Consider the following 72,089-nt stretch of genomic DNA (forward strand, 5'->3'; position numbering starts at 1 on the left):
TATTAGGTTAATTTATGTATTTCGAATCATTAGCCGTTTATTCTTTTTTATTCACTTTAACCAGTCATTTATAAAATAAGTTTTTTAGGCACAATTTGAACAAGGAGGTCAGATACGTCATATCCTGTGACGGAATTGATGCTTTAACGCAAACGTATTTGAGAGAAATAACCAAAAACCATGGATTTGATCATCGTGTTTGCAACTCGGTGGTCCAACGTCTTAAAACAATTCACATGCTTATATGCAATTAGGTTGATTGAAGACAATTTGAGAAAAATGCCATGATAACATTTATCGCTAACCAATTTATATGATATGTTTTGTCTAAACCAAATTTACAGTTGGATCATTGTCATTAGACTACCCATCACATGTTATCTCAAATTGGTTCTATGGATCCCATTTTAGGAAAATCGGGCCTGAACTTTCACAATTTGCTTATACTGTCGACTTGATTTTGTTGTCTGTCAAATAAATCCATCTTTAGTTCACGGCGATTAATTCCTTTGGTATTTAAAAGGAATACAACATCGCTAAGCCTTCTATTCTCCATTGCGGTTGCATATCGATAAACTTCTACACACATACTGAATGAAGTTTGGAGACATATTAACTATATTTTGACTAACTCTTGTAATACGGTGAAATGTGACTGTACACTGACACTACAATCTATTCCGAATTGGTCCGGATATACTGATCGGGGAAGTTTCTTGTTATTTCATTTCAACGATACTATATGAGTAGGGTCATTTTAAGTTTACTTATAAGAGACTAGGAAACATTTGGGTAATTAAGGAAATATGACTTTTCACTTTTTCTCCAAGTAAAAGCTGAAAAATGAAAGATGTACGAGTGAATTCAACCATTTTACGTTGAAATGTGGTCTGTTAACCAAGGCCTGGCTTTTGCATTGTATAAGTACATGAAAAATATGACATTTGAAATATGTTGCGTATTTTCTCATTTATTTGCATGTAACATTTCTTATTTGTAAAATTCTGTAAATATACATTTATTCAAAAATGCAGGATAAATAGCCATTTAAATGGAATAATTTTACACAACAGTGTTACCTTGTTAATTCATAGTAAAACGAGCAGACATAAACATTTTATCTCTATTCTGGTGGATTAGATGTCTTAAAAGAGTTTGCTGTTACAGATACTAACAAATTAAGCAATTTAGCCATAACATTCACTGAATTTTGAATAAACCATCACTTACTAACAAAAGCAAAGATTTTTATCAATCAAGTTGACAAAATATAGCAAAAATTTAATATATGATTACTTTTGGTATGATTTTCCCAAAGCGAACATAAAATGCAAGTATTTTTTGATAAATAGTCATTTTGGGGCAAAATGGATATATTGTACAATGTTTTTTGTATCTTTGGGGCGTTCCAATACACCCCAACCAGTTAAGTGTAGCAATACACCACTATGATAAATTGTATATATCTTTGGGGCGTACCAGTACGCCCCAACCAGTTAAGTGTAGAAATGCGCTTCTATGATAAATTGTATTTATCTTTGGGGCGTACCAGTACGCCCCAACCAGTTAAGTGTAGCAATACACCACTATGATTAATTACATATATCTTTGGGGCGTACCAGTACGCCCCAACCAGTTAAGTGTAGAAATATACCTCTATGATAAATTGTATATATCTTTGGGGCGTACCAGTACGCCCCAACCAGTTAAGTGTAGCAATAGACCACTATGATAAATTGTATATATCTTTGGGGCGTACCAGTACGCCCTAACCAGTTAAGTGTGGAAATGCACCACTATGATAAATTGTATTTATCTTTGGGGCGTACCAGTACGCCCCAACCAGTTAAGTGTAGAAATATACCTCTATGATAAATTGTATATATCTTTGGGGCGTACCAGTACGCCCCGCCCCAACCAGTTAAGTGTAGCAATAGACCACTATGATACATTGTATATATCTTTGGGGCGTACCAGTACGCCCCAACCAGTTAAGTGTAGCAATACACCACTATGATTAATTATATATATCTTTGGGGCGTACCAGTACGCCCCAACCAGTTAAGTGTAGAAATATACCTCAATGATAAATTGTATATATCTTTGGGGCGTACCAGTACGCCCCGCCCCAACCAGTTAAATGTAGCAATAGACCACTATGATACATTGTATATATCTTTGGGGCGTACCAGTACGCCCCAACCAGTTAAGTGTAGCAATACACCACTATGATTAATTATATATATCTTTGGGGCGTACCAGTACGCCCCAACCAGTTAAATGTTGAAATATACCACTATGATAAATTGTATATATCTTTGGGGCGTACCAGTACGCCCCAACTAGTTTAGAGTAGAAATACACCCCTATGATAAATTGTATATATCTTTGGGGCGTACCAGTATGCCCCAACCAGTTAAGTGTAGCAATACACCAAGAAAATTGTGTGTGTTTCTCAAAACTACATATCTTCTTTTACACAAGTTGTTGCAAGAAAATAAGAGTACACACTGCCCAATCAATAGTATGTGTAAAACATAAGGTTTCCTAGTTATTCAGCTCAAATTCTTTATCTATAGCTGCATATCTTTCTTTCAAGTCACAGACTTCCCTCTTTGGAAGGCGATTTTTATGGGTTAAATTAAAGTCCCAGAACATTAAGGAATGGAAAGAAACTGATGGTGTGTATGGCTGCTTATTTCTTCCTTGGCCACAGTCTAGCAGTTTCCAGTCTCCAGTCCAGGATCCCTTCATCCAATGTAAAATAACCTCATCCTTTTAAATTTTAGTGACTTCTCCAAAGTATGGTCGTGTGCTTGAATCAATGAGGTTTACGGCTGCTATATACCCAACTTTAATATAGTCAGATACTTCAATAACTTCTTTGGCAAAGTTATAACATTTATATATATCACCACTCTGAAGATCTTCAACTCTAAAAGCAAGGAGCAGAAGGGCAGAAGGGCAGAAGGACAGAAGATAGCGGTTCTTATTCTCCCTGTAACAATTATCCATTTGCAAAAACAGATCCTTCCCAAGAGTATCCTTGTGCTTCACTAGTGTCCACAAATTGCATGTAATGGTCATGTTTGAATCATGTTGGATATGCTTCAGATCAGTCATAACATATACCTGTATGCAAACTTGTCACATGGACCTTTAGTGTGAATTAGGACACCTGAAAAGAAAGAGAAGAATGAATATATACTACTTCATTGACATGTATGATAAAGAGGTTGTTATTACTTGTTTTCTGCTATTAAATAAAGTTTGATAATTAACCTACTATGTGCTTTAACAAAAAAAACACAGTCACATAATATTTGATGGATACTAAGGCCATTATCTTTATCAGAACAACAAATAAAGAACAGAATTGATTTGACCTCAACCAAAACAATAGGAACACTAGACTTCTTGTAACCTTAGGTGTCCATCCTTATACTACTTATGAAGATAATCAAACTTCCCCTCTTGAGACACTGTGTTGTAAAACAAGGCATCGTACAAACAAACACCCTGTATAAACACCCACACACACATGCTGCTCACGCACATACATACTGTACTATACACCAACATGACATCACAATTTCATACTGTAGGATTACAATTTCTCGGAAACCAGAAAACGTGATGTTTACACTTATAATGACATAAACACTTTCCGGTCACTTCATAATACCATGGAGGTAAAACAGACCTCCATGATAATACTGACCTGTTATGTGGATGTGGATGTTTTACATCCTTATCACTCTGGACAAAATGTGGCAGATCAGTCTTTGATTGGTCCATTCCATCGACTATAAGGGTATTCAGTTCCAAAGAAACCTGGCACGCCTTAGTGCGGGCAAGATGTTACTGCTCTCCTTTTGACCTAGTAAAAATAGAACATATTATGATACAAAATAAACTCTTAACTGATACAGGGTTTACGATATCAGATAAGAAATATTGATTTGAGTTTTGATCCAATATCATTTGAGAAATAATGTAAATGATATATGGGTCAATCCATGCCAAATCAACAGATTTTTGGGTCGATTCCACGTCGACCCTCTTAGAATCGCCTGGAAATGATATGGTGTCTTGCCATATGTCTCAAAGGATGAAATTGGGCAAAAAAAAAATTTGAAAACTTTTTCGTTGCTAGGTTACGACCCCGCCTACTGTAGCAACCAACTTAAAGTGGCGAAAATGAGAGTTACATCAGCCCTACAGAAACATGCTTGCGAGGGCAAACAGTGGTAACATTGTATCTTCATTCAAGGAGACCACGTAAAACAACATTAGAAACTATTGAAATGTTATTTATTAAAAGGGTTCTGTCTAGTACTCTTTGACTCCCTCTCACCCCCCCCCCCCAACACCCTCCCCATAGTGCACTATGCAGATTTGTATGCATATATGTTACTGAATTTTAATACGGCAAAGAGACTGCATAAACATGCATTCAAGGTATACTGAATTATTTGGTAAGGTAATCTTCTGCTTCAAATTGTCTGTATGCATGTAACTCACCCCCTTCCAACCAAAACCTCTACCCAACCCTATATCAGATTAGAATATGAATGTGAACCAGTGCATACATACAGTGTGCACTATATATGTGTGTATCATATGTGTATATATGTGTGGTCATTCCATTCAATACTGTGCATATTTCAGTATCATTTTAAATATTTGCAATTTAGTGTATGCTTTTGCTAATTCAATAATTAAGAGACTTTCAATAATTTCAAAGGAATGTTTAACCAGTACATAAATGTGCAGTGTGTACTGTACATGTTTTTGGACAGTGTTTGTTTAATAGTAATTGGTGTAGAATAACACTGTACTGAACATGTACACACATATATAGTGCAAAGTGCATATTTCAATGTCTTTTTAAATATTTGCAATGTAGTGTATAATTCTTTTGCTAATTCAATAAATTAAAAGACTTTCAATAATTTAAAAGGAATGTTTAACCAGTAAATACATGTACAGTGTGTATACTGTTCATTATCTTGGACAGTGTGTATTTAATAGTACTTGGTGTAAAATAACACTGTACTGAACATGTACACACATATATAGTGCACACTGTGGACCATACCAATAATTCAGTATACCTTGAATGCATGTTTATGCAGTCTCTTTGCAGTAAAAGTCAGTCACATACTGTATGCATGTATTCAAATATGCATAGTGCACTATGGGGAGGGTGTGGGGGGGGTGGAGTCAAAGAGTATTAGACAGAACCCTTTTAATACATTTCAATAGTTCTTAATGTTGTTAGCATGATCTCCTTGAATGAAGATATAATGTTACCACTGTTTGCCCTCGCAAGCATGTTTCTGTAGGGCTGATATAACTCTCATATATGCCACTTTAAGCTGCTCTCCAGAGCATTAATAACTTATATAAAATATGATTTAGCACATTCTTTGCATCATAACTATACATATCTTACTAGTTTGTATTGAAAACCAAAAATAAAACTTCTAATTGTGACCAAATTTGACCTTGAAATGCCCAAAATAGCTGTTCACAGACATCGTTCGACATCTATGACCCTGGAAATGCAGTTTATTTGTAGTCCTTATGCTAGTGGACCACCCTCTTAATTGTTAAGCACCTGTATGCTAATGCTAAGAAGTTGTTGTCATTTGAATTACTCAAATCAGCTTGTGCAAGCATTTTCATACATATGAACGAGGTGATTTTCGCAATTTTCGAGTCAGAAATTTGAGTAGATAACACAAAATACACAACTTTTTTACTTGAGTTTCTAAAAATAGTGTCAATACGCTCCTGAAAAATGGTATTTAAAAAAAAAATTGAAATATACCCACAGGCCCAAAATGGACCCCCCAATTAGGGCCAGAAGTGAGATTTCTTAAGTTTGAGGGCGCTGTTCATAAAACGTACCACCCACTTGACTTTTTTTTGCACTTTTCCCGTACAACTACTACTGGGCAAGGATCCTATGGAAATTAAAATTCAAACATGCCTTTGCTTGTGAATATAGAGCACACTCAGAGTAGGGCCAGAAAAGGCCCGGGCTATCTCATTTTCTGCCATTTTAATTACTTGTTACGAAAACTTGAGACCGATCCAATGACCTTTCTCTGAACTTTAGGGTTTATCATCTTAGTTAGGGCTACTATATCCAATTTGTAGTTCAAGCAAGTTTTTGAAAGAGATAAGTGTTAACTAGGAGCATCACTGACACACCCACACATATAGAGGACTTGAAGGAATAGTCTTTCTATTGCTTTTGACTTCTGCAAGGATTCAAAAAGGAAAGCAGACATCAACTTTTAATTCTAAATTAGTAAAATATTTTGACTCACTTAAGATGATTAAGATGAACTTCTTGCAATTGTCGGCATTCTTCATTTTCCTTTCCACTCCTTGTTCTTTCCGCTACCTCTTTCAAGTACCACTCACAGTAAACTCAGTCGTCTAGAAAAATATAATGTTGAAATACTTTAATTAAGCATTTAAAGTATAAGTTTTACTTCACACAATGGTGTAAAATTGAACTGCTTAACCTAATCAAGAAAAAGTTATGTAGTGATTAGTGATAGAGTTTTATTGTGTCAATTTGAACCATGTTGTTTTCATGAATACCCATAGAATAATGCAATGAGCATGTTGAAATTTTTTACTAATTATAACTGAAGTTAAGCATTCTTTTAGGTACTTTAGAGAATTCCTTTAAAGGAGTATAGGGTGTTGAGAGTAGCTAATTGAGAAAAGAACAAGTAAAGCTGTACAACATCTTCTCATGTTATTTATTAGACCAATTGATAGGGATGTTTGGAAATAAGACCCTAATCATTTTCCCAGACAGTTGAGGTAAATGTCCTCAAAGGTGGAAATTAAAACAATTAAAGAAGTTTGACCAAAGGTAAGCATTTTTCAATTTCTGGCATATTTGGGGGAACTTTCTGAAAATGTCACTATCTAAGGGAGTTGTTCATTGACATTTCAGCAGAAAGCACTTTTACTCCTGATTTGAGTGGAGGTTGCAATCAAACTTACTGTATGTCACATGTTCTTTAGAACTACTTTAAATCAAAATTTTTGACAATAATTCTAATGTTTTTAAGGAATGATAATGCAGCTTTAGTGGTACACTAGCTGTGAGGTGTATTCTCTCCAGTATGTACAGTACAGTCTTTGTGCTTGCTGAAGCTGAAGCTAACAATAGAGACACATGAATTTTTCTGAAGAGATGTTTAATGGACTGCACATGTAGTTAACTAAACAGATTAAATGTCACTGGATTGTATGAAGTTAAAGCCTCCATAGTCAGCAAAGAAAAAAGGATGCAATGCCTGTGGTTTTGACACCCCGGGCTATAACCCACCAATTGTGATTGATCAGCAGACCATGTACAGTACTTGAAAGTTATCATTTGTAATGTACACAGCTATTGTTTGTGTGATAATTCTGGCAAAACAGTCTTACAACAGCACTTTCGACCTCACAAGTTTCAGTATACTTTATCAATGTCTTTATGCTAGTTAATCAATTTAAAGCTACTAGCTATGAGGAATTTGAAATTTTATTCCCCTTTTCCCATGCAATGTATGCAACAATAACTGTCATAAATCCATGCACATTCACAAGATAAAATAATTAGGAATCTTGAACTCTTCTAAAGATTTCCATAAAGTATTCCTTGGAAATGATGCTTTGTTCACCAATGCCAATTTCTATCATTTCCTTCTTCATGCGTGCATGGAGAGAAGTCTTTGTGTATGACACTGGAAGGTGCACTTCTGTTTTGTGGGGCATGTAATCTCCAATATGTTCAAATAAACACCTCACCCAAGCTAGTGCAAATGGAGTTTTTGTTCTCATCCTTTTCTTGCCTTTATTGCCATGAATTGCATTTTTCTTGCCAACTTGAAATTATTTCAGACAATCTTTGAATAACTTGCTACTAATACCAAAGAACATACAAAATGCTTTCTCACATACAATCTTCCCACAAATTACATAAATAGAACAAGATTTGTCTCAGGTGTGACATGATCTTTCCTGATGAATCCAAATCTTGTCCTGAGTGAATTGCTTTAGCTCAGTTTCCCTCACTTCACTAACCTCTAGAAAAGACTGTTCTAGGTCATCGTAAGAAAGCGATTTGATACAGCTACCATCACAGCAATCAGATTGGAACATAGGCAGAGGATCAAATGCTTGATTGCGTCTCCTTCGTTTTATCTCACTCCTGGTGAAAAAAAAAGGTTTTGATCACATGAAGAAATTGATGCAGAAAATTCTCTGGCAATACCAAAGCTACTGCTACTACTTCCATTTGAACTTATGTCAAGGTACAACCACAGCGAATCATTTGTTGTATCTGGAGAAATAGTACTGATGTTGTGACTCACAGTGACTGCCCCATTCAAACGACAGTGAAAGTTTTGTTTTAGTATGATTATTTAAAGTTGGTTCCTCTTCCAAATTTTCCATTTCATTATCCATGCTCACGTTCCTTTTAAGTGTATAAGGTAGGGATGTATTTCCCTTGCTTTTGTGTGGAGATGAGAAAAGAGTTGGCTCAATGTCCAATTTGTCAGGATCATCCTCTTTACATTCTGACAGAAAACTGGTAATTTGTTAAAATTTGTAAGGTTTCCTTCACACATTTTGTTTCCCATGTAAGTGGAGCACAATGACAAATGAGCACAACTAAATCTTCATTTACTCAGCTGCACACCACAATAATATGAGCCATGAATGTGAAACAGTATCCAAAGGCATGCATTGAAAGAGTAAGTCCTCAGAGCATGACCACTGCTTAACAGTTTTACTCCCTTTCTGTGGTTAACCCTGCTTTTGAAGACTGTATATATTCACTGTTGGTTGCTGCAGTATAGACTGCCTTACACTGTGATATGAACTGGCTAGGTGTCATATGATCCTTTATTGACACACTGTTTGACCACAACCAAAGGGACAAAGTTTTCAGGTTTTATTTCCACAATGGAGTTGCAATCAGGCAAGACAATATTGTTGTGATTGATTGCTTCTGAGGTTAGTATATACTTTATGCAGACTGTGTAGCCCTGTTATGAAATCTTGCACATCTGTGAGGTACTGTATGTGGATGTATGGAGGGAGAGGACTTCTCAAATGTCAGTATCAATGCTGCAATGTTGAAAAGTGAATTTTTAGTTGACAATATTTTGTCGAAATGGTAGTGTTCTACCAAACTTCAGTACAACTTGTAAAAAAGGACAAAACTCATTAACTTCAATAAAATAGCCTGACCTTCAATAATTTTCCTAGCCATTGGGACACAGTCCCTAGTTCCCACAATCACACATAGTGAGAGCAACAAATGTGAGTAAAAATCTGCACACTGGACCATGCAGGGACATATATATACCAAAACTGTTATTTATGTTTTTTTATTTTTTTCTTGGGGGGAGGGGCATGTTTGTAACTGGAAAAGCCTGAAATAAATTATAGCAATATGCACCATGTACAGTATGCAATAATGAAGTATATGAGCCTATTTGCTGCTATAAAGATTAAATTTGAAAATTAGCACTTACCTAAGTTCTTAAATCTGTTCTTGGACTTGTGCTTTTATACAAGATCCAGATCAGATCCTCTGATTTTATCGGACGATCATCTCTCCACGGGGTAAACTGATGCATTGATCCAGTCGCATTTGCACTCGAGCCGTACTATGGATCTGATCCTTGCCCGGGCCGGTAAAAAATTCGGATTGGAAATGTGTCATTCGCAGCCGGAAATCGCGTACTAGTAGTACATTTGGTCCAAAACTTTCGTTTTCAATGTTCATAGCCTAGGCTAGAGTGACAATGCTACGTAAGATGCATAGGTCAGTTATGATTATTATGTTGTATTGTATCGACGATGGTCAGGAATTCAGGATGCAAGCTTTTTACGAAAAACACCCGATTTCGAAGAAGAGTTGACGATAAAAATCGTGTCAGTATGGACGCTAGCAACAAGTGTAGAATTTAAAACGATAGGCTCAATATTCGGAGTTGCCCTGGGACAGGGAGTACAACGTATGTGTCATAACACACGCTGTTTTTGTGCGATTACACTTACAGTATCTACTGTACTACCAGGGAGTTGTAATGGGTTGCGGCACAGCTGATCTGTCAATCACTTAAAACTAGTACGGGGTGGCCAAAGGTCATTTACGGTTAGCATAATAATAATCAGGGTTACCAGCGACAAGTAACAAAAAAACGTTAGATTTGCCAAAATAAAACCCCAGAAAACGCTAGATAATCAGTTTCACTCACTTGTTATGTGTTGTTTTCAATAATTCGTTGACTGTTCGTTGCACTGATTCATATCATAGGCAGTCTAGTGATTATTTTAACAAGTTAAAACGGTTAATAGCAATCAGGAAATAATACAAGAAAATTAACTGTGGATTTTACAAAAATACTGATTCAGTCCTAATGAAAAACCCAAGTATGAAAAACCCATTAATATTAAAGCAGTTCACGCGGTATTATAGTGTAAAAGCCACGGAAGCCAATAAATATATTTTATTGGGTTGCCAAGTGGTAATTTGGTCTCAAAGTTTCAGAAAACAAAGTAATTATTTTGTGAATTACCGATTTGGTGCGATTTTTGATAAAACGTATGCTGGAATCCTAGAAAGGTGAAAAAATACGCTAGATCTATTGTGTGAAAAGGCTAACGCTGGTAACCTTTATAATAGTACTGTAGTAGACTTGTTTAGTTGTACTGTGTAAAAATATGCACTATGCGGAGTTCTCATCAGTATTACTTGTCAAACACACATGCATGCCTATAGTCTTATTTGTGTTAGGTTAGCCTTTCTGTAGAAGTATTCATTTGTGGTTTACATGGATACATTTGGAAAATGTCGCTTTCACTTGTTTGTAAACAGTAGCACGGTGGGGTATGGGGGCAGGGGCATGGAGATCTGCCCCACATCGATGCTAACCCCAGCTCCCAACGACTTTGCTGATCCTATATAAACAACGGTCGACCTGACCACCTCCCCCCCCCCCCTCCCCACCCAAAAAAATAGCTGCATGCTTGTAAGATAAATTATGGTATATTTTTTTTCAGCCAGCTTGTGATCATAACATTAAAATCACTTGCTATAAAGAATATCATTATATCCCCACCCCCACCCCCGCCTCACCCATACACAAACACATACACATTTCTGTTGCGACAAGTCCATTACAATATAGTCCTAGCCTACGGCGCTCAACCCTCCGATTTTCTACAGCCATAGCTATTTTCACTTAATTAATCGCACTAACATTGACAATACATTTAAAGCCTCCTAATGTGGCAAAATACATCAAACTTTCATGATAATTTTGGAAAACAGTAAAATGCTTGTGTCTAATTGATAGGGTTATTTTAATTTTGTTTGGAGCATAATTATACAAATTTACCAATTTACTCTGTGCATTGTGATCAACTCCTAGCTGAATCATGTTACTATATAAAGGAAAATACCTAGTCTCCAACAAAAGAGGGAAAAAACATATTTTAGCAACAAGATGGAATAGAGGGCGTACTTTTTTGCGACGTGGAAAACACACATATCTCTGGATCTAAAGGTGTTACAAAATCCTCCTTTACATATGTCATTGTCATTAACACAATTAAAAAGATGGGTAAAATTCAAGGTCATATGTATCAATTTGAGAAAAATATCATGTATACATTTTACAACCAAAATTGTTTATTCGCCGACTCTAGGCATATACTCTCATTTAGGATTTGTTCACATTCAGCACTTCTTATTGATTAATATTTTCGGAAATAAGATTGGAAACTGATATGCAGAAGTTATACACAAAATCTATCACATTTAGGGTTGAGGATCTCGCCACCACCTATAGTTAGTGATGTATTGAATTCGTATAGATTATGCCCGCACGTCATTGAGATTTAAATTTTGTAATTTTTGTGAAATAATATGTGATACGGAAAAACAGATGTACTTCGGGTTCTTCATCCATCATTACTGTCCTCTTTCATGTAGTACAGGGGGGGGGGGGCACATCACTTACTTATGGAGGCACAATGTGTATTGTTTAATGCCGTCCTGGGGGAGGGGTGATAGGGGAGAGTTCTCCCTTCCACTTTGTGAATTTTGGATCAATTTTAAGGGTCCTCAGATGCAATCTGGTGCTATATTTAGCAACTTGAAGTAATTTTCGGGCTTGCATCTGTCCAATATTGATGTTTTTAATTTAGGCAAATAAAGATTTTTGTCTGAGTATTTTTGTTAACACTACAACCGCATCTGAAGGGGAAGGGCACCTGGGGCACGATTTTTTTCAGGCCCCAGCCCCCCCCCCCCCCTTCGGCGACGCCACTGATGGGTACGTCAATGGTACTTAATGGTAACGGGTTTCTTACTATCATAGGAGGCACCCCATACTATAGCCCATCTATCAAAACGGGAAAAAGACATTACGATTAACATATATACATAGACAACATATGTACTGCACGCAGCCGCGTACACTACACATATACATATTGGTTAGCATGCATGTGTGCCCACGCTTTATTGTGCCCACGCTTAGGCATTGTGCCCACGCTTGAGAAAGTATGACTGAAATATAGTAGTCTTCACAGAAACTGTTTGAAAATTAAGCGATTTAGAAGGCATTTAAACCCAATACAAACGAGTAGACCCTTTAGGAACTGCACTATTTAAGAAGCCTATATATTACAAACTTTCTTGAATCCTCTTTCCGACCCCCCCCCCCGCCTCTTTATTTTTCAAAGGTGTTGCATACGGGGAAGTTTTGGTCTCCAGTTAGGTTCAAACCTTGTTATATGCAACTACAATAGGTTACTTCGAAGGCTTAAAGTTATGATGTATTGGCCCCATATATGCTACATATTAAAATATGGTCACCTTTGGGTAAAATTCTTAAACCGTTTGATTACCATCTAGGAGGAATTTTACCTCACTGGGAAATTCAGTCATCTATAGGTGCCTATGACATACCGATCTTGAGAGACATTTACATATTGGTATACGTTGTCGTATGTATCCGTGTCGGTTTCTTGAAAAATATACGAACTCAGAAGTTCAATGGTAATGCAGGACACTGCGAGTTTCGCCCGTGTATTATTCGACGTGCCGTGTGTATACGTACACTCAGGGACGTCGCTAGAGGGGTGGGGGTGTCTCACACCCCACCCCCAATGTTTGTAAAACTGATGATAGTTGGAAAATTTGAGTGCGACAGTCCGAATTTCTGACTGTCTCACTCTAATTTTTCCGACTGTCGCACTCTAATTTCATATATTCTTGTAATTTGTGAGTGACCTACAATTTTCGGTCAAAATTGACCTTTAATCAGTCATATTTACCACGTTTTCCGTGTCACATTTAGAAATTGTATCTCGCGATCTTTATACTCCACCATACAAAACTTCGTGTGATTTTGAATACTGTAAAAAAAAATGCCTAATAAAACTACTGTACAAATACGATAAAAACGCTCAATGCTTATCTACGGAAGCTTTAAAGTGCCATCAACATGAGAAAAACTTTGCCCCATAGGGTGAAATTTTTCAGTAAATTGTTTAGATAACAAGATAAAATCTTTAAAAAATAAGAAAAAAAATGTTGGATTGCTTAGTTGCTTTAACTGAGCAATTGAACAATTTTCTACAAAATGATTAATTGACAACTTATCATATCTCGTGAATTGGACATTTTGCTGCAAAATGTTCAGTTGTTCACTTCATTCCATCTGAGCAATGAAAAATTTTCTGCAAAATGTTTAATTGACAACATATCTTATCTCGTCAATTGAACATTTTTTGGCAAAATGTTCAATTGTTCACTTTATTCCAATGGAGCAATTGAAAAATTTCTGCAAAATGTTTAATTGATAACTTATTGTATCAGTCGTCAACTCAACATTTTTCTGCAAAATGTTTAAGTGTTCATTTCATTCCAAATGCTCAGTTGGAATGATGTGAACAATTGAAATTGTTTTCATGCAAGTGATAAATAGCCCCCCCCCCCCCAAGAAAATAATATTAAGCGCGCTAGGAAAAAGCACTGTATTTTGTCGAATATAATTTGTTGAAAAAAGGTTTTCCCCTTTGTAACATTAACATAGCTTTTGTAGTTAGTAGTCTATGTAGCCTATCAAGCAGATAACTCAACTCATTTGCTTACCCGCTTAACCAGAGTGATTAATAAGTTTGTGAAGTGAGGGCCAGTGCTACAAATGTACCGCAAAAAAATTCGGAACAAAATTGCAGTCGCGAAAGATGGGATGTCTGACTAACACTGACCGTATCGTTCACGAGTAGTGCGGGTTGGGGGGGGGGGGGGGTTCAAGTCAGCAGTCGGAATTTTCTGGCTCCAAAACCCATCCAGTTGGAATTTCAGCCACTGCATTCCCTCCCCCCCCCCCCCCCAACTTCAGGCCTTAGCTACGTCCCTGCGTACACTCACTTTAAAATTGCAAGGGACAACCTAAATACTATACAACCCTGTTGAATACTAAAAATATCCTAGTGGGAATGTGTGATAGTGAGTAATGATGTAAAATTTGTTGTACACATAGGTTAACGTTTCATTTATCTGTTCTTCAGGAATCACACAATAACAGAAATTCAATGATATTTAACGGTAACGGGTCTAAGACTATAGTCAACTATCCCCATTCCCTCTTTTGTGGTATGTTATTTACATTTTCTATTGTGTACTTTGCAAAGAGGGCAATTATGTAGGTGAACAGGCTCCCGGTTCCGCTTACGTTTTAGTAATCACAAATAGTATATTTCGTGATAATTTGATCAGATTCCCCGTTTCCGAACATTTCAATCTTCATAGACATTCTCTCAAAAACTAAAAATGTATTTTAATTACCTCGAACTTCAAATTCGCTACTGAACGTAAACGTAAAGAAATCGATTGGATCTTTCGTATTAAGTCACCGGCCTCGACAAAGACTTGGGACCCCTTAAGTGCCTTAACAACTATCAGTTCTACAAACATGTTATCCGTTCTTTGCTCATTCATCCGCTTCCTGTATAGTCATGGTTTATTTGGTTTTTAATTCCATCAATGCAACTTACACTTATCTAGCGTCAAACTTTCATTGTGCTAGTATATTTTGTACTTTTCATTCGACTGCCAAGTATTGCCAACGAAGGCCCCAAGGGGACCGAAATTCTAATATATTTTCTAAAACTTTACTCCTTATTTGTCAATTATGAGTCATCTTATTTCTCTGGTTTTCTATAATAATAATAATAATAATAATATATATATTATTTTAATCCGACGGACAATTACGACGGAATCGGATTAAAATAATCCGACGCGGATTAAAATAATCCGAATTTCTAAAACTTCTGCTCAATTCAGCAGAAATCAGTAAGTCGCTTTGCCTTTACAACTTTGCCGACATCTTCTCTATAAAATAGTTTCAATTCCTGCTACTCCTTGTCACTTTCGGTGATCATGCACTGAAGAAGAGCTAGTTTTGCTCGAAAGCTCTGCAAAAACCAAACATTGGCTGTTTTACTTCCAATCACTTACCTATATATATATATATATATATATATATATATATATATATATATATATATATATATATATATATATATATATATATATATATATATATATATATATATATATATATATATATATATATATGTATATAGAAATATATATTTATGTATATATATATATATATATATCTGCAGCCTTATTTTTAATGAAATGCATCATATATTTTTTTAATGCAGCTTCTTTGTTATTCCCATCCATCCATACCTATACACGTACATGCATTGCATACATACATACACTCACGCATGCACACATGCATACACCATGGAGGGAAAACTGTTTTTACCTCCAATTTACCTGTTTTTTTTTTACCTGTTTTTGACCTCCATGCATACACATACTGGTAGGTATATAAATGATCCTATTCCCCAAACACACTGTTTTCATTATTTACAAACTATAGTTCTAATTAAAGGCTAAGGCCATGGCATGTCGTCAACTTAAAAAACGTTAACCTTCATTTCCTGTGTGAGAGAACGCAACGTGATAGGAATGATTACGTAATATAATCTTTCATCGGCCCTCTCGATGTTGACCGCAAACGTGGAGATGTTCAACCAGACTTTGTTGTCTTTTTTCTACCACAAACATCCGCACTATTATTTGATATCGTAAATTTTCACTGTGGTAGTTGCATACACATACGTATACGTTTGTTAGACCAGGGAGTTGTTCAGACCACCAACGTATTTATACCCTGACAAGGTTAGACTGCTCATGCACGGATGCACCAAACGCAAAATCGTAGAGCCGAAGTTGCGAAAAAGTTCGAAACGCCTAAATAATAATTTTATAAAATGACGAGACCAAGAAATTGGTGTGTGGCAGAGGAAGACTTATGATTTTTCTTTTTTTCGGACTTGTCCGGACTCTACTTTTGGAACCAAAGAGCCCTTGTCACCAATTACATGAAGATTCGAAATATACCGCTGATCCCAAACAGCATTAAGGTGAGGAAAATTTTTGGACTTATTTCCGTATAATGAAATATATTTTGTGTTAAGAATAACCAAGTGGAGTTTTTGTTTCTTGCATGTATATGGGTATGCTTTTAAAATAAATTGAAAGTGCATAGCCAATCGCCCCAAATCATAGCACGCTAAAATTGCTAGGCGTTTTCAAAAAGTACTTTCCTGGAAGCATTCACTCTCCATTTGTTCTCAAATATTCTAAATGAACACCCAAAGCCATTCTTACCAAGGAAGTGATACTTCCCATGTTCGTACACTACTTGCAAGTACAACTTTCTCAGACAAATTATTCCATAACCCTCTGAGAATAAAAAGGAGTTTTGACAAATATATGGTACTTATAACTTCTGGTGTTTAAGACATTGATCTCTGGTAATTCTACTTGGCAAACCTGAAAAGGTCAGTGAAGGATAAAATGTCTAAACCATACCATTCTTGAAAACCCGAATCAAGTCACCGCGTAATTAACCGACCTATAACCTCCATTGTGGTGGGTTAACTGTCAGAATGCACATTATCAGTGTTTTTTATCTTCATACAGAACTGACATCAACAGTGAATACTATTGTTCTCTGACTCGAGTCAAAGGACGCTTGAACCGCAGTGTGCTAATGTAACTGCCAAGCGTAACTTATTTGTGATTGCAGGTGTCCAACCGCAGTGTAGACAAGCAATTAACGATATACCTTGAATTCGAACTTCTTCATGATCTGTCGTCATATTTTGTGTATTACTATTTTTAAGTTGTTCATGCAAACACATAATGGACACCCTATACATTGCTCTAGACTGACTTTGACGAAAAACCGTCCGTGTCATGTAGTGTGGCTTGTCTACAACCCAAACTGATTAGAAAAGATATTTCAATCAATTCTGACTTGATTGTGAGTGAAAAAATGCTACTTGAAGCAAGTGCAATAACAAGCAAAGCTGACAGCCATTTAACAAGTCAACGAGTGACACTCCTGACGGTTTCTACTACTACAATCTGTTTCTGTGATATTTTCCGACGAACAAGAAAACGGCGACCACAGTCGCGTAGTAACATACAAGTGCTACCTCCTTAAGCTTATATTATGTACGTACGTGAATTTGACATAAAACTTGAGGGTCAAAGGTGAACAAGTGAAGTACACTACATGATGTGAGTTAGTATTAAACGTTAGGCCTACTTCAAGTTGATTCAATGACTAGGATATACCGGCATTTTAAATTTATTATTCCTCTCGACAATTTACGGTACAATTAAAGGCAGGAGCCCAGGAAGTTATTGACCAAGCGATTTTGCCAATTTTTTGACAAGTTCGGTTCGTTGTAATACGCCTCAAATAGAACTTAGAAGAAAAGGGGCCTCTACGGGCTCTAACTTAGGCCCTAGGTAGCGTGCACACTATTTCTATACTGAAGTCTGTGTAGGCTAGGTCACAACATCAAAGGTGAGTCCTAATTCGATTGATGCTTCACGTTCCTTAACCTTCAGCTTTCATTTAAAAAAAAACGTGTCTTTGTTGTTTGCACCTACAAATCTGTTAAAATTTCGTAGAAAATAACATTGTCACGTCCAACTCCAACTCCAACCTAGCAAGAGCTAGGCCCTAAGCCTATTTAATCAGTGAAGCCAGGATAGTGTTAACATATCAAAATTGTTAAAACGTGAAGTGCTCCTAAATCCTAATTTCGTTCCTGTTGTCGGCTACTCCAAAATCCTAAAAGTTTATTGCAACTATATAATTAGTTTTGAATCAATATAATATAGTAACAAGGAATATTATTGCTTCAGAGACTGACATGCACCAGTGCAGTAAAATGTTTACAGTCTTCAATTTCATGGGGGTGAAAGCCTCATGTGTACCCCTTCTCCCCTCTGGGTCAGACATTGGGCCAAGATTGGGGTTGAGATATTGGAGTCCAAGGACACTAGCATATTATCATATTCAGGTTTACTAACTGCTCTTTTCCACTTTAAAACAGACCTTCAACATCAGGAAGTAAAGAGAAAAGAAAGGCTCAGCACAAGTTACATGTGCTTCACAAATAGAGGAAGAGTAATAAGGATCAGCCAGTTGTCAGCCCTTTAGAATTCATCAAGAAGGAAGTTAATGCAGCATTCTTAGGTGAGAACCCTTAGAAGCTGTCAGGTACGGTAGCAGTACAATATACTGCCTCAGGAATTGGAACTGTTGTGGTTTTAGAACAGGGGGCCCCTACTAGCCAGATTGAGCATGCCAGACAATCTAATCTGGCCCACCAAAAAACAAAGGGAAAAAAAAACCCAACCCTTTTGGTTCACCAATTTACTGGACAAAAAAAAAAATTGAAGAGAATTTGAGTAAGCGTTAATTTTCAACACGAAAAAACATTGATAAAAGTTTGTCCTAGATGCTAAAACAATCATCTTCCATTTTCAGCAATCTATTTTTGGCCTTTTGTTAGTCAAAATTTCCTCCTGTGGCTACCATGGTGGGCCCGCATACTGTATGAGTAATATTCAGCAACCCACAACTAAAAGGACAGTAGGCAGCTGTTAAATTCATTTTACATCAGTTTCTGTGCAGTGTCCTTCATACTGAGCCATCTGTATGCCTCCTACTGCATGCCCATTAAGAACTGCCTCAACTGCTGACTTTTCACCAGAAATTTACAACATCAATAGAAGTATCAGTTTTTATTTGAGTGTTATCGGGGAGGGGTCAGAACCCCATTAATAATGTGTTCATTAATTGAACATTGCTTTTCAACATACTTTAACACTCATTATAGTCACTGTGTACATTTGGTTTGAATAGTATTTTTAGCTTTACAAAGTTTACGGAAAACATTTTGCATACCAACATGTATGGCATTTCCCTGTCAGTTGATGTTAGCTTTGCAGAAATTTACTTACCATCGTTTTTACTTCTCCACAGGTGTTGCAAATATTGACATAGAAAATCTGGAAGTTGGTCGGAAGTTGAGAGAAGTGAATGTGTAATTTCTCACCAAACTAAAAGAGGCTATGTTAGAATTTAACAACCACAATATCAACCACTGACTGTTATAGCAACAACTTTGGAAAACTTGGAGAATTTTTCAGAACCCACGGTGAGTAATCAGCACTTGATTATAAAGTGATTTTTATAATGGAGTGCTTCATAATTGTTTATCAAAAACCATGCAGCAGTGACTGCTTGTGTGTGCATATGTGAGAGAGAGATGCCTTAGCTCAAATTTTGAAAACTTTGATAATTCAACAAGTGCAATATGCATGAAGTTCATACTTGGTAGAAAGCTACCCCTTAGCAAATTCTCAGCTGCAATTGTTATTTAATTGCCAGTGGTCAACAGTTATAAACCCCATAAATGACCTTACTGAAGTAAAGGTTAAGTGAAATTAGTATGCTTATCCCTCAATCGAGTGCTTACCACTTGCTGTTACTTAGTTTGCAAAAATTGTTTGAGGTCCACACCACCTAAAAATCTGAAACTTTGTTAACAGGTTATCTCACCATGTACAGCTTACATATAGTTCACACTTTGAACAATTAGAAGAATGTATTCGGTATCTACCACCTTAGTAAATTCTTCACTGTTATTGCTTTGGGAGGGGCCAAAGGTCATATGAGATAACCAATGGTCTAAACCTGAAAACTCTGTGAATGAGCTAAGTCAAAGAATAAAGCTACATAGAATGTCAAATTTGTTCCTCTGATTGAATACTTGCCATCTATAATGTTAACTTTTTTGAGGTCAAATGTCATTTGAGGTACATTTTAGTTAAATTCTGAAAACATATCTCACTAAGTACAGCTTGCATGAAGTTAATGCTCAGTATGAAGACACTCTTAGTAAATACTCAGCTGATAGTGTGTTGGGAGAAGTCAAGGTCATTTGAGGTCACTAGTGGTCAACAACTGACAACTTTTCTAGCTGAAGAAGTGAAGTTTTGGTAAATTTCAAATTTGATAGGAATTAAGCATTTGTCTTCTTTTTTTTTGGCTGTTTCGGTCAACGTCACTCAAGGTCAGTTAATTTCAGTCTGAAAAACTTCTTGAACATGGTACCTCACCATGCACATGGCAATATTAGCCCTAGACAAGAAGAACAACATGAACAGATCTTTTACTTGACATGTGGATTCCTACATACATCATAATATTAAAAACCTTTGAAAACATGATAACTCAGGGTTGTCCACACCATATCTTTGAGTACACATTTAGTTCTCCTTTGCTAATAGTTGCAAGAGATTTTTTTTCCATTTCACTGTGGATCCCATGTACTCAGTAGAACTCTCCCCTCCAATGCCCTACAATAACAATAGGCAAAGGAATCACTAAGCCCTGTGGCTTTCTGTTTGCATGTCAATTACACCTGATCTTTGAGGACAAAAGTCTGACATTACGCTACTTTGACTTAAGTTACTGATATATTCATTTTCACATTTTGTAACAAATTTTTCTTTCAGGCAAATGGATACCATTATGAAGTTATTGGTGGCATCCACAATCTGACAGCCTGTAAGGAGCTGAGAGAGAGAAATCCAGACAAGAATGTAAAGATACAAACCTTTGGTTAGCAAACAAGCACATCAAAATAGGGGAAACCAGGCATCAGATGAGCATTGAGGTAAAGGTGACTACTATGAATTTTGTTTTTATAGAAGAATTTTTGCCGAGCAGTTATTCATCTCATTCCTCCATATTGTATATTCAGGTTGCAATGACCTATGCATTAAGACATTGAAAGTGTGTATGGAAAGTCCTTGTCTACACATAACACATAACTTTGTGTTGTGCACACAGAATCGCTCTCTTACAGTATGTGAATTTTCAAATAATTGTTATCTAATCACTCTCATAGGAAGGATTAGGTACAATATTGTAGTTCCTTTGCAAGTTGGACCATTAACAGTATTACGCAACAGTTGCCATGGTAGTGGTTAGTTTTCCCAATAGGGGTCATTCATTGTGGGGTATTGCATGGTCACCGGAAGTGTTTGACTGAGGGAGGGGTAAAAGTTGTCTGTGTGGGGTGTCCAATTTTATGTCAAACAGTCCTCTTCAATGACTGGGTTGATTTTCTTAAAACTTGGTATGAAGGTGTTTTAGGGTTAAAGTCTATGTCTAGCAGACCCCCCCCCCCCCCCCAGAAACATAGGTCAAATGTCACATCAAATTAAATTCAATGTTTTAATTCAATATTACTCCAAGGGGACACATTACATTCAAATGGAATCTTCACTTGTATAATGGGAACAACATGTAGGCTACTAATACAGGCAGAAATGTGACCTCTGTCATAGTATTACTCAGATTGTAGAGGACAGCAGAGTGATAGCACTGCAATCATATGACAGTATAGTTCTGCAAACTTATCATATCAAAAAACATTTGCAGTCTTTGTTCATTTGTTTTTTTACTATCAATGCAACAGATAAAAAATAAATAAAATGGTTAGACTGTCAGTGTAGAATAAAGTTTTATTTCTCTCTTTTTTTCTGAAGATGACACAGAAATGCTCACACTGAGTCTGTTTGGTCTGGCCATTGCGTTCAAGAGGAAAACCATTGCAAGGAAACTTTGATGGGATGATGGCACAGAACTTAATGTGACTATTGTTGCTAGGGATGATCCTAGATCACAGAGGATGAAAAAAAAGTTTATAGCACTGATTAAAAGAAGCGTATTGATTTTGGTGAAGGTCAAAGGTCATTTGGGGACAACAGGGAGGTTAATTGTCTTGTAGGGTATATGTGTTCAGGAAGTGGCAACACTGAAACAGCCACATGGTCTTCTACTCTGCAAATCCTAAAATGCTTGTTTTAAGTGTGTGTGAAATAAAAAAGGGGGGGGAGGGGGGGTAAGGTTACAGTGACTTTCTCTTATTATTGTATTTTTTTGGTGAAAAATTATTAGTAGGGGTATCAGTATGCCCATTAGAGCAATCTGAGAGTCTGAATAGTACATCCTTCAGAACTGCATTGTAAGCCACTTATTGTTGTTATTAATGATGTAATTTCTTATTGCTAACTGACACTCCGAGCAGTAGGGGGTGTATCGGTACGGACTTCAGAACTGCATTCTTAGCCACCTAATGGTGTTATTATGTTATTTCAGAACTAATGGTGTAACTTCTTGGTGCTAAATGACACTCCAACCATTAGCGGGGCGTTTTGGTACACCTCTCAGAACTGTTTTGCAAGCCACTAAATTTTGTTACTTCTTGGTGCTAAATGACACTCCAACCAGTAGCGGGGCGTATTGGTACGCCCCTAATGGTGTTAGTTCTTGGTGCTAAATGACACTCCAACCAGTAGCGGGGCGTATTGGTACGCCCCTTAGAACTGTATTGCAAGCCACTAAATTTTGTAACTTCTTGTTGCTAAATGACACTCCAACCAGTAGTGGGGCGTATTGGTACGCCCCTCAGAACTGTATTGCAAGCCACTAAATGTTGTTACTTCTTGGTGCTAAATGACACTCCAACCAGTAGCGGGGCGTATTGGTACGCCCCTTAGAACTGTATTGCAAGCCACTAAATTTTGTTACTTCTTGGTGCTAAATGACACTCCAACCAGTAGCGGGGCGTATTGGTACGCCCCTTAGAACTGTATTGCAAGCCACTAAATTTTGTTACTTCTTGGTGCTAAATGACACTCCAACCAGTAGCGGGGCGTATTGGTACGCCCCTTAATGGTGTTAGTTCTTGGTGCTAAATGACACTCCAACCAGTAGCGGGGCGTATTGGTACGCCCCTCAGAACTGTATTGCAAGCCACTAAATGTTGTTACTTCTTGGTGCTAAATGACACTCCAACCAGTAGCAGGGCGTATTGGTACGCCCCTTAATGGTGTTAGTTCTTGGTGCTAAATGACACTCCAACCTGTAGCGGGGCGTATTGGTACGCCCCTTAGAACTGTATTGCAAGCCACTAAATTTTGTAACTTCTTGTTGCTAAATGACACTCCAACCAGTAGTGGGGCGTTTTGGTACGCCCCTCAGAACTGTATTGCAAGCCACTAAATGTTGTTACTTCTTGGTGCTAAATGACACTCCAACCAGTAGCGGGGCGTATTGGTACGCCCCTCAGAACTGTATTGTAAGCCATTAATGGTGTTTCTTCTTGGTGCTAAATGACACTCCCTTGCAGTTGTGGGGTGTATTTGTTTCACTGATTCACTTTTGTACAGGGACAAGAGGTATTTTTCTTCCTTTATTCATGTAAGAAATTAACCTACTAAATTTCAGTTTATGGTCATGTAGATAAAATATAACATGAAATACATAAGTTGGTACAAACAAAGAATAATTTTCTGATTGTGTTATTTTTTGTCTCAAATTTATGTATCTGCAGTATGATTACAATGCATTTGCCTTTTTAACTCACATTTTGAAGGTTTAAAGACAATGACAGTCATAGCGTAGATTTTTCCCTTATATATACCATATTTTTATACCCGAGTGCAAACGTCATTAAAAGCAATATAATTTCTGGTAAATTTATCAATGTTGAACAAAAAGTTTTTTTTTTCTTGGATAAAAGTCAGGTTTAAATAGTTCCTAGAAACCCTAAATGTTTCCTAGCCTCTTTTAGGAAAAAATGAAATACCGATGATAGATAACTGAGCCAATCGTACAAATACCAATACAAGAATAACTCAAAGAAAAGCTTTCTGATTGCGTAGGTCATTATAAATAGCAAATTAACACAGGATCGTATGCAGCGGTTTAAAAATAAAGGAGCAGAAAGAGATTTGTTTCGCAGGTCTTACGAAAATAAATTTCAGTTATTTTTTCGGTACTACGGTAGCTTACGTAGGACACTAGAAATTTCGCTATTTCATACCGAAAATTCATAATTTGATGTAAAAAATCCTCTAATTGTCAACTGTTTTTTCTTAAAGTAGCACTATGTCCTTCCGAACTAAGAAGTTATCTATCGAAATGAGAACATAATTTTGTTTCAATATTCTAAAAGTTCCATCCGCTGTTTTGTTTCAAGCCATTTTCATTTTCTTTTCTTTCGTAAAAAGTCGATTACTTCATTGAAATGTTAACGTTGCTTGTCGGAAATTCTTTAAATTCGAAATTTCAACTATGTTTCTATTATGACCATAACATTACTATTTTTGGTTTATTATTGAAATTGTTAAATTTACGACAAAAGTTCCTTGTAGACTCATTTATTAACTGTTGAACTTTATCTTCTTTTATTATCTGTTTAATGTCTTAACTGTTATATTATGTCGAAATTTTACATTGGAGCGCACCGTGATGGTCTTGTCGAGTACCATTAACTTGTACTTAACTTGTGTTGTCAGCATTGTTGTATTGTCATTTTATTTGACTTAACTTCATTTTTGTTCCTCTTTAATATACAGGTTTAACAGTAAACATTAAAAAAAATACAAAGGAAGGACGTGGCTTAGAAAACCTTGCAAGGCTTAACGAGTAGTGCCACTCCTCAAGCAAAGGAAATATATCGAAGGACAAAACAAAATATAATATTTAATGTGATAATAATTCAATATTTCGTCATCCTAAAGATACAACTGTTGAATATAGACAATACAGCTAACAGTAAAAGGAAGTACGGTTGTTACTACTGTGTTTCTTCAAAGTGTTATATTTATTATTACAGCGTGGATATTGCTGTATTCGTTCATTTACTGTTTAATCTTATTCGCCTCTTACAGTTGTGTGGGATCCTGAAAGTGATAAGAGTTTTCAATACTATGATCTTGATCTCAGCTCTGGTCGTTGGCTGGTGAGTAGTCTAAGTATTACTTCGTCAGGTCTGTTATATTTTGTTGTTCTATTTACGTCATGATATTGTAATTACTACTGATCGCATCAATCCCCGGAATGGTGAAAAACTTAAGGGCGGTATGTATGCATGACGTCACAACTAATTTATGAAGTAAAGTAGACATGAGGTAAATACATTATACAACAACAATTACGGAGATAATAATGACTCTGAAACAAAGGATTATATAGCCCCTCCACAGCATCATCAAGATGCACATTTCGGTAAATCACATGAAGATACTAACGGCTACGGTGAAATCATTTTCCTTTCTCAAATTTAAAATACATTAAAAGTGAAATTGTCTCAGTGTTTGATCGTTGATTGTAAATTGGCTGAAATATGACGGATGATGAACTAGATCAACATAGCATGATTGCAGGGAACTTCTCAACACTGTATTAAAATGGCCTCCATAGTTCGTGTGGGTTTAGGTGGATGGGATCATATGGAACTTATATTGTTACTTTGATGTAATACATTTGTTTCATGAAATCTCATTGGAAGCGAATGTAATACATCAGTGAATAGACACCAAGTGGATACTTATAAATAAGGCGATTCCTACTAAATAGCAAATGAACACGCCAGCTTATATTAATAAATAGTTACTATTTAAACCAAGAACAGGTTAAAATATTACATTGATTAATAAACTCCTAATGAGGTAGTTAAGTAGTTAATTGATTACATAAGACCCCATGGAAGAAATGTGAAAGTAATGCGATGGGTAATAATTAAAACATGAACATGCCAGATTCAAGATAAAGATTAATTACTAACCACTCCGTGAACAGGTCGAGCGAAGCAATACATAAGTTACCAAGCAGCCCTTGGAAATGCCCGCCCCCCCCCCCCCCTCCCGTTTATGATCGACAGTCCGGTGAAAATTATTCAGTCGGGAGAATTTGCATTTCGCCGGGGAAGGATATATAGGTCCACTACTAAGGGTGTTTTCTCTACCACAGCGACCAATCCCCCCCCCCCCCCCCTTGCCTTCCTCTTCGACCTCACACAGCGTATATAGCAACATAAGTAATATAGCAACACAGAATGCAACATTGTTCGTCTTGTTTACATTGTCGGGGGTTGTCTCAGCATGCACCGAATAGTTACAATTAATGTAGAAAGACATTTATCAAAATATTAAATTAGTGAATTAAATGAGTAGTTAACACATATATTAACACATGCAAAGAGTGGTTTAAAGTGATATACTGAACAAATAATCCTAAACATACAATGGATGGATTGGAGGGATGTAGTCATCAAATATTACTAAACATTTAATGGATCGAAAAAAGAAACTGGATGTAGTCAACACATATAACTACACATATATGCAATGGGTGGACGTTGTCACCAAATATTACTAAACATATAATGGATTGAAAAAAAAAAAGGATTGCAATCAACAAATATTACTAAACATGCATTGGATGGATGAAAGGGATGTAGTCAACAAATATTACTAAATATGCATAGGATAATTAAAGTAATGCAGTCAACTAATAGTACTAAACATATAATGAATTGAAAAAAAGACGTAGTCAACAAATATCACTAAACATGCATCGCATGGATTAACGGGATGTAGTCAACAAATATTATTAAACAAGCATTACATAGGTTTAAGGGATGCAGTCAACAAATATTACTAAACATACAATGGACAGATTAACGGGATGTAGTCAACAAATATTACTAAACATGCATGGGAAGGATTAAAGGGATGTAGTCACAAATAATACTAAACATACAATTGATTAAACAAAAAGGAATGTAGTCAACAAATGAAACTAAACATACAATGGGCGGATTTAAGGAATGTAGTCAACAAATATTACTTTAAAAATCATTGGATGAATGAAAGGGATGTCAATAAATACTACTGAACATGTAATGGACGGATTAAGATGAAGTAGTTAACACATGTTACCACACATGCAATAAGTGGATTTAAATGATGATATTCAAAATATGTTTAACTACAGTACAGTGTGATGGAAGCTTGGTTTGTTCCATTCCATTTAGCTCGAGTTCAGGATCAGCGGATTTCTAACAAAGTAACAATATGGTACAGAACTTAAGCTGTACAGAGTTTTTTACCGCGAGGTTTAAATGTGACAGAAATACAAACAGTAAGGAATACATTTCAAGTTCGAAGCGGAAAAGTGGTCCATGGAGTCCACAGTCCCAGGGGCGATTTTTTCCCAGCGCGGTAAAGGCCAAGATTAGCATATCTCGCTCCCATTGACTGGGGTCCGTATACATTAGATTCATTACAATATCAACTAGCAGTTGCTGTACTGAATCTCTCATCATATACCACATTTCTCGAGGCCACTTTGCTACACTCACAACAAAAAAGAAAACAGTCCACCAAGAGAATATGCAATGGTACGCGTTTGAGTAGAGTTAATGTAGTTGTCGGTACTATGCCACGGGTGAAGAGCAGGCGCGGCGGAACGGAAAAATTATTGGGGGGGCTAATGTGTGGAGACTATCTAAGCGGAGCGCCACCATCGGTTGGCGCGGAGCGTACAAGAAAATTTTGGGTTTTTTCAAACCTCCAGATGGCCGGAAACGGCACTTCCCGAGTGTTTTATGCTGCGAATACCTGGCCCTAAAATATGGGTCTCAAGCCTGCAATTTCTCAGATTGCACGTAAAGTCTGTAAAAACATTGTAATTTGTATATTCGATGGTGTTTTAAGAGAGTAGCTATTACTCGTAGTGTACTCGCAAAGACGTTTTTGAGTGTAGTAAGGGCAGTGGCGGGGCTAGGGGTATTGGACGGGGGGGGCAAGAATGGTCTGTAGGGGCGCTTTCGACACTATCTAAGCGGAGCGCCACCACAGGTTGGCGCGGAGCGTACAGAAAATTTTTGAGTAAAGATACTCCCGAGATTGCAGGAAATGACCCTTTCCGGGGCCTTGCTAATTTGCAGATAAACGGAGAATAAATAGGTGTCGTCGCCATTTTGTCGGAAAATACACCGACAGAATATGACAAATGTCAATAGGTATATGAGAGCGCAATAAAATAGTCAAAAATCGCGAATAAGTAAAAAGTAGTGAAAAGCTGAAAAGGGCGCCAGCAGTCCATTTGAGTCCGTCAGGGGGGGGGGGCATCCGCCCCTGACTGTATATATGGACGCTCGATCCGCCACTAAGTAAGGGGATGTTGGAGAACTGGCTGAAATGAGGCAAGTCATTGGCCTAAGACGAAGTTGTGTTACGCTTACCGGTACTCACACTCACTGTTTCCACTTTTCACGGGGCGTGAAGACGCGGTTGGGATGACAATGTGGTCTATAGCCAGGGGACGGTCCGAGGGTCCCCCAGCAATTACTAAAATTATTACACCTATAGAGTATACGTGTGCATCGGACAGATCGACAAGTATGCATTGAAAAATGGGCAGATGTACGTTTCGGAGCCTTGGTAAATATTGGGGGGGCTAATCAAGCATTTGCCCCCTCAACTTTTTTATTGGGGGGGCTGAGCCCCCCCAAGCCCCCCCGGTTCCGCCGCCACTGGTGAAGAGGGTCTGTGGTTATGTATCGCACAACTATGTTGCTGTAAATTTAAAGAAGTTTAATGAAACCGAAACAGTTTGAAGATGATACCACCAAATCACCATGTAATATAAACGTAAGACAATTTCTGTGTTCAATAACTATAATCCACAGTGGCATTGGCACTACTAGATAAAAGGCCTATATCTTTCGTAATATATTATCTGAAAACCGTGCGACAGGGTTATAATAAACCGTTTCAAAGAGTCATAATTTTGAAAATCAAATCAATGTCTATGCTCAAAACTAAGAGTCTATCAGTTTCAAGTTTAAAAGCATCTCAAGTAAATAGTCAACCATAAACGGTCAAGCTGTCCAATGTTTTGAAGCAGTTTTGAAGAAATTAAACGCCTGGTACTTATCTGCTTACATTGCCATCGCAGTACTGTACTGCAAGTTCTACCATCACTTCGAAGCTTCACCCTTGTCAAAAACTAACTTTAAGTTTATTCGATTTATTGGCTTTCAGTTTTGGATCATCAACTTAAGTAATCCTTACCTTCAAAGAAGGACAGTCATCGACAATAAGATGTGTACACTCACAGTCCATGGTCGCAGTATTATTCTTTACGAACTTATGGATGTAAATGCACACAAATAAGTCCGCGCAAAAGCAGAGAAAAAAACAACATTTAAACACATTTTTAACAAAGTTGTCTCAAGACAGTCGCCAGTTCATACAGTACGTGTATACGAATCACGATCCACTACGTACACGTGTATGTTTATGTACATACACACACGCATAGCGTAAGCAAGAACGCATCAAAAGTGCAAGGCCCAGGCAATGTGAAGAGAGGCATGCAAACTAAGGCATCTACCGCTCTGCGAAAATAATCTCGCGTCCCGGGACCCTGCGTCATTTCGGGTATTTCCCGGAAAAAAAAATGTAGTTTGCCGGGCAAGTATGGTATGTGGACAGTGCAAACACGAGGGCAAGGAACGAAAACTGATGTATGTATGTATGTATGTATATGTGATCTTCCCGCAAGCAGGAACTCGCGAAAGAAGCCATGGAGGCTTATAGACTCGCAAGCTGACCGAAGCCAATCTCTCGGCACACATCCATTTAACGTCCATGTCGGGAAGTTGTTATTGAACAACACCCTTGCCAGACGACACACATTGCTGTCGGCGGGGAATCGAACCGGGGATCTCATGACTGGGAGACTGATAAATATACTTGAGATGCTGTACTAGTAACGATTAAGTGATTGGAACAGAGAGAAGTAGTTTAAGATGGCCAAGTGACAGTAGCACACATATATAAGTAATCATTTCATAAGCCTGGATTAAGTTCATGGTAGGAAACATATGTTACAAGCCTTCAAAAATGTATAGTATAAAGGGAAGTAACAGTCACTGTGGTAAAGTGATGAAGTATCAGTATACTACATAACAGAAATGTTGAGACTAGTTGAGACTAGTGGAACACTAGCAGTTGTAACTCAGAGTTTCACGCGTTGAACAATCATCAGACAATTGTGTTGTTATATATATATATATATATATATATATATATATATATATATATATATATATATATATATATATATATATATATATTACAATCCAACCAAGCACTCGATACATGAAGGTACTTTCAAAAATAAACATATATCAATATTCACTTATCTTTTGAGTGATTAAAAACAATTATCAAACAGATATAATTAATCATACAGCAGAAATGTAATATTAATATATTCCCTACTTAATATTATGCTAATCTTTGATGGTGAGGATTAAATGTATAGATGTGAAAATAAAAACAGGACTTAAATATTATTTTAATATTGTAATTGCAACTCGTTTTAATCCACATTAAAACACATATTATGATTACCCCACTCCCATTTCACACTCAACCACCCACCAAATGTAAATGACTATCGGCCTAATGCATAAGCAATTTGGTTACATAAGTTTTCTTCTTGTTCGTCCAATAGAAATGTGGTTGATCCTGTTTGATTAATTCAGCAAGCACTTGTTCCTGAAGACAACTTGTCATGATCCTCCTGCTTCTGGAAATGCTCGCGATCTCAGTAAATATTCAGAGCCATAAACCAAGGAAGGGGACGAAATTCCAAACTATGTACAGTGGCGACATACTACAGGAGGTGTAGAGTCCTAAATAACCATCGTATTGTCATCAGTAAATGCTAACCCAAGCCCCCTATCTCTTCTCTCGAATTGACCCTTTCTAACTTAACCGAACTTGACAGCCCTGTACATACCCTAGAACTGCACATCCTTACCTCTCCTCTGGAGCATGACCACCCTACCTAATCCCCTCCCTACGTGTTCTCTCTAACATAGCCCCCCTACATATAGACTCGGACTGGCCTCGCTGTATAATCGTGTTCTTGGTGGTATGGTTGTCATACACTACTCAGTTCATAGAACACTGCTTGCTCGATTTTTTAACAAAACGAAATGGGAGAGTGTGGGGAAACTCTAAAGGGAATTCGGATCGATGTATATATAATTGTGACGTGAGTAACAACATTGGCTATCGTCCTCTGTAAATATTTTATTTTGCTGTCATCATCTTGCTGTTTCCATACATTGTGTAAATATATGTTTACATTTCTTGTTCATGGGAATGCTATATATCATTTGTTGCATTGAAATCACAGTAATTGGTTTTTAGGACCTAGGGTTTATGCTGAGATGTTGAAATATCTTTATTCTGTTCAAGAATTATTTTCTTATATCACTTCATCGGTGTTTCTTCTGCCGATTATAGATAAGTAAATATTGATGCCAGAATGACATGCTTATCAATCAGTTTTACTGAAAATTTGACGAAAAAATACACGGAAAAAAATCATCAAATTGTTTTGATGAATCGCATTAAAAATAAAGTTGTGATGAATTCGGCTGCCTCAGTTTTTATATGCCCCATTGGGACATGTATGTACAGTTTGAAGAAAACAAATGTTACGTAACACTGTAGATAACGGTATGGTTTGTGGTAGTAGTAGAAAGACAGGCCATTTACGTTTCCAAGGTGTAATTGTTGGTGTCACTTAAGTACAACCACCATCCATCATGAACCAGGAATCTTGAGAAAGAACAATGATCTAACAGTATTTATGGAGTTTACCTCCCTGGCAGTAATTTAGAGGTGTATGTTGTCATAGTGAATATAGTAAATCCAAAACGAGAAGTGCAGAGTGAGTGGTTATTGACGGTGTCAGTCAGTGAATGGTGAGTGAGTGGAGAGTATATAATTACGTCAACGATAAGTCCAAAGTGACTCACTTACGTCTGTTCATCTCCTGGCAAAGTAGAGTACGTTATAATTTAAAACAAAATGAATATCGAAAACTTGGCGCAAAATCTGGAAAGTAATGTCGAAAAGATTTAAAGTGGAATATGGATTTCGAAGGATACGGGTGCTGTAATATGTAATGTTTGTTTTTCTTATTATACTATACAATTAAGTAAGTTTAAAAATGACAAATTTCATGATAAATATAGTAGGGAGTATCCATTTCTTTATCTTGCTATTCATGAAATATAATTTTTAAGAGAACAAATTAATGACCATTTTTAACATAAAATTTTACATCGTTGTATGTATTTTCTATAGTTCGTTAAGAAATGCAAATGTTGAGAGGGTTTATTGGTTCCAAGTGCTTCTTTAAAATAACCATTCTTTGTTGCGTAGAAACATTTTAGAGCAATGATTTTGTACCAAATCGTTACATTTAAATTTTACTTACCTTTGCCTGGTTTCCTAGAACCACTGATTAAAAGCATACATGATCGGTTTGTCATATTTATAGATTATGAAGTATAACACGTATACTCCGATTGGTGGAAAGTGAACATGTGACGGTTAGATTTGCAAACTATGCAAAACGAAGATCTTTCATTGAACATCAAATACAAAGAAAGTAAATCATCTGTGAATGTATTTGTCTACTTTGTTTTTTCATCTCTAACTCGTCGTCTCATGTGATACCATTTTAAAATAACGCCCTACTAGACCGGAGTTAAAGGTACGAAGCTCCCTTAATTGATATACCCTTGCAGAATTGTTATCTACGGATGTACGAACGTGCCTACACGAGCGGGGATACATTTCTGCGAAACAGGACACAGGACTCAAATATGCTCAAGGTATGTTTGACAGAATCGTGATGGGCCCTGTCAATAGCCATATTGGACGGAAGGAACAGTTTAACCCTCCTTAAGTTAAGTCTAAAATGCAAAATGTAAGAGCAGCACTTAGCAACAAGCCAGACACTAGTATCAATAATAAGTCGTTAAGCGTACACTCACTCGTGAAACAAGCCTACTCCCCATCCCACTCCGTGACAATAAGCCTATTCACTGTTAGATCACTTGGTCCCACCTTTGAAGGCCTAAACTGTAAATAATAAATTATTTCACTTTACCATGGTGATTGTCACTACACTTTATAATAATATAATTTGAAGGCCTTTAACCTGTGTTTACTACATTAATGATAATCATAATAAACAACATTTAAAAAAGCACTTAATACAGAAGTTTCTATGTGATTAAAAAGGGAACATAGTTACAAACATTCCGAAGAAAAAAGAACCGTTTTAAGCTGTCTTTTGAGAATTTCAAGCTTGGAGGAATGATATTGAAACTTAATCCAGGTTTATATAATGATTATTATGTATGTGTACTGCAATCATTTGACCATTTGCCAGATGACCTAACTAGACCTTATTAGTAAACTAAATCGTTACTAATACAGTATTTCAAGTACTACAGCAGTTTTAGTTCCTTGCCCTCGTTTTTGCACTGCCCATATACTATACTACTATACTTACCCGGCCAATCCAAGTTTTCTCGGGTAATACCCATAGTCACCTAGGGCCTCGGCACTGTAAACTCCATGAACCCCCTTCCGCTTCGAACCTTACCCATAGGCGTAGGAGGCGGGGGGCTGGGGGGCTGCAGCCCCCCAACCAATTTTTTTGGTGAAAATTCGGGCAATATGCTTAGAATTTTTCGGGCACCTACTGGAAGAATAATAATTTGCAATGTGTTTTTCAATATTTTGGTGAAAATTCGGCAATATGCTGAGAATTATTCGGGCATCTACTGAAGGAATAATAATTTGCAATGTGTTTTTCAATATTTTGGTGAAAATTCGTGCAATATGCTGAGGATTTTTTCTGGCACCTACTGAAAGAATAATAATTTGCATTTTTTTCCAATTTTTTTTGGTGAACATTTGGGCAATATGCTGAGAATTTTGCGTGCACCTACCAGTGGCGGAGCGTCCATGCAGTCAAAGGGGCAGATGCCCCCCTGACGGACTCAAATGGACTGCTGGCGCCCTTTCAGCTTTTTACCACTTTTTACTTATTCGCGATTATTGACTTTTTTATTGCGCTCTCAAATATACCTATTGACATTTGTCACATTTTGTTGGTGCAATTTTCTGACAAATGGCGATGACACCTATTTATTCTTCGTTTATCTGCAAATTAGCAATCCCCGGCGATCTAGGGAGTAACTTTACGCAAAAAAATTCCTGTACGCTCCGCGCCAACCTGTGGTGGCGCTCCGCTTAGATAGTGTCAAAAGCGCCCCTACAGACCATTCTCACCCCTCCCCCTGACCAATACCCCCTAGCTCCGCCACTGGCACCTAGTGAAAGATGACGAATTTGCAATGTGTTTTTCAATGGTTAAACTTATATTATTATTATTATTATTATCATTATTGTTGTAACGACTTCCCCAATAATTCTAACCAATATGGAAGGGTAATAACACGGAAAATGATTTTATGTTATTGGCAGGCTATGTAATAACTGATGGATGCCTATTTGATATGCACATTGACATGTGGAACGCGCGCGGAGCGCGCGAAAAAATTTTGGGTATATTTTTCGGGCAAGTCGTTACAGCCCCCCCCCCCCCCCAAATCAAATGAGGCTCCTACGCCTATGACCTTACCTACCACCCCCCTTTTTTTCTCATTGCTGTTTGTATATCAAATATTAGCTAATGTACACACAGATACTGGTAATAATGTAGACACAGACACAGTATGTTATAATGGCTATTATCTATAATTCGTATGTTACTTTTCTTGCTCTTCCTTGGAAATGCATATATATTGTTTGATTTGTGTCAGTAAAGTTGATTCCCATCTGAGAGTTGTACTCATTAACAGACGACAACTTGGAAATTGTCGAAAGACTAAACAAATCCTGCTGAAGAAACCCTGGTTCATATTCATATCATTATTAGGTGTAGTCATACATATATTGGTCATTTTTCAAAAGTTGTCAGTAAATTCTAAATAGCTTTTTAATCTCACTCTAGCTTTTTATTTCTCATAGCTAGTTATGATGATAAAGATCAATAAAGGGCACATGTTAAATTGTATATACAACGAGTTATCTGAGATACAATGAAACTGAGCAAACCATCACCACATCTGGATGTTCTAATGACCTTATATGATAAGTGTCTTGTTCTTTTAAGGAAATTGCAACTACTGACTGCACCTTAATCATTTAAAATGTATGAAGTGTTAAGTCTACAGAGTGAAACTAATATTGGGATACAGTTAAAACATCGATTAAACTGCTTTTGTAAATATAGGATAAATATTTTGTAAGAAAAACTATAACAGGTTTTAGCATCTTTACGTTAAAGTGTTACAAGGACCACATTACTGTTCACGTTTAGAAATGTTTTTTTTTCTGTCAATATATTTGGAAGAAAAACGATATAATAACAGTCAAAAAGCCTTTTTGTAATAACTTGAATGCTCAGTTCTTTTAACTTGAATAAGCTGAGGTAACTTGCTTCAGGGACATTTCTGTGTTGTTTTAACCAGTCATCGTTTAGTTCAGTGGCGTAGGAAGGTACTTTTGAGTGGGGGGCTGAAGACTGATGGCCGGCCTGGGGGAGGGGTCACACCCTCCCCTTTGGAATTTGTTTGCATTTCCAGGTGGCCTCAGATTCAATTTGGTGCAATATAGCACACTTCAACACCCACTCCATTTTGTAAAGAATTTTGCATTTTCACCTGGCCTTAGATGCAATTTGGTGCTTCAAATGAGACTTTTTTTCTCATTTGGAAATGAAAAAGGGGTTTTCTGACTTGCGGAGCGGGGGGCGGAACGATACTTCCACCCCCCCCATATTTTTCACAGGGGGCTGGTGCCCCCCCAGCCCCCCCCCCCGGTTCCTACGCCCTTGGTTTAGTTAATCGTATTAGAACCATTTGGGTAGTAATAACTGAATTAAAAGTCTGTGAGGTAGACTTTTAAGTTTCATTCCTTCAACAAGTCTCAATCTATTGTCATAACTTGTCATGTCTAGTATTTCGTTGCAATAATTTCTTGCTACCTATACATACAATTTTCTAGTCGTGAACATTTTATCCATTTTAAATTAAAATGACTTGAAATGAGATTAGTTGAATGAACTTTAAAATGTCTCTGCAGCAAGTTACCTCGAATTGTTCAAGTTATCTCAACTCATTGGGTGTAACAGTGTAAGGTACAAATCATCAGCAGTTACTCGATGTTGTGGCGTTTCGTTTCCTGTCCAGTCCTTCGCATAACTTTGAATCTGTGTTTCTTGAAGTACTATGAAGCAGAGATTGCGCCGGTTGATTACAGTTTGTGCAAGCTGATTAACTTGCCTTGAATGTTGTTCATGTAAGCTGACATCTAGTCTTGTTAAAACCATAGTATAAACAGCCTACTTGTGAACCTTTCTTTTTCACCAAACTGTTTTCCCGTATATTATTTGCACATAGCAAACGTTGTGTAAAAATAACACAACCATGTGCAAAAAAAACAAATTACACTTGAGTTGTGTAAAGCTTACTGCGCTTATGTGTAGAAGTATCTCAAGAACGTGTCAAAACAGGTTACATAACACTTCTGTAAAGGTTGCACTCTAATGTGACAAGCTCGACACAACTCAGGTGTCATTTCGTTTTACCTCTATTTGAGTTATTTCTACACGTTTCCTAATGGGTTAGTAAAACACGTTGTCAAAGAAAATGTCATACCTTGAAAGCCTTAGGGTTACTTTTCTATGCTACAATATGTAATTCAACTCAGAGATGACCTCAGAATATATTTATGCAACCAAAGAGTCTGTTGCTATAACCATTCAATTAGGTTACATAAGAGACTCTCTTTCAAAATAGCGGATAGTTAGAAACTGTAAAATGTAAGGGTGCACCTACTCCAAGATTGAGTTCCTGTCAGAAATCAAAATAAATAATAGGTCTAGAAGCGAGTCCTGTTGCATCCCTTGTAAAAAAAAGAAAGAACTAGCATGTTGCATGATTTAGGTGATTAAGCCTACAAGGTGTGTATGTATATATATATGTTAGATCCTCCAAGCAGGAACTCTCAAAGAAGCCTCATTTGCTTACCAAAGCAATGCCAAATTGTTCATAACACATGCTTCAAATTGTTATTGCCTTCTGAAAGATTTAACGACTAGTTCAAATATTTATTTCAGGTACTCCCATCTAGATTTGCTCACTCCAGAACTTTATTGCTCGTTTTTTTTCCCCAATACGTCATATAGTGTGTTATCCTTTGTAGGAAGCAGTGAACTTAAATCTTGTTGAAACTGGAAATAAGGAGTGAATTACACTAACAATACTAACACATTTGGATTATTGGTAATAATCAAATGTTAAACTAACATTATGACAATGTTCCAAGGTAAACTTTGATCTCAGCCACTTTTCTTTATATGACATATCAATTTGTGCTGCTAAGTTCAAGTTACAACACTACTATATACAAATCAATGTATGTTTTATCTTGTGGAGTGTAAGTCTATGTTGCTGTTCATTAAATTTAGTCACCTTTCTCTGTATATTTTACTTGTAAATTACTATACTTGTAGGTTAGTGTACATAATCTACGTAGGCTAGACAGAGAAAAGAAATATTATAAGCTAAACACATACACAATTTGAACGGCTTATCGGTGATCAACTTCACACGTATTATAGGCCTTCTCATTTTACGAGTGAAGTGTCGGATGTGCTAGGTCGCCAGGGTATTTAGACGTTTATTATCATTTTTACACCTTCACTGCACTATACTCCTTACTAGTTACTTTTAGGCTTAGGTTAGTACGAGTCCTAAGCTAGGCCCTAACTTGTCTAGGTACGATTTGCATAACTTTGCAGACCCGTTCTTCTAATTTGCTATTGACGAGTCATCCATTTTATTTCGTTGTAAACTTGATCGTTACATTTTCGTGTCGAAATGTAGGCTTTTTCTCGCGATCAGTTGAAGTAATATCTTATAAGCGTCGTGTTTCTGTTTGAAAATATACTACTTATATCATTATACTGTACGTAGCCTACGTACATTGTACGTGAATATTGTGCGTTGGTGTAGGCGGTCCCGCTTAAAATGGTTATTGACCAGAGTGCTTACATTGGTAGCTATCTCCAGAAATAACAATAATATTTTCTGCAAAATGTACACAATTATTCAGTCAATTAATTAAATTTAGTATTTAGATATTTAATTTGATATAAAAAATATATATTTATAGCTAGTTAATATACTATTTTTTTTGTTACAAGATTCTTGCTTTCTATTCTTTGGACGCCCGAGCTACATATTTGTTGTTTTCCTGTTACACAGTGCTGTGTAGTTGAGAACTTACACAAGTGTTGTGCACAAACTTTTTTAGAGTGCGATGATCGATCAATTCTGTGATTATTCATAATATTGCAGCTCGACAATTACATAATTCTAACACTACCCAATATAATTGCGGAAACACACAGTAACCCTACTTACGAAAAGTTACCTGCAGTTAATCTGGTTGAGGTCTGTCGTTTGTTCGTGCACGAAGCTTTAATTGTAAATGTAACCGTTTATTTTACACTGACCTCGTGTAGGTCACGCATTCCGACCATGTGCCATATGATAAAGGATTGAATACCTCTCTAGGTATCATTGAAATAAAAGTACGTGAAAGTGTAAATACATATGTGAACTACCATGCTCGGTTAGAAGACATTATTAAAACAGGAAGCTTCCACTCACGTTTCAGGTGACAGAATGTTAATTGTAACGAAAAATCACATGACCGCGTGACACATCCCCCTTCTTTATAAATATACGGTATATTTTATATGGAAGTTTACGAAACTTATTCACTGTGATATATTTAACATCCAGTTAAAATTATGAAATACACCTACTCAAAAAGTCAGCGCCGTGATATTAACGTTGTAATAGGGATACATATTCATGTATCCACGATGGGGGGGGGGGGGTGCAGAAGTAATCTTCTTCCCTTCATTGTAAGTTAAACTAAAGGATACAATACAAGGTAGTACAGTTGGATCATTAGTCGCAATTCTGTATTAGCGAAGGTAGCTTGATGTAATTTGAGGCAGAATGTAGCAGTTTTGACATAGAAAGTCAACTTTTAAAGGATGGGTCTATAAATAGGTTTGGTCATCAATTTAACAATTTCAATGATTAACAATGATTTACATGATATTATTTTACAGTCATAATAAAAAAAAAGGCTCAAATTTTGAGAGCAAGACTTTCCAAATAACATCGTCAAAATTTCGATAAATTATAAGTCGAATTGTTGGGAAGGAAGTTGACATTGCAGGGAGAAAGTTACATTGTCTTGAAACAAAGCACCGGGTGGAACTTCAGGCTTAAACATATGTGATATTGCACAATACTTTAAAAAACATAGTAACAAGCTCACATGTCGACGGATAACTTCTTATTTGAAATATGAGGCATTTAACTGAAATTTGAAGATTACAATTTTGAGTTTTCGGAATAGAATAGCGACATTTCTAGTGTCACAATTAAGCCACCGTAGCATAAAAAGCACTGAAATTTAGTTTAATACACCTGCAAACCAAATCGCTTTCTGCCTTCTTATGCTTAAATCGCTGTTTTCTTTATATATATATATATATATATATATATATATATATATATATATATATATATATATATATATATATATATATATATATATATATATATATATATATATATATATATATATATATATATATATATATATATATATAGATATTGTATTGCTATTTCTAATGAAGTACGCAATCAGAAAGCCTTTATCGATATATTCTAGTATTGGTATATATATATATATATATATATATATATATATATATATATATATATATATATATATATATATATATATATATATATATATATATATATATATATGATGGAATCATTATACAGAAATATTTCTTTCTTTAAATAGTGTTGGATTGTAACCTGTTGCAAAATGCACTATACCCTGTAGTATACAGCAGCAACAAATAAATTATATCTCCTAACTTTTCTGACAAAGTAATATCTGTTCATGTTTAGTGCAACATGCAATGACACACGGTGATAGGACGGCCTCAGTTCGAATGGAAAACCGGTGAACGGCTCCCTTAGTTTGATTGAAACAAAAACGTAATCACATACCACAACAAAATAGTTTCAACTGTAAACAACATGAATCATGATAAGTCATTAATCGATTCATCAATAATAACTTTTACCATTTACTGCCGGAGATCTCAGTGTCGATAGAGATGGTTCGACGGGTATTGATGAGGGCAACATACAATCAGTTATAATCAGAGAAAGAATAGAATGAGTCATTTGCCATTACATATTTCTTTCATTGTTCATACTTTGGATACATTATAAAGATTTACCCATAGAACGCATTACATCAATTGGTCTCTCTTCATCTGTTACAACCTCACATATCAACGTTGTAGTTAGGATCAGGCATACACCGGCTACGGATATGTTTGAAGAAAAAAAAAACTAAAACGGTATTTTGAAAATGATGAAAGCTTTTCCTTAAAGGTCAAAGGTTTAAATCCAAATCCAAAAGTCTAAAGACAGGTTCCATTATGACGTCGAGCCTTCAATTGGAAACTGGTTATAAATGATTACAGTGGGTAAACAATGAATAGAAAAGTTTAAGTACGCAATGTTTCATTGTTTTTAACCCGCCCAATCTCCACCCCCCCCCCCCCCCCAAACTTTCCTAAACAACCCGTTCCGTTTATTGTTGCGTGCTCAGAAACGGCACCATATAATATTCCTGTTCAAACAGACAGATACATCTCATGTAACCAGACATGTGTTCCAACTCTAGCTGAAGAAAGAAAGGTTAAAAATGTAAATCATGCAAGATTTGCTCTTACATTATCCATTAGTTTAGTTTTGTTTAACAGTTATTGAAAATAACCGATCATTTTCAACATGCCTTATTTAAAAAGATTTGTTTCCTAATTATCAGGACTCTTGAAGGGAAGGAGGTCGTAACTACATGGGTGTGGGAATGGAGAATATAGGAGAAACGGTTTATCTTCTTCAGAAATCCAACTATGTTTTATGAATCGTCATAGAAAATGGATCGCAACATTGTTTTTGTCTTCCATTTCGTTTGAATATAATTGTAACTTGCCGATATAATTGTCGGTGAGTTTAGTTAATCTCATGACGCACGTACAGACCCACGAATATGCAAACAACAACTTAAGCTAGACATGATACTTCATTACTATTTATAATATCATTAATATTTCGTTAAGATATTAACATAAAAATGGTCTACTATATTTTCAAACCGGTTAACTTAATATGATACATTTATAATATAAATATCGTTAGCTTAAATGAACAGTATAATTAAATGTTGCTTTTAGTGTTATTCGGACCCAAATAACATTTGTGCATAATTGAAGACGTGATGGTATATTTCCTGATAATAATTTAATAATTGCCGTATATTTTATGTCGCAAGTTTAATGTGCAAAAGTAATGTTCTCTGGTATACATGTGAAATATTGAAGCTTTGCTTCATGTCTTCGATTCTTTATTAGATTATGGATTATGATTTCTAATAACTTCATAAAGAGCGCCACCAATTTATATACTTATTTATATCACAGTATAAGCATTGTTTCATTCGTCTCGCTCCTTTTCTCTACACCCCCCCCCCCCACAACACCTCCCACACCCTAACTCTTCCAGTACCAATTCCATTTTTCGTTGAGTGGTCACAGTTCTCAGTAGTGTCCAACCTCAAGATTCTAGACTCGTATATACATCACGATCTTACTACAGACGCCTTGGTTCAGAGAAGATTTATGTTACATTTTCTGACATTGACTGAACCTGACTGAGTATCTAACGTATCAATGGGTTCGGTCCTCATGCATTCCGCAGGACACAATGTACCGTCCCAAACAAGAAACTTGGCTTTCGAAGTTTTGCGTATACCTTCAGATGAAATGTAACATTTTAAATCTGGATTAACTTTAATGTGAAAGGGGAGTAAAGACGCCGGACAGTCCTGACAAACTGTTATTTTTCTAGGAAATGTTATTTTCGATTCATCTGTCTTTAACCAAGCTTCTTTTCCCTCTGGCGCTATTACCTTCCCAAATAATATCTGAGCTATCATTGCTGTGGGATTTCCGCAGACTCTCATCTCACCGTTAAATTCGTTGCACCATTTATGCCAGTGATTTGATTTCATTATCAGTGGACTTGATTCGGTGTTGTGTCTCATTCCTGATCCTAATCCGAACCCGTCGATCAATTGGACACGACCGTCTAAGGATAAAAATTCCTCCGCCAGTTGGTAACTTTTTTCAAGACCATCTTTAGTGTACAGCATTCTGTCTTTGCATTTGAAGTTATAGAGAGGATACATAGTACCAGACCAAGATGATGGGATGGCCTTTAATAGTAATTCCAATTGCACAACTGTTCTGATAGGTACTACCAAAATATCTGGCAATGGATCTGCAGCGAAAAGGTACTCTCGTAAAAACCTAAGACCGTCACCAAAAAAATCGTAACTTCCCAATTTTGCTACCTTCTCGTCGTGGCAAATAACATCAGATTTTCCATCATCAGTGATATTCATAAAATGGTCATTTTCAATCCGAAAGTCCTGATAAACGAGTTGTAAGTTTCCAACTTTAACTTGCGCATAACCCCAGCATTTAGCGAAATCAGAATCACTTAAATTATATTTTTCTTCTTTAGTGAGTAGTACATCAACCAGAGAGAAGAATATCCCACGCTCGACTGAGGAACCCAAAATTACAATTTTCTTTGGAGAGGGAGATTCCGCTGCCATTGCAAGGTCATCTGTTGTAAAGACGTCAAAAGTGCACCAATCCAACTGGAAGACCCATCCGCTACGTAGAACCCCTCGTTTTTTGCTGGCCAAGTTGCGAGTTATCCATTTGCCACCCAGCCACGACGGTCGGGTTAGTGGCACAGCGTGACAAGAAGGCAACTTGTCGGCCGTTCTGCCAATTTCCATTGCATCAGCGGGATCTCCGGCCTCGACGACAAGATTAAATGGACTGCCGGGTAGCTGTAACTGTACAACATGATCAAACTCCTCTATGAAGAGATTATACACACCTGGCAATGTAGGTACAACTGTAAAGTTCACTATAGTCCTGTCATCAGAATATTCTGTTTGATTTGCCACAAAGATATGATTCTCTCCAACAGCTAAAACACTATAGCCATTTACCTTTGATACGTTTTTCCCAATTTCAACCGAAAAGTTAACCATTTGACCAACTTTCACTTTATTCAAAGGGATTGGACGAACTCGGCTTTGACTCTCCGGAAGACTTTCAGCAACTAAATGACGATCACGTAAAATAGAACCATTTGAATATTGTTTGAATTCATGAAATGCAGACACAACTTGTTGTATTTCTTCTTTTTCTGAAAAAAAGAAGAAGAAAAGAACAGATTACTGTATCGTGATAAAAAAAAATCATTACTCGATATCGTTTCTTTCTTTATATTCAACTTGAAGAGGTAATACTTACATTTGTAGATGAGAAGATACTGGAGTCTATTAGGTGATGAGAGCGCTATGAACGACAAGTCACAAATTATCTTCAAAATTGAACAAACTGTATGTAGGCTACAGTATATGGATGGTAGGTTATCGATACAAATGGTATACATATAATAACACAATATCAGTTTATTAACTAGTTCAAGGCTACATTACCATATGTGTAGGGGGCGAGGATGCGGTTATATCCCCGTGCTTCACCTAGCAGGATATTTTATAAACATGCGGGCAATATGTTGATATTGTTTCGGGCACCGCTAAAGATAATAAACTGTTATACTCACGCTATAATGATGTAGTTTTTTGCAAAACTTAGGTAATTAAACAAACGTCCTTAACTTGCTTCCTTTTTGGTTTTGATTTTTAGGTAACTAAGCAACAAGTTAATTACAGAGAAGTTCTAGTTATAACGTAAGACCGGTGTGGGTTTGATCTGTTTGCTGTACGAAATAGCGATACAATGGTTGCCGTTCTGAAATTTATTTGAAAGAAGCTCTCTCAGGCGTTTAAACTTTAAAGAGTGCTACACGATAAATATGGTCAAAGTTCAAATGTTGTGGATAGCTTAGTCAGTACGACTGCCTTGTTCTACTCAAACATTTCTGTTGGATTTATGACCTGTGCTCGCTAAAGAATACTCTCCTTTCTCCCAAGAGCAGTCAAGTGTTTGACACTCTTGTAGTTAAATATACCCACCCTACCCCGACAGCGCACTTGAGTAGGCTTAAGACTGTAACAAAGAAAGAGATCCCAATGGACTTTCCTCATTTTAACACGATCACATTTTTAACACCACAAATGGTAAAAACAACACAAATAATAAAAATGTATAGACTGAGAGCAGCCTTGACAAACTCCCTTAGAAATTTTGAAGGATGGAGAAGAAAAACCATTATTAATAACACAAGCTGAGGAGCTAGAATAAAACTTTCGAATCCATCCAATGAAACTATCCTTAAAATTTAAAAAAAAAAAGTGTAAGCAATCAATAAATAAAGTTCCACTCAAGACGGTCAAACGTCCTTTCAAAATCTAATAAAAATAAGGAAGACATTGGTAAATATAATCGTAGAAAGACTATGATGGTGATCGGAGGGCGGGGAGGGTGAAGAAAAGGTTAAGGCAAGGCAGATGACATATTTACTGACAGTAACATATAAATTGTTACACATTTGGAGATATTACACCGTCGTAGTAAGTTAAGAGAAAGTCACATGATCTAACGCCCTAGCAATCAATAGGCGCGTGTGCAATCACAATGCGATCACAAATAAATTATACAGCAAAACTCTTAGTACTCCTTAGGCGATCACAAGAAATAAGTTCTGAGGATTACTACAGGTAAAGATTTGTTGACAAAGGAAATTGCATATTTAACAAATACATGGACTGCCGTTGTACAGCCTTTTACCTAAAGATGAAAGTGCGTAAGATTCTTTACTTCAACGGAGAATCAGTCTTAACGAGGAAACTTTAAACCCTTACCGGTCTGTGCATACGCACGATAGTTAGCTTCTTTATATGGCACAGTACCTTCCAATTTTCTAATCCAGTGTAGTATAGGCTTCGAAGATCCATTGAGTTGCGAGTAGTTCAATGGCTGGTCATATCCTTCGCCGGAGAATAGTCCCAAATAAATCATATATGAGCATATTAATATGGAAAGAAAGAAAGTGGAGTTATCTCTTAACTTCTTAGCTGATAAACGTTCCCCCATTTCTCCTGTGTTCCTGCGGGTAACTATAATGTTGCAGTGATCTGTTTCAATACATACCCTCTCTCCACCTCTTTCTCTCTATATCCACCTATCTCTCTGTCGGTTACGGTATTCGTTTTACTCAGTGAACCTGATCAAAACCAACATCCAATTGTGTTACTTTTTTTCTTCGCAAAACATCGAAATACGCATACGTGTACCATCCACGCGCATACTACTATTTTCTTTTATATTGTTTGGGGGAAAACACACCCACGAGGCCGCGAATGTACGTAAAACGAACGCTAGTGTTTAGAGGTTGTCCTAGAACGAAACAAATATAGACTATAGGCTACTGCAGTATTGTGGCATTGATTCATTTATTTGTTTAATCGCCAATTGTGTACAATGGGAAAGGAAGTCTCCTATACAGTCTTAAAAAGACTTAACAAAGTATGAGACTCCCTGGAAGAAAACAAAATTTACAAATATAAATAGTACAGTATAATGGTAAGGATTAAATATACAGTAATAATAACCTAATGATGCTGGGATGGATAGTAGGCCCTAATGGATACGTGAATAGATTATATAATACTAGTAAGAGTTAATAAATTCCTTTTTCAAATGTCTGGTTAATGTGGGTTTTGAAGGTATAGACTTCAACTTTGTTGATAGATCATTCCAAAGTTGTATTCCTCTATTAAGAAGACCGAATTTCCCTATGTTACTATGGTAAACATTGCAATGAGCGTTGTCGGTTTGTCGTGTGTGATGGTTATGTAAGACTATGTTACTACATATAAAGTCATTAAAAGTGACTGGCAGTAATCCATTCCATGCTTTGTAAGGAAGGTTAGAAACCTTGACTGTTATATTATCACCAAGTTTTAATAAATTTAGGGACTTAAATATTCCACTAGTATGTTTAAGTCGTGGGGCATTAGCAATATGACTTATAGCCCTCGTTTGGAGAATATTTAGGCGGTCAAGGTTAACATTGTATGTACCACACCAAATAGTTGTACTGTAGGATAGGTGATGCAGAACTAATGTTTGGTAAAGCATTCTAAGGACATACTGTGGGAGGGGAAATTTCAGCTTAGATAATATACCAGTATTTTTAGCTACAACATACATACTAACGAAATATGGTTATTTCCAAGAAAGTTAGCTATTAATATTAACATCGAGAAACTAAGTATCAGTTACACATTTAATTATTTTACCGTCCATCGTAATATCATTATCCCAACGAATTGCTCTTCTACTACTAAAAACAAAATACTTAGTCTTATCAATATTAATACTTAATTTGATTGCTGCAAATCAATCACAGAACTTATCTAGTTCACAAGAAAACAGTACTCTCAGAGTGAATATACGTTCTTCGAGTGAAAGAAAAGGTTGGTGTAATCGGCAAATTAGACTGTATGAGCGATGTTGGAGACATGGCACATATCATTAACGTATATAATAAATAACAAAGGACCTAAAATATATGATTAAGTAGTCACGTGTTTCTTTGTTATGCTAGGAATTCTTTTTAGTTCGTTTTCAAGCAGAGAGTTATTGTGTTTATGAAGTTCATTTCCTTTATAGGAGATAAATGGCCCGTATGTACCTCCGTTGTAATATATGGCAGGACTACGCTAGTATGCCTCTTACAACTTATACAGTTACAAAACAAACGTTTCTTTCTTTCTTTCTTTCCTGTTCGTATGTTTGCATATCAGTCTTTCTGTTTGTTGTTGGGTTTTTTTCTATGTGTGTGTGTGTTAGAGCGTTTGTTTTTCTTTCTGACCGAGGACTTGAACAAAAGAATTCCAGGTCCTCGGTTGTGATTTCTAAAGAATAACCACGTCCTCGGAAGAATTTCTATTGTATGTTGTATTGTTAAGGTTAGGGTACGTGGATTTGAACAATGGAAAATACAATGGGGTCCTCGGTTGGAATGTAAAACCAACATGTGTGTTTGTGTGTGTGTGTTTGGTCTCATCGGGTTGGATATATTTATCCTGAATTAGAATATGAAATCACTTCTCGGTGAAGAGGAATTTTAATTTCTCACGATGCTACGAACTGTGGGGATAAATCTACAGATATGTTTTGTTTTTGGTTTCAAGTGGAAGGAATTTCAATTTCAACTACAATAAAACCAGAACTACTTGTTTATGTTTGTTGGTTTTGTTTTTACTATTTATGTTATCTTATTCGAAACAAACAGATGCTAAAAAGCACCAAAGCTTTGATATGTTTCGACAATTTCTAATTCGTAGCAAAAGTCAATCAGAGAAATCCAAGTCATCTTTTCATCGCAAGGACTGATGTCAACTTTTTCGTAAGAGCTGAGAATCGCCAATACGCATGAGCATGTGATGAGACAAGGGCCGGATATAGACAACCAAGAAGAGTTTATATTCATGGTGATTTATTCCAATAAATAGGTGACCAGAACTTCGGTTGTTAAAATGATAGATAATGAGAATGTTGGTTCGGTATCTAGGGCGTACATCGTCGTCATCAATGCAGCTGCTCTTATTATACTAGCAGACAGCACTATGAAAAGATTGAACCCAGCAGACGGGGAAATGAAAACAGTTTGTTTGGTTAAAATTGAAATAGCCCCACCGATTAGAAAATGTATCGCTTGAGTATCGTATGAGTACCAGTAGATAATGGGTTTTACCATTATTTAAGCATTTTTAGCTTAATGTGTAGAGACCAAAATTCCACTACCAAAGGCGATATAGAAACCGGTTCTATTTCCTTCAGTCGTCCAATGAGAAAGGATGAATGAAGGTTGCAATGTTAAGATGACACCTAAAATAGCACTTAAACATCACTAAAATTACCATCGGTTTGAATCTAAAATTTAAATAGGTGAAAGTTAGTAGGCTGAATGTCATTACTTCACTGCTGTAAAGCATAGGGCAAACATTACCTGGTGACCATTTTAAAATGGCCAGGTTCTCAAAATACAAAGAAACAAACATTAGAACTCCAGCGACGGTTGGCATGACAACGAATGTTCTGTGGACCAATCGGAAGGATTCTTTCCGAGTCATGAAGAAATAATTTAATAAAGAGAAACTAAAAAAGCAAAATCCCGTCAAACAGGTTAATTGCAGTGGCGGGATTACTCCTGTTGACTGTTTGGCAAGAATATTAACAATTGCGTTCAATAACATAGCAATAATTGCTAGCACTTTTCCACTCTCGAAATCGGTCCCATCTCCAACACATAGGTGGTGCTGGAAAACGCTTCGTTGAAGATTCGAGCTTCCTGTATTCGAGTCTTGCTTTCATCGGTCTAGATTAACAAAGGAAAAGATGCGTGAATATCATTTTCTTGGCCAGTTGTCATAAGTAGAGATTAAAGATCCAAATTAATATACCGCTCCTCTGATTGGTGGAAAATGAACATATGATGGGGATACATGTATACTTTTCATTTACCGACGACGATGTTTCATTGTACGTCAAGCAATGAATTAGAATAAAAGTAAAGTATATCATCTGTGAAGTTATCGTTTACTTGATTTAAACCTTTTTTTTCTGTGTTTTCAATTCAATTCCAGTTCGATACCGCCAAACTTTAACATTTTGCGTTACTGGACCGGAGTTAAAGTTACAAAGCTCTCTGATAGACCCTTTCAGAATTGTTCTCTATACGTGTGTACGAAAGTGCATAACTAAGCCGGGATACATCACTTCGAAACAGGTGATGAGAGTAATGGACGATTCATGTAACACGGCTAGGTGGGGAATCAAATGTGCCGTGACAAGGTATGTGTAACGGGAACTTAATATGTATGTGTGACGGGAACTTGATATGTCTTGTCAAAAGCCATATTGGACAGAAAAAAGAACCCGTGTACTTGTCTTTAAGTTAAGTCTAAAATGAAAAATGTAGAGCAGCACTCAACAACAATCCAGATACTAGCATCAATTAGAGGTTGTTAAGGGAACATTCACACATGAAACAAGATACCCCCCCCCCCCCCTCCTCAAGTTCTGTGACACTACTAGGTCGACCTCGTCCTGTTTCTATTTCGTGCCGTATGTGTGGATTACTTCTTCCTTTACTTAATTCTATGTGTATTTTGTTCCCTGTCCTTTCATTGTCACTAAATAATATAACAATATTCGAATTGCTTAAAACAAATAAAGTAGTACTCATTGCCTACGGACTGAAATTATAACACAACAATTCATGTTCATACAACTTTTGTTACAAACACGATCATTATGAACAATTACATGCAAATACGATTCGATCTTAAATGAAAATGTTGATGAATTGGAAATAGATAAATCTAAACAAACCGTATAGTACCGTATAATACCGTGCATTGATTAACTCTGTATAAATGTTAACGTAATATGATTCCAGACCTATCCAGATACACAACATGTAACGTTTTGAATAAACATATAACTGTCTCCAGGGTGTGGTTAAAAGTTAACTAAACACATGCATGGATGAGTGCGTGGTTTAGCAGTTATCGCCGTTTTAGAGCACAGGTGCAAGGGATATGTTGCGTCCTGTGGGTAAATTATCTGCCGTCCGGGAGGTTTCGTTTTTTAATAAGGGGCCAGTGGAACTACTGAACAATATCGCAGCATTTTGTATCCAACTTTAACAATTAACAATGAATTTACTGAAAGGCCTAACGCAGAAACATGAGCAATTGATATCCCACATTAAAGGATGATATTGACTGTAGATGCCCTGACACATGTTAGAAATTGGGGATAGGAAAAGGGTAAGGGAGGGGGATGGGGCTGAGTTAGAACATAATGCTGATAAAAGTGCTGCCTATGGCGGATCCTCTCCGCCATGAAAAACATTTGCCCTGCAAATGATTGAAGCTTACTCCCCCAACTTCACACGGTTAATCCATACTACACGCCCCCCCCCCCCCCCCGCCACCCCATCTCCGCTTGTTGGGCAATCCGCTGTAAATTCTAACTATCCTAACTATCTTTACCTGAAGTCAGCTTGCATAGTTTGATCGAACCGTATGTAACATAACTGATGTAGTTCCAATTAATTTGATTTCTATGAAACAAGACGTTCGTATGGGGTCAACTCTAGGGGACTCTGTACAGTAACCAGAATTATAGACAGTGAGACAATTACTCTCCTTAAACAGTGAATATTCAAGCTCAGTATTGGTGATACGTGTATGATCCGCCCGCTGGCAGGTGTGTTCGAATATTCCCTCAACGGACGTATTGCTATAGCATCTGTGTATCTCCGCTCGCCCTCATAGCGGGAGCTGACTGTACCTTTGACCTCGATAAACAACCATGGAAAAATACGTTGTGTTTCCAAGAAGTCTGGAGTCAATTGAAGTGTAATGTTGCCTCAAAACTGTGGGGAAATTATGAAGTGCCGTTATTTTAAAAATTTACTGACTTCGAAGCAGCTGTAGTCTCCAAGATGAAGTTACACGGTCTCTTAATCACCGTTTGTATTTTGGTTTGTGTGTCTCCGACTGGTAAGTGACATAATGTTTTGTTTTACTCTTTCGAAAGTTTAATCTGAATGTCATTTTATTAAAGAAAGGTTCATGTATACAATTTTCTTTCCATGTCGTTTTATGCCAAACTAGCAATTTTACGAGACATTTTAGTTCAGTTCAATGAATTTACCCATTGTCGTTATCGCTATTGCAGTACATCTATTTTGTATTAACTTTGAATTTAACACCTTAAATAACTGCACACACATAATACACAACAGCTGCACACACATAATAACGTAGGTTCTTATCAGTTTGATTTAACATAATCATGAATGATAATTCTTCTTGAAGGTACCATGTGAGTACTCCTGTGTACTTCTATAGATAGTGGCTGTTTCAATGTAGCTTGTTCTTCTCTGCCTAATACTTCACCCTGCCATAAGTGGCTGGAACAGTTTTTGTGAGTCTTGCACAGTTAAGTCTTTACAATACCAAGTATAGTCTTTTACTAGGCTTGTTTTATTTGTTTTTTGTTTTTTTTCAGATGGTTGGCGTAGACGAAGAAGACGCAGATCTCCTGCGCCGGCACCACCGGCAGGTGAGTGAAACTTAACTGCTTGGATCGAAATTATCGTCACCATATTGACGATATGAGAATAAACTCAGGCCTGTAAGCAGAACTGAGTTGTGACTTGAATTACTAAGAATTTAAAAAGGGGCACAATATGCATGTCCTCTGACCTGCAAAGTAAAGCACCATGTTGCATCTATACTAGCACCCAATGATTTACCAAGCCTTTTCAGACGGGAATGGGGGTTTTCCATCCACCTTTACTCCTCCTCTGGTCTGCATGACGTCTTAGACAACTTCCGTTCCTCCATCAGTGCATGGTTGATAACCCCCCACCCCCCCCCCCCGTCGCAAGGAAATAGAAAAAAGTATCTGTTTTGGTCTAACTCCTGTCAATTTAATGTCGAACTTTATTTCCTATTGGCTATATCCACCTGCACCCAGTTCACGTGTTAAATTTACATTTAGTCACATGTGCTGGTAATTACGCGCGGCTGTCATAACGAAGTATAACCTCTCCACCTTCCAGTTCATTTCTGGTCTAGTGCGACCTAACTCATTTAATTCAATTTCATTGAATCATCGCAGGATTAACGCAACCGTCTTATATTAACTTTAACTATGTTAAGGTGCTTAAAAACAACATTTATTTCTGTACAGATACCACACCCCCTACATTTACTAACTGTCGATCACACTGGACTGTTCCCATAACAACCACATCAACAGTGGTCACTTGGACTGAGCCAACCGCCACGGATGATCGTCCAATAAGAATGCAGTGAGTGAAGAAAACACTTTTATACCTGTATATTTATTTCTTTAATACTAAATATCCACAATGAAAGTGTATATCATACAGTCTGGCATTTTCTTAATTCTCTGTATTTTGTCCATCGCAAGTTGCCCTGAATTCAAGGATTTGCTTGTGGCACATCTAACTGGCGAACTACTGTAACTTGATCGATGGCACATGTAAAATGCGATAAGTGATGCAATCAAATCAACTTGCTGACATATGTTAAGTGAGTAAGTGAGTCATATTGTTTGTTATGTCTCAAACAGGAAATTGCAAAATTGCCATAAAAGATACAAATTAAAATATAAACAGACGGAAAGACCAGAAACAAATAACTATTATCAAATTAAAAACGATAATATCAAACAACTAAAATCATTAATTAGAAATAGGCCAAACTAGAATTAAATATGGTAAAATACTAATTATGAAAACTAAAAGCGGCACCCAACGTTTAACGTGAAATATCCATTTGTTTACTTCATCAATTCATTGATAATTTGGTTTGAGTATGCTAATTTCATCAATTCAATGAAACCATGGTTTGAGTCTGTTTACTTCAACAATTCAATTAAACCATGGTTTGAGTCTGTTACTTCATCAATTCAATGAAACCATGGTTTGAGTCTGTTTACTTCAACAATTCAATTAAACCATGGCTTGAGTCTGTTTACTTCAAAAATTAAAAAACAATGGTTTGAGTCTGTTTACTTCATCAATTCAATGAAACCATGGTTTGAGTCTGTTTATTTCATCAATTCAATGAAACAATGGTTTGAGACTGTTTACTTCATCAATTCAATGAAACCATGGTTTGAGTCCGTTTACGTCAACAATTAAATGAAACCATGGTTTGGAAAGTCTAGCCATGTCTATCGTTGCGCCCTTTTTGTTAGACGTTATACGTTGCCATATATCTTAGCTCAAACTTGCTCATTTATATCTAACTAGACACAGGACTTTTTAAATCGTTATGCATAATTAAACTCTTTAAACATGTCATGTCATCTATCTGTTTATAACATACTATAAAGTGAACACATAGTTTCAGAACTTCCTTTTTTCTAGAAAATCTTGTCGCCTTCCCCTAGAGGCATTGCATCAACCCCCCCCCCATTTTCCCTATAATAGTAAAGTTCTAAATAGGCCCCAGGGAGGAGAAGTGAGATGATCAGGGTGGATGGTAGCTAGGATTTCCACTTTCATCTTTGTGTTGTGTCACTGAGGAAAATTGTGTATGTTCTGTTTTAGAGGCGGAAGCGGTTATTGCCACGGTCCACCTCCAGTCTGCATGATGCCAATCTTTGATATTTCACCAACGTAAGTAAACATTCACGATGCATACAAAGGAGTCTATGAAGTGTTGTGGAGAGGTAGGAGATAGACAGTTGAGGCACACTGTTTATATCCTACCTATCCTCTTCCCATATTGGTTTCTTTCTTTCTTCTCTCCATCTCTTGTCTAATAATCCCCACACATCAATCTCTTTGTGTTCACCATGCTCATTAACCTTTCTGTATTATGTGCGTGTTTTTGTCCCTTCTGTAATTCTTACTTGTCATTTAGCCTTTGAAGAAGCTCCTGCTAGGGTCGAAACGTCAGGCCAACTTACTTTTACGCATAAAAAAGAGATAATGATAACATTGGATCTGTGTGATATTAACCTAATAGTCTACAAACATATAACATGAACATTAAGAACATCCGAATCTATATGTTCTACTTGATTATTTAAAATGCATCTTTTTTTTCGTTCCGACACTCTACAGCCGGTCCGGACCGGCTCCTGGTTCAACTTTTACCGAAGGTCACCATGCAGTTACATACACAGCTCAAGATCTCGCCGGGAATATAGCAACATGCAGAATTGAATTCACTGTTGAAAGTAAGCTTGATAGCCAGAGTATATGCATTTCCTTATTATTTTAAATGTAGGTATATAGGGGTTTGAAATCACCAATATCAACCAACCCCAAACACGTGTGCAACGTACATGAGAGGACATACAGGGACTTGTACAGAGTATAGAGTTTACAGTGTCACAAATCACTGCATGATTGTGTTTCCAGCAAACTCTGTATATCCTACGTTACATAATTTTTGATATGTGTAGAAAATATCACAAAGGCTTCCGCCGATAAATACAGCACGTAATCTGTATATGTTTCTAACCACTGAGGCGTACGTGTTTATTCCTCGCAGTGAATCAGGAATTATATTACTTAACTGAGTAAATCCCACCATTTTTCTTTCAACAGTTATCCGGTGTCCACCGATACCACCGGTGAGTAATGGAGTACATGTATGTACATACGGTGTCATTGGTGGGTCACAATGTGTCTTCTCCTGTCACCATGGATACACATTATCAGGGAGCGCAACGACTCATTGTAACGCAGACACGAGACGATGGTCCTCTCCAATACCTACATGTCAAGGTAATTATCAGAAAGCATTACTACACCATAACTATATAGTGCTGTTTATTGTATTATCACTAACGCAATATACATAAAGTAAACTGTGTGCTATCATTTTCAAAGATAAGTATTTCACACTGGTTACTTTTTCATCCTGAAATAATAAATATAATAAAAATATTTGGTAATCCTCTCAATTTATTGTGTTGTTTTAGCTCGTCATTTTACTTATTTGATTTTTCGACCTTGATTTCCTTACAATCGTTTTATGATATTTATTCATTACTCACTTGAATAAACATATTTAAATTAAATGCTAGCCAATGAACGTTCAGAAGTCTGTCGTGCCTTATTTTACTCAAACTATTTACAAGTGACGGAATAACCTCAGACGTCCTTCTATGCAAAACGTTTTAAAAAGGTTTATCAGAAAGTGATCGGACAGTGCCGGGCTAGCAGAGGAAGGGTTAGGATTAGGGTTAGGGGTACAGTAGAGGATGTGCTACCAGAGAGGGAAGTACAGGCAGAGGAGAAGGGGTGGCGTAACAACAGGGGGCGAGGTGGGGTGATTGATAGCGAATGATGGAGGGGACACGTAGCCGAGAAAGAATGGGAACGGGAAATAATTACTTGATATTTCGTTTCAATGTACAGCTTTAAGATGTCGATCGAGATCCTTGGTTTAAAAAACAAAACAAGAGTTGGAGAATTGGGAGAGATTAATTTTGTTCATGTGGTGATAATCCTGTAACCTACACTACACTGATAGCGTTATAATGTTTTAAACTAATGAAGGTATTACCGTTTTTCCTTTGTCTGATGACATCATTAGTTAAGACATGCAGTCCTCCACTAGTGGCTCCATCACACGGTTCTGTGTCCTGTTCTGACAGTAACCGGTTTATGAGTCTGTGTACTTTCTACTGTGACGAAGGATTTGAGATTCCTAGCGGACAATCGTCAGCGTTATTCTGTAACGGTCATGTCTGGAGTGCCAATCCTCCAATTTGTCAAGGTCAGTTACATCGTTCTGTATAAAGAGCATGTGAAATAATTTCGCCAGGGAATGAGCACTCTGAAGTTGATTTAAACAGTCAATAATAGAGTATAGATTTTACCGCACAGATTGAAACATTGTGTCGAATGAATCGATTCAGAGTTAAATCAATTCTTACTTGGCTTAATATCGAATGGATCTTTATGCCGGAAGCCAAACGAATAATGCATGTTACACAAAATGATTTTCTACAACCAGTCATATTATGAATATAGACATGTATACACATACAATGTAGTACCTGCTTTGAATTATAGCAGCACGAATTCACGACCGTTGTTATTTTGTTCACCGTAAAACCTGTCATCTTTATTTAATTCTACAGGTTATCCTATATTATATATTCCAAAATTTGGTAAAGAGCTAATATTTGTGTAGGCTGTAAGTAATTATCATATGCTAATGTGGTACTGCTGTATATAGTCTATAAAACAATCATTTATGTACTGAGAGAACTGTAAAGATATAGTATTATGTTTCAAAATGAAACACGTTAACTGATTATTAAACGCAGACGGTTTGCATGAATAAAGTCGTGGACACGGATGTACAATAAACTCCTGTTCTTCCCATTCTGTTTCTCCATTCGCATACAGACGTGAAGCCACCAGAGTTCACAGCTTGTCCAACATCATTTGATGTCAACATCCAATCTGCCACATCAGATAGCGCTCTCGTCTCTTACAACTCGCCTCGGGCGGTTGACAACAGTGGTCACGTGACAATACGACTCGTCGAAGGTAAAGCATCCGGCAGTCGATTTGATTCTGGTGCGAACACAGTCAAATACCGAGCAGAAGATGGCGCTGGAAATATAATCGAATGTAATTTTACAATCAACGTGATAATCATCATTGTGACCGGATGACATATATATTTGTTTTCGTATAATAATCGTTATTTTTGTTTCCTTAGTTGTTAAATACATTACGCAACTTCAAGGTAAAGTTACACAACTCAGTATCATGTTACTTAACTCACAATAAAATTCAAATGCCGTGTTGCATTACTGTATAAGAGTAAAATGTTTTCATTATTTAATTGCAATTAGTATGAAACAATTTCGATTCAAACCAGAATAACTTGCAAAAAGTATAAAGGGGGTACTTAACTGGTTCATGAATATTCACTGCGTATACAGCCCAATTGTTTAAGTGAACGTCGCTTGCATTCGACTTTGTAAAGCTAAAGCAAATGAGGAAATTACACCAACTTAAACGAAATGTCGAGTTACTGCGTTGTACAACACTTGGTAACACGACGAAGTATTGTTCATGTGTTTTCAAGATACGTGTGACACACAACTCGATAATTTGAGACGTTTCCTTTGTACTGTTAGGTAAACTCGGTAAAAATAGAAACATTGTAACATGGTATTTATACAACTCGCATGTCCCCTGAGTAGCATCGTAGCAACCTGTTTTTGTCTTGACGGAAATTCCTTCTCGCAGCTGTCCCAGCATGAATCAAGAAAACAACGGGAGGGAGGGCATGGGGTGACGTTAAACTCATTTTGACAGCTGTTTTTAACCTTGTACAGAACATTGCAGGTCTACACTTTTGCGATTGACAACTTTCTCACCGATCGAAGAAACAGGGGTCATCCTTGGTATGTAACCTCTCTCGAGTTTCTTTGCCAGACGTTTTATTTTTCCTAGAATGCATCTCAGCCGGCTACTACAGGGGATATCCCTTGTCACATCTGCCTTGGGAAATAATTGCCAAGGAGCAGTTCGCCAAACTGAAAAAAAAAGTTTACCTAATAAGAAAGGTCATGTCATATGTCAGTATGCATATAAGTGTGCAATAAATTTCGTTCACACTGCACAGCACGCGTCTAACGTGATCTGTGTGTCGTCACCCAGCTAAAATAAATTTCGTAGCGGTAAAGTGACAGGAATGGTGTTGATTAGTCAGCTTTCAAGCTGTACCGAATTGAACTTATGTATCGTCATTTTGACAATATTATGTGTAATCGCGTGTAGCGACTCAATGAGTTCAACAGTTCCTCGGCGAAATTAAATATGACAGAAATTACTACATAAGAGAGGCTGCACCCTATACTCATAGCTGGTACAGACTACAGTAACTATTGTTCGTGTCCTGTGAAACACGTTACAGTGTTAAGAACACAAAGTAGTGATTACTGATGCACGGTCGATGGACATGAACAACAGTTGCTGTACTAAACATTTAGAGCGAGTTCATTCATACGCAAATCTAATATTAGGTCGTATCAAGTCGTTGTATGTAATGCAGGTCTATCGATATACCTGTATATGACCTTTCTTTGCTCTCGGCATAACTAACTGGCGTAATTGAAAGGAAGATGTGAACTGGAATCAAGCGGTACCGTAACTCATTTACTTCATCTCGTAGACAGTCTTATCTTCATAGACTCATTGTCCAGTCGTATATGGCGGGCCATCAGTCTCAAATCGTGGGGAACTGACACATACCGATTTAAATCGACATTTACCAATTTCATTTGACTTATACCAGTTTCCAGCAGCTTAAATTGACTTCTACCGATTTAAATCGACATATACCAGTTTAATTCGACATATCATGGATTTAAATCGACATATACCAATTTGAGTTGACATATACCAGCTTAAATCGATGATATGTAAAGTATATCGGTATATGTCAATTTAAATCGACATCTACCAGTTTAAATCTATGATATGTCGAATTAAATCCGTAGAAGTCAACTTCCTTGGAATTATACCAGTTTCTAGCAACTCAAATTGGCATATACCTATTTAAATCGACATAGTCATCGATTTAGCTCATTAACATATTCAAAATCCCGATTTGGTGAGTTTGGTAAGTTTGTGTTGTACTATATTGTTTTAAGTTGCAACCTCTAAAAGCGTAGCCTACACGACTGACACAATGCATGGTGCAATTACTGCAGATAATCGAAGTTGGTGAAAGAAAAGGTAAATATTTTCAATTATAGACAAATTATCCATTAAAGACTGAATCAGCAATCATAAAGCCAGTGTGTCTATTAACAGCACATGAAACAAGACTGCCGGTAAAAAAAGAGATCATTTTGAGAAGCAATAGAATATTAACTCAGAATAGACAGCGTTTGACTTCTTAATAAGGGCGAAACTTCAATTATAAGAATAGTCCACAGTCTACTACTAATATAATCCCTCGATATATACACTGGAATGAGTCTCACTAACATTACATGGAAGCCGTAAATCCGTAAAATTGAACTAAAAAGATGGCGCTCTCCGAGAATGTTAGTTCACTCACGTTGATAAACGTTACAAGTTTAACTACAAAGTTATCTGTAAACCATTAAACCGCCGTAAGTCACGGTATTCATCCAAACTTAAGGAAACCCCATCAATTATTATGAATATCAATTAGCAACATATAGCATATAATTATATATGATTAAACTATAATTCGAGGTTCCAGCTTATAGCTTGCAGCAATTTAAAGACATAAAGCTTACCTCGAAGCATCAACCTACACATATCTTGGCATTATGCATTTAATTTCAAGACATTCTGTAAAAGTTAAATATAGTAAGTTATATTCAGTGTCGGCCGTCTCTAATAATGAGTATGATAATTGATGCATACAGAAATAATATGTGTAATAAACAAATTTTTAACAAGACAAACATTATTACTATTAAAATTGTTCCTGCTTGAGTTTCACTGCTCCAGGGACGAGATAACGGTATCTACACCGTATTGTATTGTTTTTCGAAAGGTCAAGAATTGTCGCATTAATGAGGTCCCTATAAACACCTCTCTTGACCTGTAACTGACATTTATTCCTTGACACTGAAGCTCCAAAGGATATCTATTAAAATTGGCTTATTACATAATAGTTTCAAGTTTGCGACTTTAGTGTTGAGGCAAATTTTGTATAATGGTTGGAGATTATTCTATTAAAGTAGCATATAACTAAAAGAACCGTGACAACAAATTTGATAAGTGTCACTAGTTCAAGAGTTTAACATGGGCGGGCGCCATTTTGTACACTTAAACATTCTACGGCATTAAGAACTACACCAAGATACAAGACATTTGGATTTGTGCATTGACTTGTAGATTAAATGGACCAAATCAGGAAGAGAGTGACAAGATCTGCTCTGATCAAAATTGTAAGATATGAGGGATTTTGGTGGGAAAATGTGCATTTTTTTTAGGTCACGAAGTGATAATTTATATACATGACAACTTGGAGTATGCACATATCTGCGTCACCATGTAGTAATGATGAAGACATCTGGAAATGACAAAAATGAAGTTCATTTACAAATGTTATAAAGAAGTATGAAGGACCTATAACTGGACAAGACCATGATATAAACGAAATGTACATTGTACAATCTGTTATTGCCAGTGATGTAATAACTGATGGATGCCTATATGATATGCACATTAATATGTGGAGCGCGCGAAAAAAAATTGGTTATGTTTTCGGGCGAGTCGTTACAGCCCCCTCCCCCCCCCCCCCAAATCAAATGAGGCTCCTACGCCTATGAATGAAAATGTTGCTGAATTGGAAACAGATAAATCTAAGTTAACCGTAGTTTATTATTTTGTGTTGATTAACTCTGTATAAATGTTAACCTAATTTGATTCTAGACCTATCCAGATACACAATATGTAACGTTTTGAATAAACATATAAATGTCTCCATGGTTTGGTTAAAAGTTAACTCAACACATGCACTGATCAGTGCGTGGTTTAGCAGTTTACGTCGCTTAAGAGCACAAGTGCATTGCGACCCGTGGGTATATTATCTGCCGTCCGGGAGGTTTTTTAATAAGCGGCCAGTGGAACCACTGAACAATATCGCAGCTTTTCGTATCCAACTTTAACAATTACCAATGAATTTACTAAAAGGCCTAACGCAGAAACATAAACAATTCATATCCCACATTGGAGGATTATATTGACTGTAGATGCCTTGACACAGGTAAGAAATTGGGGATAGGAAAGGGGTAGAGGTGAGAAAGGGGCTGAATTAGAATATAATACTGTAGAAAGTGCTCCCAATGGCGGATCTTCTCCAAATGATTGAAGCTTACTCCCCCAACTTCACACGGTTAATCCATACTGCACACCCCTCCATCCCCTCCCCCCCCCCTTCTCCGCTTGTTGGGACAATCTGCTGTAATTTCATTATGAATACTCAAACAAAATAATATAATATTCGTAACTATCATTACCTGATGTCAGCTTCCATAGTTTGATCGAACTTTATATAACATAAGTGATGCAGTTTCAATTAAATTGATTTTTAGGCAACAAGACGTTCTGACGTTTGAATGGGGTCAGCTCAAGGTGCCTCTGTACAGTAGCTGTGTGGGTCAAAAGTCCAATTACCACCAATCACGAACTAGTACTGTTTACAGTGAGACAAATACTCAAACAGTGAATATTTTAGTGTGACCGTGACCGTATTTTGGTGACCGTGGTGTTTGCGTGTATGATCAGCCTCCTGACCACAGGTATGTGCGAATATTCCCTTGATGGACGTTTTGCTATATTATCTTTGTATCTCCGCTCGCCCTTACAGCGGGAGTTGACTGTACCTTTGACCTCGAGAATCAACCATTCAAAAAATTCGTTGTGTTGACAAGAAGTCTGGAGTCAATTAAAGTGTAATGCTGCCTCAAAACTGTTAGGAAATTATGAAGTGCTGTTATTTTATAAATTTACTGACTTCGAAGCAGCCGCAGTCTCCAAGATGAAGTTTCACGGTCTCTTAATCACCGTTTGTATTTTGCTTTGTTTGTGTCCGACTGGTAAGTTACAAAATATTTTGTTTAATTTGAAGATCATTTAATTAACAAAAGGTTCATGTATTTAATTTTCTTTCCACGTCGTTCTTTTTATACCAAACTAGCAATTTTACGAAACATTTTAGTTTAGTTCAATGAATGAAAGTATGCATTGTCGTTATCGCTATTGCAGTATAGCTATTGCTATTAATTTTGAATTTAAAACCTAAAAAACTCTACTGCACACACAGAAGAACGTCGTTCCTTATCAGTTTGATTTAATGTAATCATGAATGATAATTCTACCTGAAAGTGCCATGTGAGTACTCCTAATAGGATATTATATACAGGCTATAGTTAAAATTGAATAATACGTATAATGTACTTCTATAGATGGTGGCTGTTTCAGTATATCTTTGTTCTTCTGGGCCTGATACTACACCCTCCCATAAGTGGCTGGAACAGTGTTTGTGAGACTTGCATAGTTAAGTCATGATATTACCAAGTATAGTCTTTTACTATGCTTGTTGTATCCTGTGTGCCTTTTTTTTCTTTTAGATGGTTGGCTTTGGGGTACTCGACGTCGTAGATCTTCTGCGCAGGCACCACCGGCAGGTGAGTTAAACTTAACTGCTCGGATTAAGAGTATCGTCGCCATATTAACGATATGGGAAAAATTCAGGCCTGTAGCCAGGATTGCGTTGTGAATTGAACTACTAAGAATTTAAAAAGGGGCACAATATGCATGTCCCGTGACCTGTGAAGTTTGCAAAATAGTGATGGCACAAATTTGTCCCCACTATCATTCCCTGTGCCTCACGTACCCTGACCGCGATACTGGATAATTATAAAAGGTTGCTAATTGTCACATATAATAAACATTTATAACCACTGACAAGCATTTGTAATTAATTTTGTTTCAATGTTTGATACTTAACTTTTAATTAAAGGCTTACATTCCTAAGAACAGAACGGTACCTAGCAGTGGTGCGGTACGTAAACATCTGGGAGCTCTAACCCCCACCCCCATTCCTCTATCTCTATGTTCCTAAGAAAAACAGAATATTATAAGAACATTCGCATTGTACACAAATAAACGTAAGTGCGACACCAACTAAACAGTCAAATATCCTCCTTAAGTGTGGCAAAGTAAAGCACCATAATGCATCTCTATAGGCATTTTGCCAAACCTTGTCAGACGGGAATGGGGTATTCCCTATCAATAGAACCTACATTTGTTGAATTAATGTGTGCATAACCCCGACTCCTTTCTTGTCCTTCTCGTGGTCTCCCATTATCTATTAAGATGTAACAGGTTCCAGCATCGTTATTGGCTCCTATGAGGGATCTCACCATGCAATCCAAAGTTTGATCACACATCGAGTATGGCTGAGTATGCAGGTGTGAACATTCGTCATTTGTTCCTACAAGCATCTAACCTCAAATGACCTCTGCACCACCACACAAAAGGGTTAATATATGGGTCCACAAATTTTGAATTATTGTGCTTCTTTGTCCTTATGAAAAACCAACACAGATGATGGGAGTTGAATATAACAAAATATATATATATATTTTTTACCAACCCAAATCTCAGATGGGGGAGCACTCGGGGGGGGGGGGGCACTAGGTTTTCCAGGGGGCATGTGCCCCCTGCCCCCCCCCCCCCCCTTGGCGACGCCACTGAATTCATGTCAAGCGAATTTTGAGCATATATTCCATTGGCTGCGCCTAGTTCACCCTGCACGTGTTAAATTACTTACTACATTCAGTCACTTGTGTTTGTAACGCGCGGCTGTCACAACGAAGAATGGCCTCTCCTTCTTCCAGCTTATTTCTGGTTTATTACGACCTAAGCCATTTCATTAACATTGAGTGAATTATCGCAGGGTTAACACAATCGGCTCATTTTAACTTTTAATATATTAAGGTGCTTAAATACAACATTAATTTCTGTTCAGATACCACACCTCCGACATTTACTAACTGTCGATCACACTGGACTGTTCCCATAACAACCATATCAACAGTGGTCACTTGGACTGAGCCAACCGCCACGGATGATCGTCCAATAAGAATGCAGTAAGTGAAGAAAAAACATTTTTACCTGTGTATTTATTTATTTCATATTAAATATCCACAATGAAAGTGTATATCATACAGTCTGGCATTTTCTTAATACTCTTTTTTTTGTCCATCGCAAGTTGCCCTGAATTCAAGGATTTGTTTGTGTATACATCTAACTGGCGAACTAACTTGATCGGTGGCACATGTAAAATGCGATAAGTGATGCAATCAAATCAACTTGCTGACGTATGTTAAGTGAGTGAGTGAGTCGTACGTTTTGTTATGTCTCAAACAGGAAATTGCACAATTGCCATAAAAGATACAAATTAAAATAAAAAAAGATGGAAAGACCAGAAACAAATAACTATTATCAAATTAAAAACGATAATATCAAACAACTAAAAACATCAATTAGAAATAGGCCAAACTAGAATTAAATAACTAGAATTAAATATAGTAAAATACTAATTATGAAAACTAAAAGCGGCACCCAACGTGTAACGAGGGATATCCATTTGTTTACCCATCAATTCATCGATAATTTGGTTTGAGTGTACTCATTTCATCACTTCAAGGAAACTATGGTTTTAGTCTGTTCACTTCATTAATTCAAGGAAACCATGGTTTGAGTCTGTTACTTCATCAACTTAATGAAACCATGGTTACACGTTATACGTTGCCATATCTTATCTCAAACTTCCTATTTTATATCTAACTAGACACAGGCCGGCCTTAAATCGTTAATCATAATTACTATTCTTTAAACATGCCATGTCATCTATCTGTTTATAATATACTATAAAGTGAACACATAGTTTCAGAACTTCCCATTTTTTTAGAAAATCATGTCTGCCTTCCCCTAGAGGCATTGCACCACCCCCTCCCCCCTCCCCATCCACACACTCCCATAGTAGTAAAGTTCTAAATACGCCCCAAGGAGAAGTGAGATGGTTGGGATGGATGGTAGCGAGGATTTTCACTTCCATATCTGTGTTGCGTCACTGCAGTGTATTACCAACGAGGAAAATTATGTATGTTCTGTTTTAGAGGCGGAAGCGGTTATTGCCACGGTCCACCTCCAGTCTGTATGACGCCAATCTTTGATATTTCACCAACGTATAAGTAAACATTCACGATGCATACAAATGAGTCTATGAAGTGTTGCGGAGAGGTAGGAGATAAACAGTTGAGGCACACTGTTTATCTCCTACCTATCCTCTTCCCCTGGTTGATGGTTTCTTTCTTTCTTCTCTCCATCCCTTGTTTACTAATCTCCACACATCAATGATTTTGTGTTCACCATGCTCATTAACCGTTCTGTATTATGTGCGTGTTTTTGTCCCTTCTGTAATTCTTACTTGTCATTTAGCCTTTGAAGAAGCTCCTGCTAGGATCGAAACGTCAGGCCAACTTACTTTTACGAATAAAAAAGAAGATAATAATAAAATTGGATCTGTGTGATATAAACCTAATAATCTACAAGATGTTCTGTTGTCATATCGTGAGAAACATATAGCGCATCCGAATCTATATGTTCTACTTGTTTATTTAAAATGCATCTTTTTTTCGGTCCGACACTCTACAGCCGTTCCGGACCAGCTCCTGGCTCAACTTTTACCGAAGGTCACCATGCCGTTATTTACACAGCTCAAGATCTCTCCGGGAATAAAGCAACATGCAGAATCGAATTCACTGTTAAAAGTAAGCTTGATAGCATGGATATATGCATTTCCTCACTATTTAAAATATAGGTATATACAGTTGGAAGTCTGACCCCGTGACCTCGAAGAATGATCAACGATCACGCATATCATTAAATTTGAATTTGCCCGCATTTAACGTAAAGTCGGTCCTACGTTTCACTCACAGAATTTACAGACATTGATAGTTTACAACTTACCGGAACCTCACAGAATGGATTAAAAGTAATTCCAATGTATGGTAGGGCAAAGATACCCGAGAAAAAAATCAACGAAAACCTATGAAACAACGATTGCAATCCAACTTCGTCCTCACACATGTATTCCTAACTGACACAAAATAGGTCAAAACGAACCAACGAAAGAGAGTTACAGCAAAAAAGTTCTCCCATTTGTGGATCTTGTACTCTCCTACATGATGCTGTAAAGTTTCGGTGAAATGGTTGTCTAAGACGGCCAGTCACAAAACGATTACCTCGACTCGGCGATTTTGTTGCTGTCGCCGCCATTTTGAAATTAGGTAGACTTTCGCCAAGCCGTTTTCATGCTATGGGCTACTACCGACAAGACTTCATTCAAATCGTTTTCAATGTAGTGGAACCCATTCCTTTAGTGTACGGTCTATTAGGAATGTTAGGTTTTGTGGCGTGAAATTAAGTAATATAAGTTGTGCTAAGGTTTGGAAGAAATTTTGTCCCAAATTCTAATATATGATTAGGTAAAATGTGAAATTACTGAGAGCTGCGTATGGGAGGGGTAAGAGAGACAAAATGGGGGAGGGGGCAAGGGAGATGGTGTTTCCTTTCTAGCTAAATTAATGGTGGTAACTATTAAGGTAACACAAATTTTCCTGAGTCCGTTGTCAAAACTGAAGGGGTCATACCATATGTCGAATATACAAAGGTAACATGGCCTAGGCCAAACCTTATTTCTAGTTGCTTTCTAAGGAACTTCCAACAATTCCGAATGATTTATACCTACAATACCAAATGATTTATACTTACCCACTTACCATAATTCCACAGTAGCCCTTACTCAGTGAGATTCTGCAAAGCTGGGTACTCATCTGTTGCTTATATTCATCAATAAATATCAGTTAAGTTTTCCAGTCAATACCAATCCTTGTTTGGTTCATGTATCACACTACATAACCGCTTGCCAATATTGAAGTTAAGTACTGTGGCTTGGGTAGGGGTGTGTTGTTTAGGGGAGGGGTGTGGTGTTTTTAGGGGTTTTGGGGAGGGAATGTGGTGCTTAGCGGATTTGGGGAAGGTTTGGAGTTTCCCAGCTTTGGGATGGGTGTGGTGTTCACCAGCTTTGGGAAGAGTTAGGGTATTTTGGAGGGATGAGGTGGTTTTGCCACATATGGGGACTTTAATTAAAAGCGGACTTTCAGTACACAGGACGCGTTTGGATACATTACGTTCTATTGATACTTTGACCAAATATTTTGAGTAGGGCTGTTTTCTTTTTCTTTTGCACATGCATAGTAGAACATAAGTCAACAGTGGAAATAGAGTTGCCTGGTCTTTTATTGATTTTATAACTGTAACAATAAGGCACTTTAAGCAACAGAAAAAAGAAAACAAAAAACATTTGTGTGACACTCTCCATGAAAGAACATGTTTTAATGTCCTGTGAAAATATGGGCATGAAATATAAATTACTTCGATCACTTCAAAGTGAAATACTTTGTTCAAATGGAAGGAATAGCTTAACAAAATTTGAATACTTCTTGAAATGAAACACACTTCATACTGTGAAGACTTCATACAATAATATTGTCTGAAAAAAAAATCACACACAATGTCAAGTGCATTATGACTGGAAGGGGTATTTCAAGGTGGCATAGTGAAGGCATGACATAGCAAAAACAGTTCAGGTGGCAGGATGGATAGTTTTGTAACTTTGAAATGGCGAGATATACCTGTGACATATAGCATAAGATTAAAATTAAAAGACAAATATATAAAAGTAAAAGGTAAGAGTAGAAAGTAAATAAATAAGTCCAAACTTAACATACAGCATAACTTTAACAACCTGGTCTTCTTCAGAAATAGGAGCACCAATAGCAGCCCAACGATCCATACTTCCTTTCATATAATTCAAATTATTTCCAACTGACTTGCCCTCTGCCATTTCAGTTCTGAGGTACTTTTTCTTGAGCTGAATTTTGTTGGTTAGAGAATCCTTTTCGAACAGAGTACGCAAGGCATCCTAAGCATCACTAGGTTTCTCACTTGTTGTAATTAATTCCAGCTGACTAGATGCTATTGCAAGCACAATGGTGAAAAATGCCAGTTGTGTCTTTTTCAAGTTTGCACTCTTCTACTTCTCACATACAGTAACCCCCAACTTTCCTGAGCCATCCTCATAGCCCACAGGCCTTTTACAAGCAACAAATGTCTCATCTGGAAATTCCATGTCAGCCAGTTCGAGCCATCCATTTTGTTAATTTTCCACGTCATATCTTCTGTTGTTCCAGCCATATTGGTCAGTTGTCACGACTAAATTAACCAATTTAAGTACCGACAATTCCCAAGAAATGGTTCCAAAATCAGCACATAAATTCCAAACAACAATCTATTCTACACAGTTAACTTCCAGTGTATGTGTCTGGGCCAATAACTTGTTCGAGTTAGCTAGAGAATAGGCATGAGACTGCTGAGTATATTACAGCCTGTTGCTGCACATAACTTGTTCTTTCTATAAGAGTATAACAGAAACTGAGGAAAAATGTAAATTACACATATATAGAAAACAAAATTGCTTAAAGGTAGCACACTAATAATACAACCTGATTAAACAAACAATAGTTTGGAGCAGAGTTATAACAACAGGCACTTAACTGATCCACAGGCTGCATTCCTTCTTACTACGGGTACATATAAGAGAGCTAGGAACTTAAAGATATATAGTATTAAATAGAATGTGAGACTACATTTATTAACAGATTTCTATAAATAAACTCTTATATGAAGACTTCAGATATGAGGATAATAAACATGAGGATGTAATAAACTCTGGAAGCTCTCTGGGCTAATACTTAATACCAGTGGAACTGCATTTTGCAATGTTAGTCATTATACATAACAAAACAAATCTAATAGTGAATGAAACTTTTCTTCTTTTTGGGAATAACTTTTTTTTGGTCATATATACATGGGAAAGCACCTTAGAGAAATCTGTGTGTGACACACACACACATAGGGAAGACTGTACGTGAATGACTAAGTACTTCTACTACTGTACCTATCATAGAAAACAACATAACAATAAAAAGATCGTAAACTCTCTTTAACAGATAAACATGTTGTCACAAAATGATCCCTGATATTGTTTTAAGTCACCTGGAATTATAAGTAGCTATGTACAACTACATGGCTCTATGAGGTGCAATTGTTCTCAAGTACCAGCAGTAGGTCTAACTGTAATAGCAATAAGTATAAAGTGTAAGCAGTATAAAGCAAGCTAGTTTTATTTCTGTGTTACGTATCTTGCTCTACATATTAAGCATAGGGAATTGGGCCTAGACTTAAGTCATGGATCTAATACCTGTCTTGAACACTTGTAACAAAGTGACATTGAAATGGATCCCGATCCCAGGATGGAGGAAATTTTCACCCAGTCCAGCTTTAATAAAACTCATAATAAGCCATGATCTTAACTTATACATAGTACAAAGGCAGTCTACTAGTACTACTAATAATTTTTGTAAAATAATAATAATACTAAATTGTATCTTAATGCAGTCCAAATCTTTTCAAGAACAGGCCCCTTAGAATTATTACACAAGGACAAGAAGGCGTAGGCTAAGAACTAAAGGTTATATGCCTTAGTCCATTATTAAAATTGGACTAAACTATGCAGGTATTCTAGTATTACTAAAACTAGGCTAGGGCCTACCTGTAGTAAAAACTTGTCGTAGTATATTACTTTAGTAAATACAAAAGTACTAGGCCTATAGGCTAGCCTAGGCTTGTACTAGGGGCCTAGTACAGTAATATTACTGTCCGCTATGCCCTCGAATTTTTAAATTTTAACTATTTAGTAGCCATAAGTAGTACCGTGACTTATCAACTCCCTGATTTTTCCATATTAACGCAAAAAAATGAAGGGAATCTATGCCGAATAGAAAGATTACGAAAAATACGAGACGTTGCAAATCTAGCACTAGCTACTTCATAGTCGACATATAGCGCTAGGCTGCAGGTTATAGGATACGGTGCTATCGTGTATATGTGTATTATGTACGTTAGGATACATGTTTTAGGGGCAACCAAAACCACATAGGAGCACCATTTTCGTTGACCAAAATATCACACTTTTCGGGGGAGTTACAACTTTTTTGAAAAATATGAGTAAGATTCAAGCTTATATATTACAAAAATGTTATTTTTACGGTAAAAAGTTGTCTAAGACGCGAAAGTCACATAACGATAGACGTCGACTCGATTTGACTTACCTTTATGTTTTTGCGTTGGTCGTCGATAAGAAAATGCACTGTTCTATTGGTAAAATCTTCGTTTCTTTCCGGAAATGATCGTATTTGAGTCTCTAAAGTATCCTTTATCGAGCTACGATACTCGTAAACCCGAATGACATTGGGATGTTTGCGAATTTTACCGATTACATCCATACATGGAAGTAGCGAACCGAAGTCCGTAGAACCGGATTTGCGCGAAACAATTACTTCCGGGTCAAGTAGCTGTGCTCGAAAATTTGCTAGTAACGGTCATATATTGAGGTCAGACTTCCAACTGTATAGGGTTTGAAATCATCAATATTAACCATCCCGAACACGTGTGAGAGGTACATGAATGGACATACTGGGACTTTTACAGAGTATAGAGTTTACTTTGTCACAAATCATTGTATGATTGTGTATTCAGCAAACGTCTTTACATCCGAAGTTACATAATCCTTAATATGTGTACAAAATATCAAAAAGGTTTCCGGCGATAAATATAGCTCTTAATCTGTATATGATTCTAACCACTAAGGTGTACGTGTTTATTCCTCGCAGTGAACCAGGAATTATAATTCTTAACTGAGTAAATCCCACCATTAAGGGAATGTGAAATACTTCTGCCTGGGAATGAACAATCCTAATAATGTCGTCAAGAGCTAATATTGTTGTGGGCTGTAAGTAATTATAATATGTTAATGTGGTACTGCTGGAAGAGTCTAACAAAACAGTTATGATTTTTTACCGAGTGGATGATAAAGATATGGTCTTGTGTTTCAAAATAAACCACGTTTACTGATCTTTAATCGCAGACTGTTTGCATGAATAAAGTCGTGGACACGGATGTACAATATACTCAAGTTATCCATATTATGTTTCTCCCTTCACATACAGACGTGCAGCCATCAGATAGCGCTCTCGTCTCTTACAACTAGCCTCGGGTGATTGACACGTGACAATACGACTCGTCGAGGGTAAAGCATCCGGCAGTCGATTTGATTCTGGTGCGAACACAGTCAAATACCGAGCAGAAGATGTCGCTGGAAGTATAATCGAATGTAATTTTACAATCAACGTGATCATCATCATTGTGACCGGATGACATTGATATTTGTTTTCATATAATCGTTATTTTTGTTTCCTTAGTTAGTTACACAACTCAGTATCATGTTACTTTACTCACAATAAAACTCAAATGCCATGAAGCATTACCGTATATTATAGTCAAATGTTTTCATTATTTAATTCCAGTTATCATAAACCATTCGATTCAAACCAGAATAACTTGCAAAAGTATAAGGTGGGTAATTAACTGGTTAATATTCACTGCGTATACAGCCCAATTGTTTAAGTGAACGTCGCTTGCATTCGACTTTGTAAAGCTAAAGCAAATGAGGAAATGACACCAACTTTAACGAAATGTCGAGTAACTGCGTTGTACAACACTTGGTAACACGGCGAAGTATTGTTCTTGTGTTTTCAAGACACGTGTGACGCACAACTCGATAATTTGAGACGTTTCCCTTGTACTGTTAGGTTAACTCTGTAAATATAGAAACATTGTAACATGGTATTTATACAACTCGCATACCTCCTGAGAAGCACCGTAGCAACCTGTTTCTGTGTTGACGGAAATTCCTTCTCGCAGCTGTCCCAGCATGAATCAAGAAAACAGCGGGAAGGAGGGCATGGGGTAACTTTAACCTCATTTTGGCAGCTGTTTATTACCTTGTACAGAACATTATAGGTCAACGCTTTTGCGGTTGACAATTTTCTGACCGATCGAAGAAACAGGGGTCATCCCTTGGTATGTAAACTCTCTTGAGTGTCTTTGTCAGACGTATTATTTTTCTTAGAAAAAATCTCAAGGGCATTAATCTTTCAAAAGAATATTGCAGGTCTACACGTTTACGACTGAAAACTTTCTCACCGATCGAAGAAACAGGGGTCATCCCTTGGTATGTGAACTCTCTTGGGTGTCTTTGTCAGACCGTGGAGTTATAAACAGACTGTTTATAGCTCCATGGTCAGATGTATTATTTTTGGTTCCTTGCTTTTTGCAAAGCAAGGAACCTATGCATTCAACTTGGCGTGTGTGTGTGCGTGTGTGTATGTGACGCTTGGCTTGTGTACACGATATCTCAATAAGGAAATGATGTATCATGTTCAAACTTGTTGGGTGGATAGCCCATAGTGAGA

The 72,089-nt window shown here is 36.9% G+C and overlaps 3 protein-coding genes and 3 long non-coding RNA genes across 9 annotated transcripts; 3 read left to right on the forward strand and 3 right to left on the reverse strand.

Annotated features, from left to right (window-relative positions):
* Positions 1-954: 954 nt before the first annotated feature.
* On the reverse strand, positions 955-10,373 carry LOC139983051 (uncharacterized). Its single transcript, XR_011798487.1, has 5 exons — positions 9,564-10,373; positions 8,104-8,230; positions 6,342-6,453; positions 3,722-3,880; positions 955-3,178 (listed from the first exon to the last, which is right to left on the reverse strand). It is a non-coding gene; the product is annotated as an uncharacterized lncRNA (long non-coding RNA).
* A 5,644-nt stretch (positions 10,374-16,017) lies between these two features.
* LOC139983270 (uncharacterized) lies at positions 16,018-23,868 on the forward strand. Of its 4 annotated transcripts, none has more exons than XR_011798586.1 (5): positions 16,018-16,560; positions 18,553-18,695; positions 19,488-19,662; positions 21,026-21,186; positions 22,064-23,868. It is a non-coding gene; the product is annotated as an uncharacterized lncRNA (long non-coding RNA). The 4 variants fall into 4 exon arrangements; XR_011798585.1 differs by lacking the exon at positions 16,018-16,560 and adding an exon at positions 16,952-18,017; XR_011798587.1 differs by lacking the exon at positions 16,018-16,560 and having other exon boundaries at positions 16,952-18,695; positions 21,026-21,192.
* Positions 23,869-41,999: 18,131 nt separating this feature from the next.
* On the reverse strand, positions 42,000-45,631 carry LOC139983521 (uncharacterized). The gene is made up of 2 exons (XM_071997133.1): positions 45,356-45,631; positions 42,000-43,731 (listed from the first exon to the last, which is right to left on the reverse strand). The coding sequence occupies exons 1-2, from the start codon at positions 45,585-45,587 to the stop codon at positions 42,110-42,112; spliced, it is 1,854 nt and encodes a 617-aa protein (XP_071853234.1). The 5' UTR covers positions 45,588-45,631; the 3' UTR covers positions 42,000-42,109.
* Positions 45,632-50,861: 5,230 nt separating this feature from the next.
* Positions 50,862-57,715, forward strand: LOC139983267 (sushi-repeat-containing protein SRPX-like). Its single transcript, XM_071996699.1, has 8 exons — positions 50,862-51,073; positions 51,585-51,638; positions 52,272-52,392; positions 53,662-53,730; positions 54,181-54,296; positions 54,670-54,849; positions 55,664-55,846; positions 56,485-57,715. The coding sequence occupies exons 1-8, from the start codon at positions 51,016-51,018 to the stop codon at positions 56,754-56,756; spliced, it is 1,053 nt and encodes a 350-aa protein (XP_071852800.1). The 5' UTR covers positions 50,862-51,015; the 3' UTR covers positions 56,757-57,715.
* Positions 57,716-61,521: 3,806 nt separating this feature from the next.
* On the forward strand, positions 61,522-71,106 carry LOC139983268 (hyalin-like). The gene is made up of 5 exons (XM_071996700.1): positions 61,522-61,679; positions 62,214-62,270; positions 63,617-63,737; positions 65,308-65,423; positions 70,785-71,106. The coding sequence occupies exons 1-5, from the start codon at positions 61,622-61,624 to the stop codon at positions 70,823-70,825; spliced, it is 393 nt and encodes a 130-aa protein (XP_071852801.1). The 5' UTR covers positions 61,522-61,621; the 3' UTR covers positions 70,826-71,106.
* On the reverse strand, positions 66,937-70,191 carry LOC139983073 (uncharacterized). Its single transcript, XR_011798499.1, has 2 exons — positions 69,888-70,191; positions 66,937-68,148 (listed from the first exon to the last, which is right to left on the reverse strand). It is a non-coding gene; the product is annotated as an uncharacterized lncRNA (long non-coding RNA).
* Positions 71,107-72,089: the final 983 nt, after the last annotated feature.

Source organism: Apostichopus japonicus, chromosome 16 (assembly GCF_037975245.1).
Source record: "Apostichopus japonicus isolate 1M-3 chromosome 16, ASM3797524v1, whole genome shotgun sequence".
Classification (NCBI taxonomy): domain Eukaryota; kingdom Metazoa; phylum Echinodermata; class Holothuroidea; order Aspidochirotida; family Stichopodidae; genus Apostichopus; species Apostichopus japonicus.

Excerpts from the sequence above, each read along its gene's own strand:
- LOC139983521 (XM_071997133.1), bottom strand. The coding sequence starts at position 45,587 with ATGGGGGAACGTTTATCAGCTAAGAAGTTAAGAGATAACTCCACTTTC. Across the intron at positions 43,732-45,355 it reads TCGTGCGTATGCACAGACCG|AAAAAGAAGAAATACAACAA; the intron begins GTAAGGGTTTAA and ends TCTTTTTTTCAG.
- LOC139983267 (XM_071996699.1), top strand. The coding sequence starts at position 51,016 with ATGAAGTTACACGGTCTCTTAATCACCGTTTGTATTTTGGTTTGTGTG. Across the intron at positions 51,074-51,584 it reads GGTTTGTGTGTCTCCGACTG|ATGGTTGGCGTAGACGAAGA; the intron begins GTAAGTGACATA and ends GTTTTTTTTCAG. Across the intron at positions 55,847-56,484 it reads CAATCCTCCAATTTGTCAAG|ACGTGAAGCCACCAGAGTTC; the intron begins GTCAGTTACATC and ends ATTCGCATACAG.
- LOC139983268 (XM_071996700.1), top strand. The coding sequence starts at position 61,622 with ATGAAGTTTCACGGTCTCTTAATCACCGTTTGTATTTTGCTTTGTTTG. Across the intron at positions 61,680-62,213 it reads GCTTTGTTTGTGTCCGACTG|ATGGTTGGCTTTGGGGTACT; the intron begins GTAAGTTACAAA and ends TTTTTCTTTTAG. Across the intron at positions 65,424-70,784 it reads AATCGAATTCACTGTTAAAA|ACGTGCAGCCATCAGATAGC; the intron begins GTAAGCTTGATA and ends CTTCACATACAG.